This window comes from Callithrix jacchus, chromosome 11, assembly GCF_049354715.1.
Source record: "Callithrix jacchus isolate 240 chromosome 11, calJac240_pri, whole genome shotgun sequence".
NCBI lineage: Eukaryota > Metazoa > Chordata > Mammalia > Primates > Cebidae > Callithrix > Callithrix jacchus.
The window spans coordinates 51,548,435-51,609,382 of NC_133512.1; the positions used below are offsets into that span (position 1 = coordinate 51,548,435).

Genomic DNA, 60,948 nt, shown 5'->3' on the forward strand with positions numbered 1-60,948 from the left:
TTTTCTCCTTACCAGTGTTAGGAACGACCCTACCTTTTTTGCCATCACAGCCCGCTAATTGCTTCAGTAACCAAGAGCATTGAGGTGTACCAAGTGACAGTGCTTTGGAATGTCTAATGGTCACTGTAGGGAAAAGGAACCTGAGCTTTCCTCCCTAACACCAGATAAACACAATCTTCTGCCCACACTTAAGGTTTTGTTCTTTTTCTGGACTATATTCTCCAGTATAAATGCAAGGCTTTTTGCCTAATGGTGTATATGTGGAGTTCAAATCAACGTTTTCCTCAAGTAGAAAACATATTTAGGGCCCCCCTCACACATGACAAAAGCATTTTGTTTAGAGGTCTCTATAAATATGAAACAGAAGAAGGTAGGGGGCATGTAGTACCCTGAGAACTTTTCTTCATAGTGAGAGGGTGCTCACCATTTATTTCTTTTTGATACATAATTGTACATATTTATGGGGAAGAAAGTAATATTTTGATACATATAATGTATAGTAATCTTTTAAAACTTTTTTTGCTGTAGAGATGGAATCTTGCTAAGTTGCTCAGAGTGGACTTGCCTGAGCTTCAGCCTCCTGGGTAGCTGGACTACAGGAATGTACCACTGGGCATGGCTTTGTTAAAAAAAAAATTCCTATTACGTCCTAGGCACAATTGGAAACAAGACATATGATCCCTGATACCAGTGCCTGACAACTATTATGATTGTGCCTAGAATCTATTTGTAAATGATAGTTCTATCTAGCAGTATAATGGGTCAAGGAAAACAAAACAAAACAAAGAGTAAGACCTAGTATTTGATAGCACGATAGGGTGACTCTAGACAATAATAACTGTACATTTAAAAAATAACTAAGTATAATTGGTTTGTAACACAAAGGGGATGGTTACCCCATTTTCCATGAATTGATTACCTATTGCATGGCTGTATCAAAGTATCTCATGTACCCCATAAATATGTATACTTACTATGCACCCACGAAAAATTTTGTTTAAAAAAGTACACAGCACAGGTTGTTCAGGGAAGATAAGAAATTGCCATTTAGCACAAAGACTACTAACCTGGGAGTCAGGAGAATTGAGTTCTGTTGCCAGGTCTGGCATTAATTGTGTCATTTTTGTAAGCTTTAACATCTCTATATCTGTTTCTGGATCTTTCAAACAAGCGGTTGGAACATCTTTAAGCTCTAGAAATCAGTAGTTCTATATTTTTATGTGGGAAAGGGCTCACTGTCTTCTATTTCCATGAATAAGAGAGTAGGACTTAAGCCAGAACAGATCTAAGAAAGATATGAAAATAATCTGACACAGGCTTTGAGAATAAATAGTAACTTCTGAGTACTCTTCACCCTTGGAGTAGATGAGGAGGATGCTAAGATGGGTCCAGATGAGGCTGCTGGTCCTTTGTATGGGTCTACTGTTTATTTACCACTCTTTAAGATGGATACCTTTTCATTTACTCTCATTATGAAGTAGTTCAGCAGTCTTTATAGCCTTGATTGAAGAAAGTAATTCCTTTTGGCAAGATAAAAGAACCCAAATCAGCTGTAGATCCTTCTGGTTCATATGTACCTACTTACCTCAACTGCTGCTTAAGAATGTCTGTGGACATTCTTTACCACTGGTTGTAAAAACCCTAGGGACCCAGGACCAATCGCTTTTTCCCCCCCACTTTAATTAGCTAAACTATGACAACATAAACATGATTTTTTTAAAGTTCAAAAAGGAAAACAATGAATAGTGAATTATTGAATTTCTTTCCAATCCTAGTACCCTTCCCCAAAGGTACTGCCAACAGTTTTTATATATTCAGACATTTATAAGTTAATCATTTATCCCTGACATCATATCTATGTTTGATCTTAATCCTGTCATCTACTTTTTACTTTAACTTCTCCCTTTAGCTTATATGGCCTGTGTTATCTTTAATTGTGTGTTTCCATTTTAATAGTTATCAGGCTTATAGTTTTGGTGATTCCTTTAAAAAGGAATATACATGCTAGGATCAGGCTGTGGAAGGTCACATAATCTGAGGTATAATCATTTTATTCAACAGGTTGTGGTGACCATTTTTAAGATGTGAGAGAGGACTGCCTTAATACTGAGCACTGAAATCTTTTATCTACAAAGGTAAGTTTTTCTCCCAAAACTAAACTAAATTCTATGAATATTTTTGTCTTTTGTCATGAAATGTTTCATTCTTTGAAACATACTTTCCAGTCTCCCTTTTTATGGTTATCACTGGTCACTTCTTAAGATAAAGAGAATTCTTAAGATAAAACAAATACCTAACCTGCTCTATTATTAGGGGTCCCAGTCATTTTGTTCCTCGATCACTGATTCATATTTAACAAGAGCAAGAGTTTGCTATCTAGTTAAAAAGGATAGATCCAAACCAATGAAGTCAACAGACATCTCCCTGGGGTCATTGATCTTTAGGGCATGGCTATGAGACTTTGAATCTTTTTATTAATAAAGTGTTTGAAGGCATCAACCCTGGGGCCTCTACCCCTCATGAATTATCTCCATATACCTAAGCCCATTTGAAATCAAATTAGGTAACACTGCATGTCTGTAAAACTAGGTGAGGGAGCTCAGTGCCTCTATATATCTGCTCCCCTCCTACACCCTTTGTGAAAAAGCCATGCTTTCTTTTGTTTGCTACACTAGCAGGACTTGAAGTTTTGGATGCCAAAGCCTGCTGGCAGTGACAAGAGGTGCCATCTTTCTATGACAACTATCCCTTTGTTATATTACTCTGATCTATATATTGCACTGTGGTTTGAACCTCACCTCGCCTCACTGTTTCAAATAAGTGAGAAATACTTGTGATTCTGTTCCTAAGAGCTCCCCCTGCCATAATGAGTGCCATTTGTAACCTCAAGCACTAGAGACAACATCAACCGGGGTTAAAAAAAAAAATAGGGCAGATTCTTACTGATTTTCAAGTATTTAAGCACCTATATTTTCACTGAGTAGGTTCTAGAAGGAAACATTTCCTTAAGAATGAGGAAACTGCAGAATAACACTGGCATCAATTCTCTGAGTTCTCTCTTTTCCTTCTTTCAGCAACTTCCAAGCCGGTGAGAGGGAACTGAGGTTCACAAATGATACAACATTTTAAAAAGTCTTAAACACATCTCTTGATAGAAAACAGAGGCAGCCAGGTATGGCGGCTCATGCATGTAATCCCAACACTTTGGGAGGCCAAACAGTTCAAATACGAGCCTGGGCAACACAGCAAGACCCTGTCTCTCTTTAAAAAAAGAAAAAAGAGAATGGGGGCCAATAAGTCTTAAGAAACTAAAGGCTTGCTACTGCTAATGAGAAGAAAAAGGGAGAAAGAAAAAACATGGAATGAGAGATGAGTAGGAGAAGGTTCCTAGAGCTAGACATTTGAAGGCCAACAAAGGGGGAAATTCAGTCAGGCAAATAGGTTTGTAAAAATTACTTTAAAAATCAGAAATTATCTCGGTGGCCAACTATTCTAAACACATAGTTACCTTCACTTCATCAAATAAGCTGCTATTATATAAACCTAATCGACATGAAAATGCAGTGATTTTACTACTTCAATTACATTCAAAATCCAGTTATTGGTTGGGTGTGGTGGCTCACAACTGTAATCCCAGCACATTGGGAGGTCCAGGTGGGCAGATCTCGAGGTCAGGAGTTTGAGAACACCCTGGCCAACATGGTGAAACCCTGTCTGTACTAAAAATGCAAACATTAGCTAGGCATGGTGGCAGGGGCCTGTAGTCCCAGCTACTTGGGAGGCTGAGCAGGAGAATCACTTGAATCTGGGAGGCAGAGGTTGCAGTGAGCCGAGATTGCACCACTGCATTCCAGCCTGGAAACAGAGTGAGACTCGGTCTCAAAAAAGAAAAATATAATCATAACCTCCCCTTTTCTTCTTGTCTCTGACATATACACACCCACACTCATCTACCCACACCCCACCAAAATGTATAAAAACAAAGACAGTCATGTGTAGAACTAAAGGAAAAGTTGAATATTACTTCTCTTCCAAACCTATGTTCTGGATTTTATCACCACCTCTCCACAATCCAACAATTGGACAACAAAAATAATGAAAAAATGAAATTCAACCTAAATGCTATCAAAAGTATGATTCTACTATTATAGGTATTGAAAGGGAGAATGCAGTTTAGGTAGTTTTATGAAAAAAATTGAAGCTTACAAAAGTAAAAACCTGATTAGTTTTAAGAAGACACTGTACCCAAATTAGTTCTATGACAGCACATCAGTCAGCAGTTCTAGAAATGAAGAAGTACTGTTAATCTTCCACTAGGCATTCATTAGAAAAGCCAAAGAGTCTAAGTTCTAGGACTGAACCTCATTTTTTTTTAAATGAGTATTGTGTTTATTTCAAAGGAAGCTGCTGTATTCAACTGCACTATACAGAGCCAATAGATAAGAAAGTATATAATAACCCTGGACAAATTTTTAGTCCTAGAGAAACGCAGTATCAATAACAATACAAGAAACAGCACATTTTGTAGAAGAAATGATGCGACACAGAGACAGTTTTAGGTTCTAGGCAGCAATACAAAAAGCGTTAATCAGTAATAGACTCATAGCATAACAAAGTTCACTTCTATATTTTACTAATACAGGTGTATCCGGAGAATGCCAATGTTGCTGAGCTTACTCAACTTTAGTTGTTAAATGTTCATTCATTCCTAACCACTAAAAAAATTTCTCTTGAGCAATCCATATTGTCAGCATTATTAGACTTGATGAAAAATATCTTGAGCCCTGTAGTCCTTCCCTTTAACAAGGAGATAAATTCAGCAAGAATCTTCTATCCTTTCCAGTACTATGAAGTATACCTTTGGAAAATTAAAATGTTTAATTGTATGTATTTGGGTAAATATATCTACTTTCCAATGGTTTATCAATTATCAGTACAGCTAGTTGGAAAATATTTAGCTGTCTGAATATATTAGATTATACAACTCTACTACTAAAGTAGTATGAAGTGGTATTTCTCTCTTCAGCTTTTCTAAAGCTGTCTAATCCAAATAACTGTGTATGCATGCTTGCGTGCACACACACACGCTAATAAATAACATATTGGGTAGCAGATTACTGAAAAATCAAGGCAAATAGGCTAGACTCAAGGGCCTTATGGAATTTGTAACTGTTTGCCTAGGAAGAAATAAAATACTAGGTCTATTTTTATTCATACCCTGAAACTCCCAGACAAACCTAGTATCAGTAGACCAGAACTCTGGATGAAGTATGCTCAAAACCACAGTTTTTTAGCATACAGATTACATTTCAGTGAGCCTTCACACATACCCACAGCATGATTAGGTAAGGGTGGAAACTTTTTTTGTTTTTACATAGTAGGAACAAATAATTTCACAGATAAAAGTAGCTTCTGAAGTATATAAAATATCTTTCATTCAACATTTAAGTCTCTGCTCAAATGTTACTTCCTAGTCTTCCTTAATATGTCATCCAGAAAACTGTTCGGATAATATTTTTATTTTCCTAGTACCACTCTCTGAAATACCTTGTTTATCTATCCACTGGCTTATTTCTAACTCTAAAGTTAAGGATCTATGAAAACAGACATCCTCCATGTCTTGCTCACCACTGTATTACTAGCAGATGCTTGGCACAATTATTTGTTGAATAATTTATCAGTGTATTCAACAGATTACACCAAGGAACAGAGAAGCAGTCTCTCTCTAAATATATATGAGATTTCCCCTGCCCGCACCCCTACCCATCCAGACACACTTACCTGGACTACACAGTGTTTCTAATTTTTTTTTAAGGTATATTATTCTCTGTCAGAGGTGGAATATTTTTCTGCTTTAAAGTAAATAATATATATTGCAGTAAAACTTAGAAAATAACCCCACAACTACCCATAAAAGATTACATTTATCTCACAACTTTTATATTGGTCAAAAATAATCAGATGAAACAACTTTGAACATGGCAATTTATTTTATGCATTATTTAAATCTGCTGTTTAAAAATGTTCAAAAGGCACTTTAAGAAACATTAAAAAATACATTTTTCTGACTTAATGGTGATCACTTAAAATAAGCAAGTCACCAGACATATTTAAACCATTCATAACACAATTACCTTAAATAATTTTAAATTCCAAAACACATTCACTAGTACAGCACACTGCTTAGCAGTAAGATTAGTTTCCCTCTAATAATATACTTCATATAGATTATTAATTTGCAGGGCCCTGCAAAGTTATTAAAACTTAACTAATATAAACTGAAAACTAGAATGGTAAGGGCATGAAATAGAGCACAATTCAACTCTAAAACTTTAGACTTGGTTTCTCTACAGAGAATTTGTAAGATTCCTTATTTCAGCCTGTGTTAAAAATTTTATTATATATAAACACATTTTTTTAATCAACAGAGGTAACATTAACATTTAGCATAAAATCTACCACAGGTTGTCTCCTAGATTGCTTTAGTATGTTTCTGTCAGGCGTACTATAAAGTAGAAAAATAAAGCAAATACTTTTTTTTTCTTTTTTTTGAGAAAAGGGTGAGAAGAATCCAAATAACTTTACTTCCTTTAATAATTATAGATGTAGAATTAATTTAAAATTATGCATTTTTTAAGTAGGGCAAGTATCTTGAGAGCCAGCAGGCATTATTCTTAGGCAGACTTTTACTTTCAATCTCATAGGGAAACCTAGTTAGTAGGTTTAAAATTATCAACTAAGTAATAAAAATTCTAATCACTATTAACAGCCAAATTACCCTGTGAAGGCAGCATTTAAGAGTAACTAGAAAATGGAAGTTAGTAGTAAAGCAAATAAAAAAGGCAATAAATACAAAGCAGAAACTGTCAAAGAATAATAGTCTAATGAACTGAAAATGTAAATGGCAAATGGGATGCTAGATATAATTTAATCAGTCAAGGGATTCTTTCAAGTACAATAGTGCATCAACCTGGTAATAACTATAATTTGACAGTCTCAAAGCAGTGAAAAATTAATATTCAAGAAAAAAAGTGAAAATAACCTGTTAGCAAATGTAATAATACTCAAACCCAATTCCACATTCAAAAAATACTAAAAGCTGATCAGTGATTTATTTTCATATCTCATTACAGTAAGCAAAACTCCTCTGAAATTTACGGTATTTGAAAACAAACTGGGACAAAAATCTGCTTTATCTATTAACTTTCCACTAGAAAATACAAGCAAACCATTATTAGAGAACATAAGACATCAAAAGCCTTATGTTTTGAAACCATACTAAAATCATTTATCCAAATAACGAAGATCTTAATCTAAAATACACCATCATCATGAAGTCTGGTTTTATGTGCTCTATGAAGTACCTATTAGTACTTAATGAACCCTTCCTGCCTCAATATAAAATTGCTGAATTTGGAGAATTATGGATTTTATTGTGAGCCCTGATTTTAGTCGCTTTGGAGAAGTTAAAATTTGATCAAAATGAATGATTCGATGACCATTTAAATGATCTTTCTTTCACATTTGATATAGTATGATCCTGGACTACACTGATATAAAACATGCTTTTTGAAAAATGTCTTAGAAATGGGGCAGTAATCTTCAGCGTGTTTCAAACACTATTTGCACCAAAATCATGTAGGTTTTTGGGCAGTGGTTCTCAAACTAGGATGAGAAAGACACCTGCAGAGTTTGCTTAAACACAACTGCTAGCTCTTGCCGCTGCTCCTAGAGTATCTGATTTAGTAGATTTGAGATGGGGCCCTGAGAGAGGCTGCATTTCCAACAAGTTCCCAGGTGGTGTTGATGCTATTTGTTGGGACCACACCATGGTTAAATTAAAATTTCTGAGATTGGGGGTCTTCAGATCTGCATTTTAACAATGCCCTAGGCAAGCGTGAGAACCACAGTTTAAGAATTATTATGACATTTTCGCTGTGTTAATTTGACTATTACTGGCCAATGTATCAGATGTCACATATCATAAAAATAAAAATGGAAATAATGCTAAATGACTAACCCCAAGTCTGATATGGTTCAAATGAACACACAGGATTTGAATATAAATCCTACTTGTAACTTACTGGCTTTGTGACAGTAACAAAATTACTTTAATTCCCCGAGACTCAGTTTCCTTATCCCAAATTTTGAGGATTAACATTATACACAGATTATCTAAGCACAGTACCTAGCATACTGTAGGCACTCAATAAATACTATGACTTATTAAGAAATGTATGAAATATTTCCTTCAGTATCTGGTCAAAGCAAATTTTTCATTCACTTAAATGCAGTCTTTATACTCCAATGTAATATAGTAATAATACAATCTTCTATTTATTGCTACCTATTCTGGGACAGACAGTGTTCTAAGAACATTACATTTATTTAATCCTCATAAAAATCCTGTGAGGTAGGTAGTATTATCATCCCTAATTTCGAGATGAGGAAACTGAGACACAGAGAGATTAAGTAAAAATGCTCAAGGTTACGAAAACAGTAAGCGTTGGAGCAAGAATTTAAACCCAAGCAAGTCTGACTCTAACGCCCAGGATTCATCACAACATTCATTTCCTATGAGCAAATCTTAAGGTTTTGGATATTTATAGTAAACTAATTATACTTCTAGTCAAGTAACACATATGAAAATTCATGTCCACACCATGGTAAAGAGTTGTTCAAAGAATAAAATGAATGCCGTACTACCATGATAATAGGTAAAAAACTGGTGTATGTTTTTACTACGTAGATAGAGTAGTCCATGGTTAGCCAATGAAATGAACATCCTCTCAAATATACCCTTCAAAGAGGTCATGATTTTGACATGTTTTGGCACAATAAATAGAAATTATATAGCTAGCTGGGCTCTATGGCTCACGCCTGTAATCCTAGCACTTTGGGAGGCTGAGGTGGGTTGATCACCCAAGGTCAGGAGTTCAAGACCAGCCTGGCCAACATGGTAAAACCCCATCTTTAGTAACAATACAAAAATTGGCCAGGCATGGTGGCACGCACCTGTAATCCCAGCTACCTGGAGGCTGAGGCCGGAGAATCACTTGAACCCAGGAGGCAGAGGTTGCAGTGAGCTGAGATCGCACTCCTTTCTTTAAAAAAAGAAATTACTTAGCTAAACAGCAGAGTCAGTGGCATGACAGCCATGTTAAATTGGCATAATGATAAACATAAGAGAAATGTAAATCTTTTGTACCATTAAAAATCTCATAGAAAATCTGTAAAATAGTCTATTATGACATACTCAGTATTGTTAAAGATAATAAAAATAATTTTCTTTCCTTTCAGAGACTCTTTAAACAGAGAGTCACTAAAAATAGAATGAAACATTTGTGAATGTTTTTGATGATAGTCTTGACTAGGTAATCTGCATTGTTAGAATTATCCATTGGCAAAACAATTATCCCAAAATAGTAAAGTCAGCATCAACCTTCAGACTGTTATTTATAAATTAAGTAACTACTCTTTCAATATATAACATTTTTGTTTAAGCACTCTGCATTTTCTATTGTTTTTAATTTATTCCCGTCAAAATCTTGCATTCAAAAGAATCTTGCCAGGGTAACTAATAGCCACCTCAGATCCTAAAAATGAATGTAAAATTCTGCTTTAAACAAGTTATGAAAGGCACAAACAAGTTTTCATCTCTCAACAGGATGAGAATGAAAGAAACCATAACTATGTAGTTGAAAAGAGTTTAAAATAATTAATTTCAAATGTTACTTAGTAATTCCTGAGAGTGGCACTGATATAAGAAAAGCATCCTCAAATAGCATTAAATTTATTATTAGTTACCCATAGTTAACAATGGGTAAATTTGGGAGCAAATATTATAAAATACATGTTTACAGAATGCTATGAATGCTTTGAGTAAATTAATATTAATAGTGGAGAAAGGTATTCAAGAGTGGCTAAACATATTTAGAAAAGAGACAACAGAGATCCCACAAAAGATTACTAATTAAAATCAAGTATTAAAATAGTCAAGGCCCATGATAATTTTAAAGTGTGGTTTTATTAATGCACTTCAGGATAAGTGCCACTCCTACTTTACCTTCTTCTGGAAGAAATACTGCCAATTTTAAATAATCACAGCAAAAGTTTCATTAGACAAAAATTATGTGTATGTGTGTGTGGGGGATTGGATCATTTATATCATACTGCAAATATAAACTAAATTCTTGAGCTGTATTAACAACACTGAGCAACAATATTCCTAAAATTTTCTTTAAGGCAGATCTGTTATTACTAACATAATGCAGTGTAGTGTTAGCAAATTTAACTATTTTAGTTTCTCAGCGACAATAATACAGATGGTCAAAAATAGGCAACAAAATCTCTTTTCTAGTTCTTCTACCTGGCCACCATTTTAAAAACACAAGTTCTTCATATATATATAGATATACTTATATATTACTGTATCAAAACATTTTAACAGACTTCACAGCTCATTTAAAGCTTCAGTTTATAGTCATTCATGTGAACCACTTCTATATGGAATGTTCACTTAGAATGCCTCACTGGGATTCCAGTGTTCTTTGTCAGAAATACAGAAGTCCTTCTTCAGTGCAGTGCTAGACATTTTACCTTTGTTCATTCAGGTTTTCTTTAAAGGGTTTCCTAACTTCACTTTTGTATCTTCATTTTTGTTTGTTTGACTAATTTCCTTTAGTATATTTTCAGGTAAGGTAGGCTGATATCTGTATAAATAACCGTATGGACGAAGATGATAAACGAGGTATTCTAACTCATACATAGTTGTAGAATCAACATAGTGAAAAGAAACTGCAAGATCAGAACAGCAACCAGGACCCTAAAAAAGGAGTGGAAACAGGCATTGTTAATAAAACAGCACATTGCTAGCATATAATATTCACATACTTACAAAGGACAAGCTAATTTTAAAAGAATGCAAACATTAAAGCTGGCAAGGTAAAGCAGAGGAATCTCATTTACTAGACCTGCGGAAGAAATCGATAGTTTACTTAGACATCCTAATGATTTAAAACTAACTGAAATTGGTGAAACCAAGTAAAATTGGTTCTAACTGAAACAATGTTTCTAACTGAAACAATATTGCTTCACACTCTTCAGTGTTTCAGCAGATAAAATTTTTGAGATTTCTTCAAAGCAAAGGAACAGCTATACAAAGGACAAACCTCTTTCTCCAACATCTGCTTTCTCTTCCTCATTTTCTCACTGTAATTTTTTGCTTGACTCAGACTTGGAAAGAACCTCTAGAGAATTCAGTGACTTCAAAACCTTGCCCATTAGGTGTCTACAACCAAATACATTTCATCTATATATCAAGCCAAACAGTACAGTATTTGAGGCAAAGCTCTCAAGCTAGACCTGAGTTTGAACCCAAATTTGGCAGGATAGTATACGACCCTGAGCAAGTTATTTAAGCTCCATAAGCTTCAATTTCCCCACCTATAAAAGGTGGTTATTTAAAGGAGACAATGCATGTAAAATGCTTGGCATTACCCTTTCCTTAAAAGAAATGCTCAATAAATGTTAGCTATTATTGACAGAAAAATCATATCAGGTTGCCCTCAGGTAGGTAGGTCAGATTTAAACCTTTGTCCAGTTATGTAATTCTCATAAATTTCTAATAGAGTTGGTATGAGAACAAAGTTGAAAATAAAACAGCAATACAATGGACAAGAAAACTAAGAAGACAGAAAAAGAGATGAATTAAGCAGTCAACCTGGAGTATCTGGAGAATATTGGAGTCATCCATGTGACACCAACGAAACTTCAGGGTCCATCTGACATCTTTGTAAAGAATGAGGGAGACAGTCTGGCAAGTTCCAAGAGAAGATTCATATTGATTGAACTTTTAATAAATCTACTAATTCATGTTTGGAACTATATAGCTTACAGTGTAGTAAAAATTATCAAGAAACTGTCCATTGCATTTTCTCTGCTGTTATCTCTGAATTTTCCTTCAGAGATAAGACATAAATACACACTGGACATGTGGATTCTTAGATAACCTATTCTTGCACCTTTAGGAAATATCAGAATGAAGGCAAATAGGAAAAATAACCAGACAAGTCAACTTGTGATTATCTAAACTAGCTCTGTTCAACAGATACTAAAAATGTAAAAAGAAATAGGTGAAATTTATTTGAATATATTTTAGGTAACTAAAAAAACTCATCATATTGTTTTAACATGCTGTTTTAAAATGATTAATGAAACCATTTTTAAAATCAGGTGTATATTTTATATTTACAATTTGGAATAACCACATGTACTAAGTGGCTACTATACTGTCTAGTGCATATTAAACTTAAAAGACCAGTAATAGTTTTTAATAAATATTTTTAATAAGATTTACTGCATTAATTATATTACTCTTATTTATTTACAATTTACTGTATGGCCAGGATTCTGTTACTGTTAAGCATTTATGCAATAAATGACAATAAAAGAAAAAAATAGAATTATTAGAAAACAAGAGCTTGTAGGCAATTATTGTTACCCAAAAAACTCAAGAATCACAAATGAAGAATCATCAGAAATAAGGAGGAATTCAGTTACAAAGCCAGATTTTAAAGATGCTTAAAAAGAAAACCAAAGAAGTTTTCATATATACCAGTAAAAAGGTAAGTTTTAAATAAGCACAAGTATAACAGTTGCAAAAATATTACATACCTATGGAAATAGTTTCTAAAACTTGACAAAAGGACCTAAAAGGCAACTTAAAAAAATCCTGGGCAGGCCGGGCGCGGTGGCTCAAGCCTGTAATCCCAGCACTTTGGGAGGCCGAGGCGGGTGGATGATGAGGTCAACAGATCAAGACCATCTTGGTCAACATGGTGAAACCCCGTCTCTACTAAAATTACAAAAAATTAGCTGGGCACGGTGGTGCGTGCCTGTAATCCCAGCTGCTTGGGAGGCTGATGCAGGAGAATTGCCTGAACCTGGGAGGCGGAGATTGCGGTGAGCTGAGATCGCGCCATTGCACTCCAGCCTGGGTAACAAGAGCGAAACTCCGTCTCAAAAAAAAAAAAAAATCCTGGGCAAAGATGTTATTATCTCTAAATTAATGAATTTATATGCAAAGATAAAGATATGAGAGTTGCCAAAACACTTGGAAAGAAAAAGAAAGAAAGAAAGAAAGAGAAAGAAAGAAAGAAAGAAAGAAAGAAAGAAAGAAAGAAAGAAAGAGAAAGAAAGAAAGAAAGAAGTTAATTTGCCCTTAGAATAATAACTTGAAACTACTGTAAAGCTACAAGGTTCAAAACAATATGGTGTTGGGCCAAAATCAAATTAGAACAATGGTACAGAACTGAAATCTCAGATATAGATCCTACTATAAATAATGCTATAATGTATGATAAAGGGATATTTTAAATCAGTAATGAATTAACTAATTATTCTAGTACCATTTTTTAACAATTTGGAAAAAGGAGCTCTCTATCTTAATTATGTACTGTTTCAGATAGAATAATATAAACAAAACTGAAAAATAAAATAATAATTGACCATTTCTGACCTACAGAAAAGTCAATTTTTCATGTAGAGAGATATGTATGCAAACAATTACACATGTATTTTAAATCTACTCATTGCAACGTCTCTGGTGGAAAGTCTATTCCTAAGAAGGTGGAGTGGGAAGAGAACTGCTTAAGAGTCAGTTCTGAATAAGAAATTTAGGAATATGAATTAGAATATCTTATACCCTGACTTGCTAAATAAAAATTTTCTGTATTTTTAGTAATTAGTATATAGGAAAAAAAAAATAAGGGAAAGATAACTTATTAAATAATAGATGGGTAATAATAGAATTTTCGGGGCCAGGCGCAGTGGCTCACACCTGTCATCCCAGCAGTTTGGGAGGCCGAGGTGGGTGGATCACCTGAGGTTGGGAGTTTTGAGACCAGCCTGACCAACATGAAGAAACCCTGTAACTACTAAAAATACAAAAAATTAGCAGGGTGTGGTGGCGCATGCCTGTAATCCCAGCTACTCAGGAGGCTGAGGCAGGAGAACTGCTTGAATCTAGGAGGCGGAGGTTGCAGTGAGCCGAGATCACACCATTGCACTCCAGCCTGGGCATCAAGAGTGAAATCCCATCTCAAAAAAACAAAACAAAACAGAATTTTAGTTTATGTTAGAATCTCCTAATGGAGAACAGACAATGTCAGAATGATGGGTCAATTTTGGTACTTTGAATTCTGTTTTATGGTCATTAACATAATGGGATAAATTTTTATAGAAAGAACAAATTTGCCATCCATTTAATAAACAACTACAATGTAAATAAAGGATGCGCTATATTTATTTTGTTTACATAAAGCATAATGTTAGGTACACTTTATTGGTAAACAGAAATTGTGGACAGTACTCTCCAAAGGAAGGAAGGCTATTTTGCTGTTTACAAAATAAAGACAATTATGATATCCCCTTGCTACTATTGTATGTGTACCCAATATCAGATACTCTTGGTAAATTCTTATATGAATTTGGATGTATTTGCTATGTTTATATTCTTGAATTTGGGTATATTTTTCTTATCGGAAAGGTAGTGGCGGGCACCTGTAATCCCAGCTACTCAGGAGGCTGAGGCAGGTGATTCACTTTAACCCAGAGGTTGCAGTGAGCCAAGATTGCACCATTGCACTCCAGCCTGGGCAACAGTGCGAGACTCTATCTCTAAGAAGAAAGGAAGGAAAATGTCAAGTCATCTTGGAATGGTCAGAATATTCTAAGAAAAGTTTACATCAAAAAAGCATCCAAAGTAGTACTCTCATTAAAATAAAAAACAGACTATCAAAAGTTCCTTTTAAAGCTGATTACCTAAAGCTTGGGTCAGAAGTTTTAGGCCAGGGTTTCTGAACCATGGCACTGCTGATGTTTTGGGCTACAGTAATTCTTTGTTGTAGGAGGCTGTCCTGTGCATTTTAGGATATTTATCATCTAGTAAGTTTATAATGTAGTGGATTTCTACCCATTAGATGCCAGTAGCAACCTCCTAGTTGTAAAAACCAAAAACATCTCCAGACCTTGCAAAATGTCCTCTGGGGGCAAAATTGCCCTGGGTTGAGAACGACTGTTAGAGATGATGATTTGAAAGCACTGCCTTATGAGTAGCACGAAGTGTATTATTTATATGTTAGGTCCAGAAAGAGGTAGGCATAGAGAACTAGTGACTTGCCTAAAGGCATTATTAATCATGAACAGAACTGCGTCTAAAAGCTAGGTTTCATGATTCCTGGTCTCATTCAGTTATTTACTGAAGCAATGCTTTAATAGTGAACATAATTGATATGTAATTAACACTGATCAACCTTAATGTTGTGTGAAAAGGGCAAATTGTAGAAAGACGCTTATTTAAAAATCTGAAAAACAATACATTATTTGTGGATACATAAACATGTAGGAAAAATACAAAACATTCATGGTAATGAATAATATTAAATTCACGACAGTGGTTAACTCCAGGGAAGGAGATTGAAGAGGGTACACAGGCCTAACTACAGCATTTTTTTCTTTAAAAAACTGAAACAAATGTGGCAAAAGATTAAAATTTGGTAAAGATGGGGGATGAGTACAAGGTATATTTTTCTGAAACATTTGTACAAGTGGAATATTTCACAAAGTAATGTAGTTTAGATAAAATTCTCAGGAATGTAAGCTAAGGTGTCAAATGTGAGCCAAGGCTTATTAAATGCTTACTGTGTGAAAGGCTGTACTATATTGTAATTACAACTAAATAAGACAGGTACATCATGTCCATCTTACAAATGAGGAAACTGAGGCTCAGAAGTCAGACAAATCCTGTCCATCCAAGGTCGTTCAGCTATTAAGTGGGAGAGCAGGATTTGACTCTAGGTCTTTCTGAACCTCCAGGTCTTTTCATGTCTTGCTCCTGATGACTAGAAAACTCTTTACCCAGATCTTCACACAGGTTACTCTTTAATATCACTCAGGTTTCTGTTCAAAAGTACCTCTTTGAGAGGCCTTCCTTAATCACCCAAACCAGAGGACGCCACCCCACTCTGGGTCACTCTCCATCTCCTTACTTGGCTTATTTTTCTTCAGGGCACTTACTACTAAAATCCTTTTATATCTTTACTAGTCTGCCTGTTTTCTGTGCATCTCTTCATCCAGAATGTAAGATTCATGAGAACTGGAACTTGGCTCTGTTTACTTCCACATTCTTAGTGCCTGGCATATAGCACCAATAGATATCTCCTAAGTGACTATTGCTGAATGTCCATGTTCTCATCTATTTTGTTACACTGCTACTCTATTTAAAAAGACTAAGAAAGAGTCCTAGTTATTGGTACTAAAGAACATACACATATTAACAAGTTTTTATCAATAAAATTTAGTCTGTCCAAATGTTAACGTAGTAATACAATTTCTAAACTTACCTCTACAGGAGGGTAATAGTTGTAATTCCAGTACCAAAAGGTTCTAGGTAGATAACCTTTAATTAAATGGTGTTCTGGCACAAAGGGATGAAAAGTTTCTTTTCCAGTGGTATCTCTGGAATCTCCTGCTTGTACATTTATAATTTCCATGCATTTCCCCAGTGCTAAGTCTTCAATAGAGGAAGTATGTGTACACTTGTCTGTTTTAAATGCATCAACAAATCTTTTCAAGGCTTCTTTGCTTAGTACATATCCTGCTCCTCCACTCATGTAGCCCTGCTTTACATAGGGCTTAAATCTTCTCCCAAAGTAAATGGGTTCTTTAGGGTCATATTTTGAAAGAAGCCATCTCAAATTGTCTAGTATGACATATGTGTCGTCATCTGCCTTCAAAAACCAATCAGCATCTTCTAAATAATGTTCATGAACATACTCGAAAGCTTTAATTGTTTTCCAATATAGTTGATCTCTGCCTTCTTTGGTTTTCAATCCCACAGCAGGGAAGTCTTTATTTTCTACTGAACTCATAAACAACACTTTGTTACAACGCTGCCCCCACGTAGCTTTGACATGTTTGGCCTTTTTCTCTAGGTTTTGAGGGCCTGTCATAATCCAGCAAAGAATTTTAACTTTCTGATAGAGGTTTTCAGCGATGTCTGTGTTCTCATCTATTAAACAAAACATTAAAAAAAGTTTTTACATAAATGTAAAATCCAAATATTAATAAATTATATTGAAGAAAGCATTTTCTAATTTCAAAAGCCCTCCTATATATCCCTCTATTAGTGATTTAGCCAAAGGAAAGCAAAATTCAACCTAATGTGAACTGACCCTCTGATTTATTGGTTTCCTGTCAATGTTATCCAGAACATCACTGGAGCTAACAAGAGTCAACATTATGATTTAAATTCTTACTTCTTGAACTGTGGTTTACTGACTGAAAGCAGCAGCATCACCTGGAAACTTGTTAGAAATACATACTCCCAGGCCCCATCCCAGACCTACTGAATCGGAATCAGCATTTTAATAAGTTGTCCTGGTGCTTCATAGGCATGTTAAGTGCTGCCTTAAACAATCTCTGCTTGGCATTTCATATAAGAAAGCTTCAGCTGGTTTTCAACAGATTATTGACAGAAATTTCTAACTGTTCTGAATGAATTTCTGAAGAGCAAGAAAGACATGCTGCTGAAGTGGCAGTTCATTTGTGGCAGTTCATTTTTGAAGTTCACAAGAATCCACTATTAAGAATTTCTACAAGTACTCTGAAGTGGTGACAGTTCAAAGCACAGAGTTTGAGATTCCTTCCTGATAGTAACATACCTTATTCCAAAATGCAAATCAGCCAATCAGAAACAGAACACAATGGTAGACTGGAGAATTCCAAGACTGGCTAGAGCAGTACTCTTTAAACTACTGGTTTGCAAACAAATAAGGAGCTTATACCAGAATATAAAGCAACACATTACTCTGAAAAAGACCTACTATCAGAACCAAGCAACCAAACGAAATGTCCACTTAACTAAGCAGTAAGCTTAGGGACTTAATTTACATCCTAGTGTAAGCTCATTATCTTGTTTAGACAAACAGTTTACAAACTGTCAGGCCAGGACCACATTTTGAGTAGCACTGGTGTAGAGGAAGAGCTCAATTGTGAGATTTTAGATGAGTACTTCTCAAGCTATCTGTGGTGAAAGGCCAATTTTTATTTCTAAAAGAGGTCTACAATTGTGTAAATATGATAAAAATGAATTATGAGAAAAATAAAACTAAAAGAAATATAAAACAGAAGCCCTAAAGTTTTATTTTTAGCTTCAGGCAAAATTAATTGCAATAAAAGTTTCTGCTTACTCTTAAATAAGCAAACTTTCTCTAGTTATAGATCAGAATCAGTCTATGAAGCAACTTTGAATAGTGATGTTCTGGGCAGTATCCTGATGAAGCATGTGCTTAAAATTAAGGTCAAACAGTAAATTACAGAAGCTTAGGCCCATGAGAAATTAACAATTAGTTAACCAATTGAAGGGGAATAATGGGAAAAGCTGGGTAGAATATAAAAATATTCTCATGTCCCTCTGAATATCAAGATTCACAATCCAGAAGGACAAAGGCAGACAAAATCACCCTACTTTCAGTCAGAAAGCATTGACCTCTCACATCCTTGAGGAGCCCAATCTCTTGGCTACACATATATACCAAACCCTGAATGGATAGGAATGGTGAATGCAAGAATCCCCAGTCTGTTTCACTAGGCAAGGCAGTTTTTTCCTCACTACTGAACTTGATAAATAATTTTTCATTCATGAATTACTTTGTACAGGGCATGGGCTGGCATAAGAGATGAAAAAAATGAGTAAGACACATTTCCTGCTGCAGAGGAATTCAGTCTATTCAGGGAGCCTGACACACAAACCAGTAATTGCTAAATACTAAGAGATGTTAATATTATGAACGAAGGGTTCAGCTGCTGAAGGAAAAGAAAGTAGTGGCTAATAAACCCTATAGAGCAGTACATGGGGACCTGGGTAGAACAAAGAACAGAAAGATAAAGTGATACTAGAAAAAAGAGAGAGATGATGCAGAAAATAGATTCTAAGTTCACCAAAAGGAATGATGAAGTTTGGTTGAGTGCGGGTACACAGGTATAGCTGCAGGCCTGAATCAGGCGAAATGCACTGTGGACTGAGAGAAAAAGAGATGAAAAATGGTAAAGCAGCATTGTTAGAATGTACCGACATATGGGATTGGTTAGCATGTGAAGGCAAGCACCTATCATGATTTCACAGTTTCTGGCATAGAGAGATAGTAAGGAGGTACATAAAATAAAGAATAGAGGAAGAAATGCAACTTCTAGGAATAGGAAGGAAAAGAAAAGGAGACTCAATGTACACATGTTGAGTCTGAACGGAGTAGACAAACTTTTAGCATATCCCACATTTTGTAGGCCACTGAGCTGGACAAGTATGCATCTAATACAAGTGCCTGTAGTGAGGCCTAGTACGGCTTACTATCAGTACGGAAGCTTGGCTCCAATTGATCATCTGAAGACATGTAGCTATGCTACAGAGCAAATACACAGTGACCAAACTGTTCCGTAACACAGAGCACCTGCTCCGAGATGAATTATTGTTATATAAACAATCATAAAACATGACATACTTTGTCATAGTATGCATGTGCTTGCTAATTGATAAAACTGAACCAGGCTTTGAAACCTCACCCTTCAGCCTCTGCTTGAGAGGTAGTGATGACCTTACTACTGGGAAGAGAAGAGAAACAAATGAATAGTGAACCCTCTGCATCCCAGAATTCCAATTGTTTTCAAGCTACTTATATTATTTTCTGTCAAATAAACCATATTTTGCAGAAATCTTTGCACTGTATTAATGTTATCTCACAATGTCTGGAACTGGGCTAAAGACAGTTGGAAATAAATGGAAATTAAAATTATGAGAGTTGATGATGTCACATGGACACATAGCTAAAGGACAGAAACTTGGAGAAAACCAACACTTAAGGGACACAAAGACTCAACTGAATTGGACCTAGAAAAACATTTTCAGAACAAATCTAATCTGAATAGTTATGCCCTTCCCCAAATCGTGGTTTCTGAACCATTTCTACTTAAAAACTAATTCAAAATTAATATCTTATTTCCTAAATAAATCTGGGTTTTAGCAATTCCCTTCTCTTGAGGCAAACCAATAATTGTTATTTAATATCTGGAATATATAGCTCATTTTAATTAACAGATATGGACAGGGATATGATGAAATTTAGATTAAAATACTGCTTATGTTTATTCCTTAATAAAGTAAACCATACCTTTATGTTGGCTAGAATCTGCATTGAAGTTCATTTGTCCTTCTAGATGATTCTCTCCATTATCATCTGAATGCCTCGCATGAGGATCATTATGAAGAACATTAGGCTGGGTGTCACCCTGTTCTCCCAAGAAAATACTGAATAGCTGAGAACATAAAAGAAATCCTATTGCTGATCCACAGAGGAAGATTAAAATATTCAGCCAGGATTTAGAGGCCATTTCCCGAAAGCGTATTTCTGTAACAACAAAAATTAGCAGGATGTTATAAAATCAAAGCTATATACATACCAGGAGTAAAAAGTCTGATAATGTTTAGCTATAATGGAAATATAAGAGAAGATTTAAGAGAAATAGAAGAGAGAAATCTTCATATAAGAGAAGATTTCTAACAGTATTTAGCTTTTTATTATTTATGAGTTTACCCTCTATTTGCTGCTAAAACAGCACTTTATGGAAAACCAATAAAAACAGAATAGTTCATTAGTAGGCCAGTTATTGTTGGCATGGGGTATGGATAAGTACGTCAGTATTGTAAACAGAATTTCCTACACTTTCCACCAGGATCCTTTGTGGATCCAAGACTACTTGTCATGTTGTTTTTCTTTCTTTGCTGTCAACTTTCAGTACTGAAGTCTACTTCTTTTTCAACCACCACTCATTCTCCAACCCAAAAGTTAGCAAAAACCTTTCTGTAAAGAACTAGAAATAAAGTATTTTAGGCTTTTTTGGTCTCATGTGGTCTCTGTTGCATCCTCTTTTTAAACAACCCTTTACAAATGTAAAAAACATTCATAGCTGTGGAAGACTAGGCTCAGCACAGTTTGGGGACCCATGGGCCAAAGCTGGCCTGCTACCTATTTTTGTAAATAGAGTTTTACTTGAACACACCCATGCCCATTCTTTTATGTATTGACTATGGCTACTTTTGCCCTGAAACAGCAGAGTGAATAGCTACAATAGAGGCAATATGTCTCACAAAACCTTACCTAGCCCTGTATAGAAAAAGTTTGCTGGCCAGGCAGTGGTTCATGCTTGTAATCCCAGCACTCTGGGAAGCTGAGGTGGGTGGATCAGTTGGAAGTCAGGAGTTTGAGACCAGTCTGGACAACATGGTGAAACCCTGTCTCTACCAAAAAATACAAAAATTAGCCGGCCAAGCTTGGTAGCATGCACCTGTAGTCCCAGCTACTTGGGAGGGTGAAGTAGGAGAACTGCTTCAACTCAGAAGGCAGAAGTTGCAGTTTCTAGCCTGGGTGAAAGAGTGAAACGCTGTCTCAGGAAAAGAAAAAGTTTGCTGGCCTCTGCTTTACATGCAAAATCTTGGATGGAATCTATATATTAATGAGATTAAGTAGGATACCTGGGACACAGGTGCTTGTTGAACTGCCCCACAACCAAACCTAATGGCCCTTTTTAAGGGCTTGTTAACAATGACTACATGGTGAAGTTATACATTTCTATTAAATTCCTTATAAGATTGGTCTTAACTCTAGTGTCCCAGTCCTCAAGATAAGCTGCTGTCCATACATTATTTCATTTTAAATAAAATTTAATTTCAATTTCCTTTTTCATTCTCACTAAGCCCATTTTGCAGATGAAGAAAGAAAAATTAAAAAAAACTAACAGGTAACTCATACAGCTTGACACAATCAGAAGGAGCCACAATTTGAATGTAGGTCTATGTGCTTAAAAAGCCCATGCCTGGCTGGGTGCAGTGACTCACGCCTGTAATCCTGTAACTTTGGGAAGCAGAGGCAGGTGGATCACCTGAAGTCAGGAGTTTGAGACCAGCCTGGCCAACATGATGAAATACCATCTCTACTAAAAATAGAAAATTAGCTGGGCATAGTGGCATGTGCCTGTAATCCCAGCTACCTAGGTGGCTGAGGCAGGACAATTGCTGGAACCTGGTGGCAGAGGCTGCAGTGAGCCGAGATCATGCCACTGCACTCCAGCCTGGGTGACAGAGGGAGACTCTGTCTCAAAAAAAAAAAAAAAAAAAAAAAAAAAAGCCCATGATCTTCCCTTTCCATTACATTTCTCAAACTCTTCACCTAACCATCACTAACAGCAGAGGGTAATGGGCATGTGTAGTGACAGTAGAGGTCTGGGAAACACTAAAAATCAAAATTGCTTTGAAATATTTTGTGAAAGCAAAAGGTACAAATCAATAATAACCAACAATCACCACTACAACTACAAAAACAAAACAACTTCATATGGTTATATTTCTGGAATGGCTGACTAGGTTCTTTTAGAGCAATCAAGTACAATCAGAAAAACTGAACAAAATGTAAAGAAAATGAAACAAAACCACACACACACACACACACACACACACACACACACACACACACACAATTTGAAGACAGTGGTAAGATATCAAGGCAGTAAGAATTAGTAAGACCAAAATCTGGAAGAAGAAAGAAGAGAGGCAGACCAGACATCTGGCATAGCACTGTCCTCAAGACAATTCTCAGAGAGAAAACATAGCTGAAGGGCAACGAAGCTATACAAAAATTAATGTCCAAAGTCTGCTTAGGAGAAGAGGTCCTGGAAAACACCTAGGCTCTTATAGAGGACTCTGAAAGGCTACAATCTGAAAATAAGAAACAAACAAAACTAGACCAATCTTTACAAGGGCTGAAGTCTTTGTTGGAATCATCTCAGCCACTGACTGGATGATCTGCCCTGGCCTGATTGCAAAAATATTTTCCTGGAGAAATATAAAATCATAAAGAACCTCAAATTATCATTACATTTTTTTTGTTGTTATATGGACATGGACAAAATTTGGCACACAATGTCCAAAATAATAACCAGGTATCAAGATGAAAACTGTGATTAAACACAAAAAAGTAGACAATAGAAACAGGGCCAAAAGACTCAAGATTTTCATGTCATTAGCTCTGAAATAACTGCTCTTAATAAAGTTAAAAATTAAATGGCAAGGTTAAGAAATTAGGCATAGAATAGGCACAGCTGAAGAAGAAAAATTAATAAACTAAAAAGGCCAGAAGAAAATATGCAGAATAAAGCATGGAAAAACAAAAGGAGAAAAAGAATTGAGCAAAACATAAGAATAAAATGAAAGGGTCTAATGTAAGTGTTAACTGGAACCTTTGAGGGAAGAAACATATAACTCAGGAGAAGTGGTATTTAAAAAGTAATGACTGAATATTTTCCAAAACTGACAGAGTACCAACCCTCATATTAAAAAAATCTACAAAGCCCAATGAAGATTTAAAAGAAAAAGAAAACATTACCTAAGTATATCAAACTACTGAAAACCAAGGGACAGAGAAAAAAGCTTAAAAGGAGTAATAAGATTGACAGCCGACTTTTCAGCAGCAACAACAGAATCAAGACTACAGTGGACTATTTTTAAAGTCCTAAAAGAACAGAACTACCAACTTAACATTCTATACCCAGCAAAAATGTCCTTCAAAAATGAACCTTATAAAGATGTTCAGAAAGACAAAATGTAAGTAAATTTATCACTAACAAGTCTATTCTAAGAGGAATTCTTCAGGCAGAAGAAAAAAAATTTCAAATAAAAATTCAGAGATGTAGAAAGGAAGAGAGAGTAATAAAAAGGGTATGTATTTACGATGTAAATAAGTCCAAATAAATATTAGTTATATAAAACATTTTTTGAAAGTCTCACAAGATATTAGTATTATTACCATTAAAACAAATTATAAAACTGGCATCAAAAAGTATAAGGTGAATCCATAGAGTTTAAGAATTCTAAAGTCATTTCACTGTCTAGGACTTCTTAAAAAAAAAAACAAAACTAACAATAAACTTTAAAAGACCAAGGATGCATAATATAATCTCTAATTGTTAAAAAATAAAGTAAAAGAATATAATTAAATTCAAATGGAAAAATGAAATGGGAAAATAACCCAAATCAAGGCATGTTAAAAAAAACAGGGAAATATAGATTAGATGGGACAAATAGAAAATAAATAGTAAGGTGGCTGATTTAAACCCAAACATATGAATGATTATATTAAAAGCAAATACCCAAAAAACTCCAATTAAAAGATGAAGATTGCTAGCCAGACTCAAGAAAAATTTCAGCTTACAAGAGACACACATTAAATATATTCATAAAGTTGAAAGCAAAAGAATTGTTGAAAGCAAAAGATATATCATACAAACACTAATAAAAGGAAAGCTATTATGTTGATATCACAAAAAAACAAACTCATAGTTACATGGCCTATTCTCTGTGATATTCATTAAGCTCCACCTTTATGATTTTATGTACTTTTCTGTATTAACATTTATTTTAGTAAAAAGTGTATACATAAATCCCTTCATGTGTCCTCTTTATCCCATTAAGCACATACTTAATACATTCATATTTGATATAAAAATGTTTATCTCAAAATCTACAAGTAAAATTGACCTGCCATGAAAACACACCATGTTTATGCTATATTACGTCAGGCTCTCTCCTGAACTGTAATTCCAGTTCAGGAAGAACAACCCTAAGAGAGGAAAGGAGAGGTAGAGGAACAGCACAGTTTAAGCAAAGTTGCTCAGTATCTTGAGATGTAAATTACCCATTTGAAACTATCGTATACTTGTTTACACCTTTTGCTCTATCTTAACTGTACCTTCAAGTTCAGAAAGATAAGCCTTCATGGATGATGAGTATATAGGCCCCACTCAATAATCTCTCTCTCTACCCTCAATCAAATATCCTACAGGAAAAGCAAAAACAAGTTTACCATGTCTTTCTGCTGTTTTCCCTGATAAGGGAGTCTCAAATTCTCCTGCCCTATTGCCTCATTCTGATTAGCTTTTAGTGAAATCTTTATATCCAAAAGACAGAATCAAAAATATCATATCCCTCCTAAGTGATTGTTTTGAAATTCTAAATATCTCCATTGGCCGGGCGCGGTGGCTCACGCCTGTAATCCCAGCACTTTGGGAGGCCGAGGCGGGTGGATCACGAGGTCAAGACATTGAGACCATCCTGGTCAACATGGTGAAACTCTGTCTCTACTAAAGGTACAAAAAATTAGCTGGGCATGGTGGCGCATACCTGTAGTCCCAGCTACTCGGGAGGCTGAGGGAAGAGAATTGCCTGAACCCAGGAGGCGGAGGTTGCGGTGAGCTGAGATCACGCCATTGCACTACAGCCTGGGTAACAAGAGCGAAACTCCAACTCAAAATAAAATAAAATAAAATAAAATAAATAAATATCTCCATTGTCTGAGGCCCAGTTCATTAGACTTTGCTGTAACCAGAAATCTTGGTTTGGAATTTCATTCACTCAGCCAAAGAGAACTGACTATTCAAATAGCTGTTTGATATTATACAAGTCCTTCCTTTAACAGTATACGTGATTAAGACAATCTACAATAGAGGTATGTAATGTGAAAGTACCATGAATCAAAAACATGAATCTAAGAGAAGTAGGTGTTACAACTGAAAGGTGTTACAACTCTTAATTTCTTGTGGAGAAAGACTAGCAGAATACCACTGAAGCAGTGAACCTGCAGGAAGACTTTTAAGGTAACATTAGCAGAAATTTAATGAAGTGAGGTGTCATCTAGGAGCCATACTGTAAGCAACTCTCTACATTCTCTGATTCTCTCACTGACAATTTGCCTTACAGCATGCTGATCTTGATTTTTCCATTGCTTTTTGTCCTAGCTATGATTTTGCTTTAATACCATATATAGCAACTTCACCATCTCAGAAAGGAACAAAGACAAATGATATCTTCAATGCTGCAGAGTCTACCTCTCCTGGCACTGGAGAAGAAAGCAGTAGTCACAATGCCATTCAGTACCACTCAGGCAGAAAGCACTGTGACTGAGAAGAGGAAGGACTGCAGGACCAGAGAAGATCCCTTTTTCTATCACCACAGTGGATATCTGAAGTTAAAGAAGTACTAACCCAGCTCCAGCAACTATGAATACTAACATGCGACTCAATCATTTTCCAAGGAGATGTTGAGCTTCAGAACTAACCTACTCCTACAGCACAAAAAAAGAGACTGTGGAAAGCTAGTGAAGTACTTATGGACAGAGATTTCTTAGGTGAAGAGGCACTTTTTTTTTTTTTTTTTTTTTTTTTTGAGACGGAGTTTCGCTCTTGTTACCCAGGCTGGAGTGCAATGGCGCGATCTCGGCTCACCGCAACCTCCACCTCCTGGGTTCAGGCAATTCTCCCACCTCAGCCTCCTGAGTAGCTGGGATTACAGGCATGAGCCACCATGCCCAGCTAATTTTTTGTATTTTTAGTAGAGACGGGGTTTCACCATGTTGACCAGGATGGTTTCGATCTCTTGACCTCATGATCCACCCGCCTTGGCCTCCCAAAGTGCTGGGATTACAGGCTTGAGCCACCGCGCCTGGCCGAAGAGGCACTTTTTAAGCAAGGCATCTATCCTGGGGTGAGTGGAAGGAAAATTGACTTTTTGATGTTACCTAATTTGTTTTTAACTGTAAAATGTTTTGTGAAACTGTCTGATGCCTGTCATACTCTTACTCTTTCTTCCTCCCCAGAGTATCAGCACACTCAGAATGTGTTGGCTCCTCTGTGTTGCTTTTACCACATTCCCTTCCAATTTCAGGATCTCCTGCCTTATGACTAAATAACTGTAAACTCCCATTTTTGTTTCCTGCTCCTGGGATAAAATAGCCATCTCATGGGGGTGGAATATACCCCAAAGCTCACTCAGAATATTTGGTAAAAATCATCATGTCCACAAGAGTGTTGAGGTAGACTAGACTGGAAGAAGGCATAGCTTAACCACACTGCACATAATGAGGGCTTAAATACATATTTCTTTGAATTGGGTGGGGGAAGTTCTTTATGCCAAGTGCTTCCAAACCTGATGTGTAATCAGAATCACTTGAGTAATATTTTCAAAGTAAAGATTTCCAGGCTTCACAACTGAGGTTTCAGATACAAAAGAACTGCTGGGACAACTAAAATTTATATTTTAAATTTATTTTTAAAGGGTCAGCTTTGTGTTATTCATTATTAAAAAATATTCAAGCAGGAGAGAAATGCATTTAGAAGAAATCATCACAAACCCTACTACCCAGAAACAACAATTTTAATATTTGGTGATTATCATTAGACACAGAGATTACCAAACTTCCCAGTCACACTAGCAATCTGAATCAAGAATTCAGACTCTTAACCACTTTGGTATTATATCTTAGTACTTTTTTTTGTATTTATAACAGATTAACTGAAACTAGGTAATTTATAAAAAGAAGGAATTTATTTCTTACAGTTATGGAGGCTAGGAAGTCCAAGGCCAAAGGGGGCACATCTGGTAAGCCTTCTTGCTATTGGGGACCCTTCTCTGAAGAGCCTCAAGGGTATCACATGGCATGAGGGATACTCATGCTAATGTGTTAGCTTAGGTTTGTTTCTCTTCCCTTTCTTTATAAAGCCAACAGTTCCCTTCCCATGATAACCCATTAATCTATTAACCCATTAATGAATTAAACCATTCATTAGGGTAGAGGTCTCATAAACCAATCACCTCCTTAAAAGTCCTACCTATTATTGCCAAACTGGGGATTAAATTCCAGCATGAGTTTTAGGACAAATATTCAAACCGTAGCACTACAGTTTTACAGAACGGGAATTAGTCATCTCGTTTTTAAAGATTAAATATTAACTAGATTTATTTGAATTTATAGGAAATAAAGGAAAGGAAATGAATCTAAACTATCTGAATGTCACACCTAGACATTTGTAATATGATCCCCATCCTCTAAAGGATCCCTCTAAAATTATGAAAAGTTTACAAAAAACAGAAAGCAGTTGGAGGCCTCTTATTTAACTATATAGCTCAACTTGAGGCAGTAGCTACTGATATCTTGCTTTGAAATGTGGAAATCAGCATGGATACACACATGTACACATTTATATACACAAAAATATATCCAAAAATATATTTGAAATATATTTCCTCTTCTAAACATATTAAAATAATTTTTGATACATCTTTTTTCCAAATATTTTCCTATGAAAATGATATAAATCTTATAGTGACACACCTTACATTTACAAATACAGTACATATGAGGTACCACGTTAGAAATTTGTTTTTCCTGATCCTCACAGCAACCTGAACACTTGATAGCAGTACCCCCTACATATTACAGATGAAGAAACTGAGTATGATAAAGGTTAATTAGATTGACCCAAACCAGCCAGCCAACAATGTAAATTGGAATTTTCACCCTCATTTCATTTAAAGTTCATTAGTTCTTCCACTACCCCAATCTCTCACCTATAGTTGTCTATTAACTTTCCATATCCTTTCCCTTTCTCTCTAAAAGGATTTTTAAATGGAATACTTAAAAGGTTATACCACCAGTAGGTCCAACAAGAAACCACTTTTACTCTATTTATAAAGCTTAAGGTGAAAATAAGATACTGAAAAGTCCACTGGGTCTAAGAATGGACTGGGAAGGTGTTAATGTTTGCTGAGAGACTGAAACTGGTTTCAGACTAAATGTTCATGCCTCTGCTCTTTACAGTAATCCTGCTATTAAAAAACTCAAATGTTTCTTTATATAAATTCTTAAACACAAAAGACACACTGTTACAGACTTAATCCATATATTGTTTTCAATATACTTTTCAATAAACAAAAATAATTTATTAAATAGAATTTTACTTGCAATAAACCCTCTATAGTTTTCATCTAATTTTAGGGAATATTTCTATTAATTGTGTTTCTTCCAGTTCCTGGTTATAAGTAGGGGTAAGATGCCAAGCTGAGACATAAGTTTTAAAGTTCAAAAGTATTTACAAATATATGGCAGTATGCTATGTACTGGGAACAGCAAAAAGCAAGTACCCTTCCCTGCTTTCATTGAGTTTAGTCTTATTAATGATACAGGAAAATAAAAATAGCAAAGGAAGATGGGAAACAATAGAACGGCACAGCAAAAGCAGTATTAAGAGGAAAACTTTCAGCACTTACTGCTTACATTAAAAAAGACAGAAAGTCTCAAATTGATTATTTAAGCTCTTACCTCAAGACTCAATAAAAAGAGCAAAATAAACCCAAAGGAAGAAGGAATAAAATAATAAAGAGCAGAAATTAATAAAAATTAAAATAGAAAAACAATGAAGACATTATCCTAAGTGAACTAACAAAAGAACAGAAAACCAAATGTTCTCACTTATAAATGGGAACTAAACACAGAGTACATATGGACACAAAAAAGGAAACAACAGACATCAGAGACTACCTGAGACTGGAGGGAGGGAAGAGGATGGGGACTATGCTTAAATACACCAAACCCCCATGACACACAATTTACCTCTATAACAAACCTGTAAATGTACCCCTGAACCTAAAATAAAAGTTGAAAAAAAAAAGAATGAAACAAAGAGCTGGTTCTTTGATAAGATTAATAAAATGGAAAGCCTCTAGCAAGACTGAGACACAAACTACCAATAGTAGGAATAATACAGGGGATATTTCTACTGACCCTGCAGACATCAAAGGATAATAAGGGAATACTACAAACAATTCTACACATATAAATTTGACAACTTACATGAAATGGACCAATTCCTTGAAAAACCACAAACCATCACAATTCACTGAATATGAAATAGATGATTTAAACAGCCATATAATTATTTACAGAAACTGAACTCACAATTTTAAAACTCCCCTCAGCCCACCAAAAAATCTCCAGGCCCAGATGGTTTTATTGGAAAAATCTAACAGATGTTTTAAAAATTATTTTTTAATGTTTTAACATCAATTTTGTACAATCTCTTCCAAAAAGTAGATGAGGAGAACAGAATTCCCAATTCATTTTTTCAGGTTCATATTACCCTGATACCAAAATCCAACAGGCAGTACACAACAACAACAACAACAACAACAAACACTACAGACCACTAGCCTTCTCAGAAATATAGAAACAAAAATACACTTAAAAGTATGAATTAGCATGTTTATTCTGAGTATGTAAGGCTGGTTCAATATTCAAAAATCAACACATGGTTCATCCTATTAACAAACTAAAAAGGAAAATCACACAAATGAAAAGATGCAGAAAAAAACACTTGACAAAATCCAATACTCAATCTTGACAAATAACTCCCAGAAAAACAAAAACAGAAGGAATTTCTTTAACTTGATAAAGAACATGTATCAGAAGCTAACAGCTAATGCTACACTTAATGGTAAAAGACTATATGTTTTCATGTTAAGATCATGCACAAGAGAAGGATGTCCATTCTTATCACTCTTATTCAATACAGCACTGGAAATTCTAGCGAATATAATAAAAGAAAAAAATTCAAAAGAGAATGAAAAGGTATACAGATTGTAATGGAAAAAATGAAACCATCCCTATTTGCAGATTTGTAGATAATGTGACTGTGAAGAAAATATCAAGGATTTTGTGAAAAGAAATATCCTAGAATGAGTAAATTCCACAAGGTCATCGGATATAAGATATACATGCCAAAATAAATTGTATTTCTATATACTAATAATGAATACCAGGACACTAAAGTAATGCAATACCATTTGCAATTGCTCAAAAAAACATGAATTACTCATGTGTAAAGCTAACAAAACATGTATATGACTTATATGATAAAAGCTAAATAATGCTAATGAAGAAAAATAAGACGTGAATAAATGGGGATTCATACTGCATTCACAAAATTAAAAACTCAACTTAGTAAAAACATCAATTCTCCCCAAATTGACATGCATGTTTAATGCAATTTCTACTGAAGTTCTAGCAAGATTTTTTTGTAGAGACAGACAAGATTATTCTAAAATCTGTAGGTTAAGGCAAAAGAAATAGAAAAGCTACAATTTTGAAAAATGAGAAAAAGGGGAGGAATAAGTCACCTGAGTTCAAGACATCAACTGGCTATAAAAATCAAGACCTTATAGTTCTGGGAGATAAACAGACACATGGATGGATCAATGAGGCAGAATAGAAAACGCAGAAACAGACCCACATACATCTGCTCGACTGATTTTTGTCAAAGGTACAAAAGCAAGTAATGGAGCAAAGACAGACTTTTCAACAAATGAGAGTAGACATTCCTACACAAAAAATAAACCTAGACAGAAGTCTCACACCTGAGACAAAAATTAACTCAAAATGATCATAAACTTAAATGTTAAAACATGCAAGTATGGAACTTTCAAGAAAAAGAAACAATTGGTATTTAGAGCTAGGAAAAGAGCTCTTAGACTTGGAAACAAAAGCACAATTTATAAATGGGAAAAACTGATATTAAACTTATCAAAATTAAATCTCCCACTCTGTGAAAGACCCTATTAACAGAATGAACAAACTACAAATTGGAAGAAAATATTTGCAAAGTACATGTCTTAGATCATTTTCGGCTGCTACAACAGAATACCACAAACACGGTAATTTATGTAGAACAGAAGTTTCTTTGGCTCACAGCTTTGGAGGCTGGGAAGTTCAAGAGCATGGCACTGGCACCTGGTGAGGGGCATCCCATGGTGGAAGGCATCACATGGCAAGGAAGTGTGTACGAGATAGAGAGAAAAATGAGGCCAAACATCCTTCCTGTCAAGAGCCTACTCCTGTGATAATGGCATTAATCTATTCATGAGGACAGAGCATTAATGTCCTAATCACCTATTAAAAGTCCTACCTCTTAATACTGTTACAATGACAAATTTCAACATGAGTTTTGGAGGGACATTCAAACCACAGCAACACATATCTGAAAAAGAATTCCCTTCTAAAGCATATAAAGAACTCTCAAAACTCAAAAGCAAAAAATCAAAAATAAGAAAAAAATACAATAAAAAATGGGCAAAATACATTTCACCGAAGATCTATAGATGACAAATAAGAGCACGAAAACATATTCAACATCATTCATCATTAGGAAAATGCAAACTAAAACTGTAAGAGTCCTCTACATACCTATAAAGATAGCTAAAATTTAAAAAATAGTGACACCACCAAATGTTGGTGAGGATGTAGAGAAACTGAATTACTATACATTGCTAGTTGGACTATAAAACAGTGCCAAACTACCATGGATCAAAGGTAACTATGCACAGAAAAATATGTTCTAACCCATTAAAAAACCCAATTTGTTAACTGAGTACACTATTCATCTTGACAAAATGGGAAATATACTACACAAATTTGAATGATATACCCCCAATCTGGTAAAGGTTCCCACCCCCACACACACCCAACCTCCTGGAGTCTTTTAAAAAATTACAGGAAAGATCAAGACTAATCTCTTACTTGCAGTTGTCCCAGGTTCCAGATCTCCTATTTAACTTTCTCAGGCAGCTAAATGTCTAGAAAGACAACCAGCAGCAGCATAAAACTCCAGCTAAAATTTAAAGAAAATGATCCAAATGATGTAAAAAACAACTGCATGTGGAAAAAAGTAAAAAAGATTTTCATCCACACATTTCTTAAGCAAGACTAGCTAGAACTGATTCTATTTAAAAAATAAATAGAAATGAATCGACCCTACATAAATATCTTGCAGTGGAAAAAAAATGAAGCACAGGATACAAAATAGAGGTAAAAGACACAGTTCTGAATACTTATTCCATATAAAATAAGAAAGTCATAAACCATACAGAACTGTTTTGTACACATTTAGGAACTGAAGAGATTCAAGAAATTACAGAGAAGATGACAGATATGAAATGCAATGGATAGCCAAAAGAGAGATCACTTATATTCCAAAAAGAAATCGAATAGGAAAAAAGGCTAATCTATAATAAAAGAAAATGCAGTGAAATGAAGGCCATGTTTCTGAATATTTAAAGACCTCATATATGAACCAGAAAAATGCAGCATATACACAGATCAGTATTTAAAAGTATCCTGACTTTGACTCTTAAACTTTTTAAGTATCCAGGAAAAAAGCAAACAAAAGGCAAAGGAAAAGCATTAGGCAGAACTACAAAGGAAAAACAGGCAGCTTTCTCCTCTGTATCATCATATGGCAAAAGAAATGCTGTAAAAATGAAAGTTTTGAATGGGAAAACATATGCTCATAATCTCAGATAATTAGCAAGCTGTCATTCAAGAATCAAAATCATAGGAAGACATTTTCAAATATGTAAGAACTCAGTACCCATACACCCTTGATATATACTACCTAAAGATATAACTCAACAAGGAATCTAAATTGAAGAAAAGAAAAGAAAAGTGTAGGATAATCTAGGCTAGGAAAGAATAGAACAGAATGGAAAAGAAATGAAACACCAGCCCGGGCAACATGGTGAAATCTCATCTCTACCAAAAATACAAAAAAATTAGCCAGGTGTGGAGGTGTGCACCTGTCGTCCCAACTACTTGGAAGGATTGCTGGAGCCTGGGAGATGGACGTTGCAGCGAGCCAAGATCAAGCCACTGCACTCCAACCTGGGTGCAGTGAGACCCAGGTTGGACAGAGTGATACCTGGTCTCAAAAAAAAGAAAGAAAGAAAAAAGAACCCCCCCCCACACACAAATCACAAATGGAAAAATCATACAATGAAAGGCTTGGCAAAAGACATGTAATCTCTTTCGTTATAAAACTAAAGAATCTGTGTGGCTGGGCACCGTGATTCATGCCTGACATCCCAGCGCTTTGGGAGGCTGAGGTGGGCAGATCACCTGAGGTCAGGAGTTCCAAACCAGCCTGGCCAACATGGAGAAACCTCGTCTCTATTACAACGATTTTTAAAAATTAGCTGGGCATGGTGGCAGGTGCCTATAATCCCAGCTACTGGGGAGACTGAGGCAGAACTGCTTGAACCTGGAAGGCAGAGGTTGCAGTGAGCCAAGATCGCACTACTGCACTCCATCCAGCCTGGGCAACAGAGCAAGACTCTGTCTCAATAAAAAAAAAAAAAAAAAAAAAAAAATACAGCAAAGCAAAAATGGCATATGTTGCCAATTGAAATGAAGTGGGAGATAGGAGAGAATGTCCTTCTAAGAAGTATGTGTTCTAATTTGATCATGTAAGTAACTCAGTTGTCATTTTTTAAAAAAAGACAACTATAAAAATCTTCACACATGCATAAAACTTATATACCCATCATATAGATTGAATTATAATAAAAAATTAGCATATTTACTTTATTCTTTCTTCAAAGGATTATGGTATTTTAATGCAAATCTTAAACATTAAGTCATCTCATTTCTCCATACTTCTGTATACCTTTCTGAAAATACCAACATTTTCTTAAAAGCTACAGTGCTATTATTAAATGCCTAACAAATTGGCAATAATTATTTGGAATCATCTAACCCACAGTCTGTAGTCAAATTTCCCCAACTGTCTCTGTAATCAAACTGTCTCAATTAGCACACAAATGTCTTTTCACAGTTGGTTTGTTCAAATCAGAATTCAAATTGTATTCACGTTCACAGATAAAATGAAAAATAACACTGTATATAACAAATAGCTATTAAACATAAAAACCTCAATGAACAAATATTTCTATTTAAAAGAAAGCTTATTATCAAACCTGACTCAAGATACGCAACCTAATAAAAAAATAACCACAGAAGAAATAAAATATGTTGTCAAAGAGCCAGACTTCAAAAAGGTCCAGACTTTCCTGGACAAATTCTCTCAATCTGACATAAAACAATTTTTGGACTATATAAATCATTCTAGAAAATTTAGAAACAGGAATTAACCAATTATTTTTTAATATAAAACTTTGATGATATTATCTGACAAACAGAACCCAAAGAACAGCATAGAAAACTTCAGTCCAATTTCACTCCAAACTATTATATAATTAAAGAGAATGATGCACAATTATTAGTAGTTATCTTAAGTTGGATCTTTTGGCAGTACGCTCTAAGATGATGCACTTGTGCGACAGTGATTTATTAGAAAGTATTCCCTGGAAAAACTTCTAGGGAAATAGGACAGGAAAGGGAAGGAAGCTGAGCAAGGGTAAGACACCAAGGAAGGTCCCATAGAGGATAATTTTAGCTCAGTACTTCAGGGTAGTTCTGGTGTTAATATAGGTCACACCTCAGATTTGACTCATATCATTAGTCATTGTTAAGAGCTGTCCTCAGGAAGCAAATTTTCCAGACACTTCCACAGCGTGTACATTGGCAAAACAGGCTCTCTGGCATGGTGAGGGTGGCCTTGTAACAAGCCTTAGGAGCTAGATGTTGAGAATGAACACACACTAGGAGTCTGAGAACAGGAAGGAAACATAGGCCTATGGACAGAACACTGGGCATCATCTGCTACATTAATTTTAGAATATGGAAGGTTAAAAACCACTTTGTTTGGATTTGCATTATGCAACTCCTAAGAGGTTGAGCAATAAATCACTCCAGTTGGATCAAGCTACAAAAACCAGGGGTGATTAGTCCCAACAACTTGTATAGATATTTCAATTAGTTTTTTTTAGCTACTCTGAATTATCAACATCAGTTAAGAATCACCAGACATTTTAAGGAATGCTCTGATAAGAAAGAAAAAGACAAAGTCACATTTAAATCAACTTGGTAGAGATTATGCAACAAGATGAAAACTTAAAAACAAACAAAATACCACCATTAATATCCTGAGAGAAAAGATGCCATGCCATTGCATTCATGAAGAACAAGATACCAGTTTTTAAAAATCAGAAGACTCCTAAAAATTAAAATATGAGAAAAATTGAAAGCTTCAAATAGAACAGATGTAAATCAAATTAAAAAAATCTCCCCCAAAGTAAGCAAAGTTAAAAGACAGGAAAGACAAGGTGATGGAAAACAAGAAAAAAATTATGATAACTAAAGATCAGTTTAGAGGTCCAGATAAGAGAAGAGGAAATCATTAACTTAATATTTCAAAGACATTTTCACACTGAAAGGATCGAATGATACCCTGCATGGTAAATAAAAACAGACTCATAAAGACATATTATCATGAAATCTCAAAATGCGTGGGTCAAAGAAGCCATCTGCAAACTTGCAGAGAGGAACAAAAGGTCACATACAAGAAACCAGAAAATAAGTGGTTCTGGACTTTTGCACAACATTGAAAGCTAAAAAGCAGTGGAGAAACTCCTTTGAAATTCTGAGGAAAAATAATTTTCAACCTAAAATTTTATACCCAAACTATCCAACAAGTGTGAAGGAAGAATACAGATGCTTTAAAGACATGACAGTTTTTGTTTATATCAATACTCAGCATATGTCATATTTTAAAGCACCAGTAGGACACTGATGTAGAAATGCTGAACAAGCTGTTGGAGATACAGGTCTGGAGACTGGGAGAAGATTCAGAATTGGTCACCTGTATATTTGAATTACAAATTAAAAAGAACAGTCAAATCTAAAATATAATATAGCAAATAAAAATAGGTAACACTGAGTATGTACTCACTGGAAAGAATATTCTTCTAACTGCTTGAAATTAATTTACCATATCATCTTTCCACAACCCTACGCTGGCTAACAGAGTTGTATAAATTCCTATTAATTTTAATTGCTTGCTATATGGCCTGCTACCATAAAAAAAAACTCAAAAGAAAAGTTAAGATTCTCTTTAGCATACTCCCCTCTTTTTACTCAGCCACTCCACTCTTAATCTAAAACAATCTTAATAAAAAGCATTCATGAACAGTACCTGTACATAATAAGCTTCCAAGTATGTGCTAAATGAAAGATTTATAACCCCAAATCAGAATCAATACAAGGTAAAATTATATAAACTAAGTTATACCCACTAAGAAGATTGTACAACTTAAATTTTTGAAGAACACCTTTTATTATGAAAACATATTAGAACATAAGTGAACAAAAATATTTTACATATAATGATTTTATATGCAATTCTACACAAAATTTTATATACAATGTTATTCCAGTTATGTGCTTTAAAAAATTGATCTTAAAAAAAGACTAGAAGAAAACAAACCAAAATATTTAAAATGCTTCTAGTTTCAACAGGATGAGGGGCAACTAAGATTTTTCTAAATTGAGTTTAATGAATATATATTTCTTGAGCAGCTCTCAAAAATTAATCTTAGAATCCCTTAAAACTCTTAATTAGTGAGGACTTCCAAATAGTTTTTATAATGTAGGTTTTATCTATTGATTATATTTTTATTAGAAATTAACTGAAAATTATTTAAGGCTTTATTTTTTTAAGAGTAGTTTTAGATTCACAACAAAACTGGGAGGAAGGAGAACAGAGATTTCCTAATACTCTCTAGCCCAACATATGCCTAGCTTTCTCTATCAGCATTCCTCACCAGAGGGTACATTTGTTACAACAGATAAACCTACACTGACACATCATTACTACCCAAAGTCTGCAGTTAATATGAGGGTTCACTTTTAGTGTTGTACATTCTCTGGGTTTGGACAAATATACAATGATGTGTATCTGTCGTTACAGTATCATAGAGTATTTTCATTCCCCAGAAGCCTGTGCATAGACTATTTATTCAAAACAGTAATGTTGAACTCACTACCTGTTAACACAAATAATGTATTTTATGAAAAATAACTATGTTTCCTTTTAAAACGAGAAAGTGGCACTGCTTTAAATTTCTACAAGTCTTAGTAACTGGCTTAACAGAAAACAGCTGGATCTGGAATTCCGTATCTCTGTCTGCATTTAATTTGTTGCAATGTCATATATCATGTAACTTCTAGGAAACCTGACTGTACACTTGTGACAGAATGTAAGAGAAATGCAAATAACATCGTGATATTAGTATAGTTGTGACTTTATGGACCTCCTGAAAAGGTCTGAGAGACCTCAGTTTCCCCAGATCGTACTTTGAGAATTGCTGCATTATTTTTGACAAAAATTTTATTCCTCCAAAAATATTGAATGGCGGCTGGTAGCCTGCTGGATTATGAAATAAACAGGATGGAGGCTTGAGAGTTCTCTCATTTCTGGATGACTCGACTCAAATGAAAACACGGTATATTCAATCTCCATTCTCTGTACAATGAAAGACAATGTTTAAAGCAGGGAAGCAAAGCTTTTCCTTAGTTAATGCTCTTTCCACTTGATTCAGGTTCAATTCTCTTTAAGTATAACCAGGTTTGGAAATCCCAGTCTGAATGTTAGCTAATAAGGAGTATCCACAAAAGGAAATCTGGTATTCTTTTCCTTCCTCCCTCTCTTCATTTTGATATGATCAAGTAGAATAACACTAACTTTGTGTATCATAGAAAACATTGAGGATGCAGGAAATATTGTGGGCTCATAGAATAGAAACACAAAAGCATTCTTACCTTTTGATATCTGAACGTGAAATTGGTGGGAACATTTTTTAAAAATAGAAACACGGTTTGAGATTTATATCAATTTGATTTTAAACCCAATTACAAGGTTTTATGTAACCTTCGGAAGGTGCTACCAATTGAAGACCTTTCCAAGTGTTAAAAATTATATTAGGAGCCAAAGATATCGTTATTAGCATATCTTCTACTGTACTTCTCACAAGGCTAAATAGAATATCTTACCTCTCACAGTTGCTATGATTCTTTTTATGAGACACCAGTATAATACACAATAACTAGAGCTTGTAATGTGAAGGCAAAGCAGCTCACCTTATTCATTCCCCACCCTTAAATCTATTATCTCTATGCTGCTCTATTTTAACTACTCTGTGATGACACATTTCTCTCTCCATTATGTGATCATTTTTCCTTGGACCAGTAACTTTTACTACTCTCTGCCAACAACCCCATAGAGACTTCACCTAACAGTCTTGTTTTAAAAAATATAATACTTTCCAATGCCACAAAATTAAATCCAACTGCTTAATTTGGTACACAGGGTCTAGCTCTAGTTTACCTTCCTGCCATTTGATTTCTGACGTTCCCTATTCCTAAGCCTACACTGGTCCTTTCTCCAAGTCTTCCATGGCCTTTTGTATAGATTACTTTGACTATTCTAGTCTTTCTGACTGCAGTCCCTGACCTGATTTTGTCTACTCCACAGACACGTAAATAACTTTTAAAGATTATCTTAGTTTTAGCACTTTCCACTTCTCCCCTTTCCTAACTCCCATGGCCAAACTATAATACTATCCCATCAAGTGTTTTCTTATTACTTTTTTTATACCTTTATTATATACTCCTCAGTAAAGCTCCTCCTGAATGGCAGGTATGGCTCATTTATCTTTCTCTCGCCAGTACCTAACATACTGCTCAGCTTGCAAAAGCCATCTAGTTTTCTGAAGGGTGGAGGGGGCAGGTACAGTTGAAATGATTTTTCTAAATCAATACCTATGCTGCCTGATTTATGAAAAAAATTGCTTCTGGGCCAGGCATGGTGGCTCATGCCTGTAATTCTAGAATTTTGGGAGTCTAAGGTGGGAGGATCACTTGAACTCAGTACAAGGCTGCAATGAACCATGACTGTACCACTGCACTCCAGCCTGGGCAACAGAGTGAGATTCTTCTTCTTTAAATAAATAAGTAAAAACAACAACAAAAATTGTTTCTGTTGTATTTCAAATCATGCCTGCAACTCTCAAGTTTTCGATAGTTTTCTCAAAGCTTTTAAGGAAGTTTCAATCTTATTAAACAAAAAGGAATAAAAATGAAATAATTTAACAGTGAATAAAGCATGTGCCCACATAGTCATTAAGATTTTACCCACGGCCAGGTGCAGGCAGCATGTACCTGTAGTCTCAGCTACTTGGGAGGCTGAGGCAGGAGAATCACTTGTGAATGACCACTATACTCCAGCCTGGGTGATGTAGCAAGACCACGTCTCTCAAAAAAAAAAAAAAAAAATTGCTTACTATGAAATCAAGTCTGGTCTCATCATTTGAAGCTTTAAAGTACACTATAATACAAAGCATAAACTGGACGTATAACATGAGCTATACAGATGCTTCACAATCAAGTTAAAATCAAGCTGCATAAGTCTCAATTGGAATTCTATTTTTTACAATATTCCCACAATTTCAGGTTCAGAAACATAAAAAGTCTGAACAGCTTTTTGTTACTGTTCCAAGAGTTAACAAATATTTTTTGCATCCTCAATAGGTTTTACAATGCCCAAGGTTGGGAGAAAGTTATACTACTTTATCACATTGAAAACTTCTCAACGAATATCCTGTCTACCTTTCCCAGGAGTAGACTGACCCTTATTCATTAACAAGATTCAGAAGGCTATGAGACATACCTGGAAGTAGATTATTCTTGAAAAGCTTGTCTTTTTTGTTCTTTCTGCATCATGCTCCTATTTCTATACTTATAAGCAGAAAGTATCCATTTAAGACAAGGGTGCAGGTTATCAACACTGTATTTAATATTTGAAGCACTAGTCAATCCAACTGCACAAAAAGATAATGGTACAAATATTTCAGAAGAGGTGGTAAAATCATCATTAACTACAGATACAATGGTCATCTTTGAAAAGAAAACTAAAATGCTGTCCAAAAACAAAACAGTAAATTCACTTAAGGCTGCCATTTACAAAATATGTGAAGTCAATCACTTTTTATATACAGATAATAAGCAACTTATAATGGAAGACCACGTTGCACTAACAAAAAAGCTATAAGTAACAAAGAATAACAAAACTAGAAATGTTTTTTAACATAAAATCCAGGATTTCAACTCAGATCCGGAACAAGTAAACTCAATAGAGTTCTCCATTTTAAATATACAAAATATTGATCAGCCATTATTAATACCCATTTTTAGAATGAAGCAATATTCCTGTTCTCTCTCCCTCTTTTTCTTCCTCTTTCTTCCTCTCCTTCTCTCCTTTTTTTGCTTTTCAACATCCTAGTTCCTCACCTCTACTCAATACATTCCTCTGAACACCTGATTCCTTGTGATTCTCCCGTCCCACTGAAACCTCCAATCCAAAAAAAATAGATACTTGCTCACTGATGAGACAAAACAAGATAGTAAAAGATTGAATATAACCCCCAATTATCAAATGGCTGCAGGAATTTGAGACCTCTTGCAGTATTAGCTTTATTTGAAAGATAGCTATAGAATGGTAAGTTGAGAGAAAAAAAAAACTAGAAATGTATAGACTCTACATAAAAAAAACTATAATTTCATGAAAAATCTAAAATAAAACTGAGTAAACGAAAAGACAAGATATGTTGTGAGATAAGAAGAATCCATGATTAAGTTAGAGGATTTCTGGAAGATAGTAGAGTAGAAAGCACCAAGAATCAGTCTGTATACCCAGAGGACACTTAATGCTGGTAGAATCTATCTGATACAACTATTTTGAAACTCTCAAAGTATACTGAAAGCTTCAAGCTTCAAGAAAAAGTCCTGGACAGTAAGGTAATTGTGGCTGATTTCAGTCAATTTCAGTTATTTACTCAGCAATAGCTACCCACCCCACCCTCAGTCCCTCAGACAGGCAACTGTGCATGTGTTCCTGGAGTAGCTCATATGTAGCTGGGGGAGTTGGGGTGGGCAATAAGGACCCCATCCTCCAACTATCAGGGATGGGTATTCTAACTGTTGACTGCTACTTCTGATCATGAAGATATAGATGCAGGGGCTGACAGCCATTGTGGCTGTACCTCCATCCACTGATGCAAGCCCCTCTCCCTCTAGCTGAGGCAACTTATAGGGGACTTAAAGGCTGGTGCTTTCCCCAACACTCTTAATTTTTGTCCTCTTCCTTTTTTTGGGAACCAGACATTAAAGACTGAGGCATTCAAAAGCAACTGCATATATAAGGGAAAATAGAAATTCACTATATAGTCTCCCTTTATCTACAGATAGTACTGAAACTTACACATATTGTGTTTTTTCCTAAATATACACACCTATGAGAAAGTTTGATGTGTAAATTAGGCACAATAAGATATTAACAAATAATAATAATAATAAAAAACAATTACAATGCTATGTCAGCATCACCATTCTTGTGCCCTGGGGTCATTAGGGTCATCACATCAAATAAAGGTTAAATGAACACAAACACTGCAATACCATGACAGTCGACCCAATAATCAAGACAGCTATTAAGTGACTATCAGGTGAGCATCATATACAATGTGCATATGATGGACAAAGGGGTCATTCCTGAGCAGGCTGGAACGAGATTTTGTCATGCTACTCAGAACAGAAATAAACTTATTGTTTATTCCTGAAGTTTATTCTGAAGTTTTCCATTTAATATTTTTGGACCACTGTTGACCATAACTGAAAGTAAGTGAAACCAAGGATAAGGAGAAACTATTGTACACATATTTAGCTTAGGGCACAGACACAGAAAAACCTGAAAATACCCTAATTTTACATCTCACACTGATCTTTAACAAAGAAACAGACTGCAACAATTAAAAAAAGAAAAGGCAGCAAACTCTGGGGAAGGGATACTACCTGATTTCCAGAGTTACCACATTAAATTCAAGCATCTAGTTTTCAACAAAAAAAATCACACAGTATACAAAGAAACAAAAAAATATGGCCCACTGAAAGAAAATAAATAAACAAACTGTCCCTGAGAAAAACCTGATGGTAGATCTATTAAACAAAGACCATAAAACAACTTTCTGAAAAATGCTCAAAGAACTAAAGGAAAATGTGGACCAAGTTTAGAAAATGATGTATGAACAAAATGGAAATATGAATAAAGACATGGAAAATCTGAGCCAGGCACAGTGGTGCACAACTACAGTCCCAGATACTCAGGAAGCTGAGATGGAAGGATTGCTTGAGGCTAGGAGTTTGAGTCCAGCCTGGGCAACAGAGCAAGATCTCATCTCTTTAAACAGAAGGCAAGAGAGTAAGAGGATGAAAACCTAAAAAGATAACACACAAAAATTCTGAAGCTGAAGAGTACAACAAATGAAATTAAAAATCCATTAGACTGAAAGGCAGATTTGGACAGGGAGAATAAAGAATCAATGAACTTGGAGAGAGAACAACTGAAATTACTGAGTCTTAGGAAAAGAAAGAAAAAGACTAAAGAAATGTGACCTAAGAGTCATCAAGTAGGCCTACACACACATTGTCATAGTCTCAAGTAATGAAGAGAGAAAAAAATGTTTGAAGAAACAATGGTTGAAAATCCCAATTTAATAAAAGACATGAATATAAACATCTAAGAAGCTGAAAAAGACTTCAAGTAGAATGACATCAAAGAAACTGATAGCAAACACATTACAATGAAACCACAAAAGGCAGAGAGAAAATCCTGAAAGCTGAAAGAAAGAAGTAATTCATTACACATAAGCAGTCCTCAATAAAATTATCAGATGTTTCATCAGACACCTTGGAGGACAGAAGGCAGTAAGCCAATATATTTAAGATACTAAAACAAAAAAATTGTCAACCATGAATCCTATATATAGGAAAAACTGTCCTTTAAAAGAAAAGCTGAGACATTCTAAAATAAAACATTCTCAAGTAAAAAGCTGAGAGAGTTAATTACCAATAGACCTGCTCTGTAGAGCAGAATTCTGCAGGATGAAACAAAAGAATACTAGATAATAGCTTGAAGCTATATGAAAAAATAAAAATTGCAGTGACAGTAAATATACAGGCAATTATAAAAGCTAGTATTATTGTACCTTTAGTTTGTAACTCCACATTTTGTTTTCTGCATAAGAGACTAACACATTAAAAAATTAGTTTATATTTTTTGACACATGATGTACAAAGATGTAATTATGCAATATCAATAGGAAGTGGAGATGGAATTGTAAAAAAACATAATTTTTGTATGTTACTGAAATTAAGCTAGCATAAACAGCATATGATAATTTTTAAATATTAAGTGTAATCATCATGGTAACCAAAGAAAATAGCTTATAGAATACATACACAAAAAAATGTGACAGTAATGCAGGAAATTAAGGTTAAAAAAAGCCATAAAGCACATAGAAAAAAATGGCAAAATGACAGAAGTTCTTCCTTATGATTTTAAATATAAATGGTTAAACTCTAATCAAAAGAGACTGGCAGAATGGATAAACATCATGTAACTACATGCTGTCTACAAAAGACTCACTTTAGACCCAAATACACAATCAGGGTAAAACTGAAGGCATGGAAAAAAGATATTTCATTCCTACAAGAACCAAGTGAACAGAAGTGCCATACCAATATCAGACAAAATTGACTTTAAATCGAAAATGTTTACGAAAGACAAAAAAAATAATATTAATAAAAGATACAAAACAGCAAAAGATATAACAATTATAGTTGACCCTTGAAGAACATGGGTCTGAACTGTGTAGGTCCATTTATATGTGCATCTTTTATCTCTGCAACCCAGAAGACATCAAGACCAGTCCTTCCTTTTCCTCAATCCAATGTGAAGAGGATAAGAATGAAGGGGTATATGATGATCTACTTCCAAGTGATGAACTATAAATTTTCTCTCCTTGATAATTTTCTTAACACATTATTTTCTGTAGTTTATTTTATCCTAAGAACACAGTATACAATACATATAAAATATGTGTTAATCAACTGCTTATGTTATCAGTAAGACTTCCAATGGTAGTCTATTAATAGTTAAATTTTGGAAAAGTCAAAAGTTATATGCAGATTTCTGACTGTGTGAGGGGATAGCACCCCAACCCTTGTGTTGTTCAAGGGTCAGCTATAAAAACATTTACATGCCTTATAATAGATATCATTGAGATATATGAAGCAAAGGTGAAAGAAATGTAAGGAGAAATAGTTACATAATAATAGTTGGAGACTTCAGTTCCCCACTCTCAATCATGAACAGAACTACAGAGAATAGAGAACCTGAAAAACACAATAAACCAACTTGGTCTAACATAGACTGAACGTTCTGCCTAAAAATAACCAAATAAATATTGTTCTCAAGTACACATGGGATATTTCCCAGGACAGACCATATGTTAGGCCACAGATAAAGTCTTAATAGATTTTAAAAGACAGATATCATACAAAATATCTTCTCTGAGCACAATAGAAATCAAGAAAAGGAGGAAAATGGAAAATTCACAAATGTGTGGAAATCAAAGAGTAATTAGAAAATAAAGACAAATGAAAAACACAACATAAGGAAATTTATGAGACACAGATAAAGCAGTGCTAAGGGAGAAATTTATAGTAATTAACACTTATATGAAACAAAAAGAATGTTCTCAATTCAGTAACCTATTTTTACAACTTCAAAACTAGAAAATGAACAAACTAAACCTAAAGCTAGCAGAAGAAATAAAATAATTTAGAAAAGAACAGAGAAACAAAATAGAAAACAGAAAAGCAACATGGAAAAATCAATGAAACTAAAAGTTGGTTCTTCAAAAAGAAACAATACTGATAAATCTCTAGCTACACTGACTAAGAAAAAGAGAAAAGTCAAATTACTGAAATCAGAAATCAAAGTAGGGCACTGCTACCAGTTTTACAGAAATAAAAAGGATTATAAGAGGATACCATGAACAACTGAATGCCAACAACTGCATGCTCTAGACGAGAAAACACTGTTAGAAACACAAAACTTACTGAAACAGAATCACAAACAGAAAATCTGAAAGGAGACTAAGGACACTGAATCAATAATAAAAAATCTCCCAAGAAAGAAAAGCCCTGGACAAGATGGCTTCACAGGTGAATTCTACCCAACATCTAAAAAAGAACTGAAACCAAGCCTTCTAAAACCTTTCCAAAAAAAAAAAAAAAAAAATAGAAGAGAACACTTCATGACTCATTCTGTGAGGCCAGCATTACCCTGATACCAAAGCCAGACAAAGAAACTACAAAAAAAAACTACTAACCAACAGAGTATACTAGAAACTGGGAAGGGAAAGGCGGGCATAGGGAGAGTTCTATTAAAGGACACAAAATTACAGCTAATGATAATAGTTGGAGCAATGAATGATTGCATTTTATAGTACTGTAGGATGACTATAATTAACAACAATATATAGTTTCAAACAAGAGGATACTGAATGTTCCTAACACAAAGAAATGGTAAGTCTTTGAGATGATGGATATATGCTAATTATCCTGATATATGTACTTCAACATCGCTATGTACTCCATAAATATGTACAATGACTTTGTCAATTAAAAATTTTTTTAGAAAAAGAAATGAGAGCAACCTGGAGAAAGAGAGAAAAAAAAAACACTACAAACCAATATCCATTATTAACAGTAATATAAAAGTTCTCAACAAAATACTAGCAAACTGAATTCAGCAGCATATTATAAGATTATACATCATGACCAAGTGGGATTTATCCTGGAATGGTTTTACATATGGAAATCAATCAAGGCAATACACCCCATTAACAGAATTAAGAAGGAAAAAAAATGCTACATGGTTATCTCGACTGATGCAGAAAAAGCATCTGACAAAATTCAATATCCTATCATGATAAAAACACTCCACAAACTAGGAAATGAAGGAAACTACTTCAACATAATAAAAGCCATATATGAGAAACCCACAGTGAACATCACACACAATGGTAAAGGACTAAAAACTTTTCCTCTTAGATCAAATGGTAAAGGACTAAAAGCGTTTCTTCTAAGATCTGGAACAAGGCAAGGATGCCTGATTTTACCACTTCTATTCAACACAGTACTGGAAGTTAGAGCAATTAGGAAACAAAATGAAACAAAAGACATCCAAATTGGAAAGAAAACGTAAAACTATTTTCTTATGGATGATATAACCTAATATGCGGGAAACCCTAAAGATTCAAAAAATCCCGTTGGAACTAATAAATCAATTCAGCAAAAAAGCAGGATACAAAGTCAACATATAAAAATGAGTTACACTTTTATACACTAACAAGAACAATTTTTTAAAGTAATAATTCCATTTATAATAGCATAAAAAAGAAACCTCAGGAATTAACCAAGACAGTGAAAAATCTGTACAACAAAAACTACAAAACACTACTGAAAGAAATTAAAGAACACATAAATAAATGGAAAGACATTACATGTTCATCGATTGGAAAACTTAACATTGTTAAGATGCCAATACTACCCAAAGTGATCTATAGATTCAATGCAGTTCCTACTGAGATCCCAACAATGTTTTCTGCAGAAATAGAAAAATCCATTCTAAAATTCATACAAAATTAAGGAATCCTGAATATCCAAAACAATTTTGAAAAAGAGGAACAAAACTAGAGAACTCATACTTATTGATTTCAAAACTTACTACAAAGCTACATTCATCCAAACAGTGTGGTACTGGCATGAAAACAGACATCAAGATCAATGAAATAAAGACTTCACAGGAAAAAACATCATCTCACTTTATGGTCAAAGGAGTTTCGGAAAGCAAGCCAAGACCATTCAATGGGAAAAGGACAGTGGTTTTTTTTTTAACAAGTAGTACTGGGAAAACTGGATATCCACAACAAAGAATGAAGTTGGACTTTTATATAACACAATACATGAAAACTGACTCAAAATGGGAAAATGGTAGATAGTGAACAGGATTAACTTGCAGCTCCCACTCAGAGAGATGCAGCAGTGTGTGGGGACTGACATCATGAATTTTTGCTCCAAGAACTACTACAGGAACATACCCAGGGAAATGTGGAGAAACCACAGACCTTTCAAAGGAAGCGGTTTACTGCTGTTGGTCCCCTGAGACAGCTGGAAACTGTGAGTGCCCAATGTGTGAGAGGGAATGTCCACCCCCAAACACACATCCTCACTGGGGAAACTGAAGGACCAGTTGACGAGAGAGAAGGATGTGACCTCACCTGGAGCTGAGATTAATTTAGAGAGCTGTGAGAAATATAAGGATAAAGGATGAAGCGGAAGGCCCTGTGGGCACTCTCGGTCATCAGGGAAGCCATTCCTGACTGTCTCACAGAGGTCCTTGGGGAGGGCTGCCAGTGGAACTGGGAAAAGACTACAAGAATAAGGAAATTTCCAGCCGAACTGTGTAACAATTTTCAACAAACACAGTTTCCTGGACAGAATCCGGGGAAGAGGTGAACAGGCAGTGCAGAAAGCAACAAAGAAACCTTGGCAGGTAGGTAAGTGTGAATCCTTAAAGCCCTGCTTACTTTCTCAGGGGAGAGAATTGTATAGCCTGGGGCAACTTCTCATACCTGCTCTACAGCTTTCTGGAAGCTTTCTACTGCTGGAAGGGGCACCTTGGGAGTGAGACTGGCCTTTCCAGCTTTGTGGAAGCTGGGTGAGGCCTGTTACTGCGGGCTTTCCTCCACTCTTCTGATGACCTGTATGACACAGTAGAGACAGCCATAATCCCCTGGAGAATATAACTTCATTGGCCTAAGCACCACACCCCCATCTTCTACAGCAGCGACAGCAAGCCCCATCCAAGGGGAGTCTCAGCCCAGACACGCCTAACCCAGCCCCAACCTGATGGTCTTTCTCTTCCCACCCTGGTAGTCTAAGACAAAGGATATAATCTCCTGGGAGCTCTATGATCCCACCCACCACCTTAAAAACCCAAATACCTGTATTGGCAACCCTAGTGCAAGCTTGTATCCTCTTTATACTATCACAGTTGATTCTCTCTTGAAAGTGCCACCTCCTGGCTGGAAGCCAACCAACACAAAAACAGTACACTAAATGAAACTATAACCAAAGACCCTCACAGAGTCCACCTCACTCCCCTGCTATCTCCACCAGAGCAGGTGATGGTATCCATGGCTGAGACACCTGAAGACAGATCACATCACAGGACTCTTTGTAGACACTTACCAATACCAGCCTTGAGCCTGGCAGGCCTGCTGAATGGCTAGAACCAGAAGAGAAATAATCACTACTGCTTGGCTCTCAGGAAGCCACATCCCTAGGGATGCAGGGATGGTTTAACATACACAAGTCAGTAAATGTGATGGACCACATAAACAATTAAAAACAAAAATCATATGATCATCTCAATAGACACAGCAAAGTCATGTGACAAAATCCAGTATCCCTTTATAATTAAAACACTCCGCAAAATTGGCATAGAGGGACATGACTTAAGGTATAAAAGCCATCTATGACAAACCCACAACCAACATTATACTGAACGGGGAAAAGTTGAAAGCATTTCCCCTGAGAACTAGAACAAGACAAGGATGCCCAGTCTCACTACTTCTATTCAACATAGTACTGGAAGTCCTGGCCAGAGTGATCAGACAAAACAAGGAAATAAAGGGCATCAAAATCAGTAAAGATGAAGTCAAACTGTTGCTGTTTGCATATACCAAGAAAACTCTAAAGATTCATCCAAAAAGCTCCTAGAACTGGCAAAAGAGTTCAGTAAAGTTTCAGGATACAAAATTAATGCACACAAATTGGCAGCATGGTTATACACCAACAGCGACCAAGCTGAGAATCAGATCAAGAACGCAACCCCTTGGACTATAGCTGCAAAAAAATAAAATACTTAGGAATAAACCTAAGGAAGTAAAAGACTTCTACAAGAAAAACTACAAAACACTGCTGAAAGAATCACAGATGACACAAACAAATGGAAACACATCCCATGCTCAGGGATGGGTAGAGGAAATACTGAGAAAATGACCACACTGCCAAAAGCAATCTACAGATTCAATGCAATTCCCATCAAAATATCACCATCATTCTTTGCAGAGCTAGTAAAAACAATCCTAAATTTCACAGGAAACCAAAAAAGAACACACATAGCCAAACCAAGACTAAGCAAAACCTAAAACCAAACAAACCCCCAAAACCCACAAATCTGGATATATCACATTACCCAAATTCAAACTAAACTAAACAGCATGGTACTGGTATGAAAATTGGCACACAGACCAATGAAACAGAATAGAGAACCCAGAAATAAAGCCAAATACCTACAGTCAACTGATCTTTGACAAAGCAAACAAAAACAAAAAGTGGAGAAACCCTATTCAACAAATGGTGCTGGGATAATTAGCAAGCCACATACCAGATTGTAACTAGATCCTCATCTCTCACCTTATACAAAAATGAACTCAAGATTAGATCAAGGACATAAATCCTTTTGGACCGGAAATCATAAACATCCTAGAAGATAACCTCAGAAAACCCCTTCTAGACATTGGCTTAGGCAAAGACTTCATGACCAAGAACTCAAAAGCAAATTCAACAAAAACAAAGAGAAACAGATGAGACTTAATTAAACTAAAAAACTTCTGCACAGCAAAGGAAATAATCAGTAAACAGACAATCTGCAGAGTGGGAGAAAACATTTATAAACTACACATCTGACAAAGGTCTAATATCCAGAATCTATCAAAAAACCCAAACAAATCAGCAAGAAAAAAAAACAAACAATTCCATCAAAAAGTGGGCTAAGGACATGAATAGACAATCCCTAAAAGAAAATACACAAATGTCTAACAAACATATAAAAAATGCTCAACATAACTAATATCAGAGAAATACAAATCAAAACCACAATGAGATACCAACTTACTCCTGCAAGAATGGCCATAATAAAAAAAAACAATAATAATAGTTGTTGGCATCAATGTGGTAAAAAGGGAACACTTTTACACTACTGCTGGGAATGTAAATTAGTATAACCACTATGGAAAATGGTGTGGTGATTCCTTAAGGAAGCAAAAGTAGATCTACCATTTAATCCAGCAATCTCACTACTGGGTATCTATCTACAGACAAAAAGAAGTCATTACATGAAAAAGGCACTTGAACACACGTTTATAGCAACACACAATTTGTAACTGAAAAAATATACAATCAGCCCAAATGTCCATTAATTAACAAGTGGATAAAGAAAATGTGGTATGTATAATACACACACATCATGGAATACTACTCAGCCATAAAAAGTAATGAAATAATGGCATTCACAGCAACGTGGATGGAGTTGGAAATCATTATTCTAAGTAAGTAAAGTAACTCAGGAATGGAAAACCAAACATTGTATGTTGTCACTCATAGGTGGGAGCTAAGCTATGAGGATGCAAAGGCACACAATGATGCACTGAACTTTGGGAACTCGAAGCAAAGGGTGGGAGGGGGTGACGGATAAATGACTACACATTGGGTACTGTGTACACTGCTTGGGTGAGTGGTGCACCCAAATTTCAAAAATCACTACCAAAAAACCTATACATGTAAACAGACACTATCTGTTCCCACAAAAACCTATTGAAATTAAAAAAAAAGAAAAACTCAAAATGGATCAAACACCTAAACAGAAGAACTAAAACTATAAAATTCTTATAACATTGAACAAAAGAGCTTCATAACATTATATTTGGCAGATTTCTTGAATATGACAACAAAAGCAGAGTCATTGAAAGAAAATATTGGCAAATTAGATTTCATGAAAAATTTTTAAATTTGTGCATAAGACCCTATCAACAGTAAAAAAGATGACCATAGAATGGGTGAAAATACCTGCAAATCATGTATCTGATAAGAGATTTGTATCCAAAATATATAGAAAATTCCTAAAACTCAACCAAAAAAAAAGTCAACCTGATTCAATAATGTGCAAAAGACTCAAATAGACATTTCTCCTAAGAAGATACACGAATGGCCAATAAGCACATGAAGATACTCAACATCTCTAATCATTAGCAAAACAAATCAAAACTACAATGCGATGTTGCCTCATACCCCTAAGAATGGGTACCATCAAAAATCAGAAAATACCAAGTGTTGGAGAGAATGTGGAGAAATTGAAACCCTTGTATACTGCTGATATGAAAGTAAAATGTTAATGCTGCTGTGGAAAACAGTATGAAAATTCCTCAAAAAATTAAAAATAGAATTATCAAATGATCCAGTAATTCTACTTCTGGATATACAGCCCTTTAGAGCAGAGTTTCAAGAAGGTATTTGTACACTCATGTTCACAGTAGCAGTATTTACAAGTGCTAAAATGTGAAGCAAACCAAGTGTTGACTGAAGGATGAATGAATAAACAATATTGGCATTTACATACAATGGAATATTATTCAGCCTTAAAAACGTAAGGATATTCTGACATATGCTACAAAATGAATGGCTCTTGAGGACATTTTGCAAAATGAAATAAGCCAATCACAAAGAGACAAATAATGCACAATTCCACTTATATGAAGTATTCTGAAGTAGTGAAAGTCGGAGATAGAATAGAATTTTGGTTTCCAGGGCCTGTGGAAAAGTGAGAATGGAGAGCTATTGTTTAAATGGATGTAGAGCCTCAGTTTTACAAAATAAAGAGTTCTGGAGATAGCAGTGATGGTTGCACAATAATATAAATGTACTTAATATCACTGATCTGTAAACTTAAAAATGATGATGGTAAACTTTATATATATTTTACACAATTTTAAAAAGTTGAAAAAAGGTATCAATGATAACAATGTTGATTTCCTCCAAATTAACCTGTATGTAAAGTAATCCCAGCTAAAAAAACACAGGAAGATTTTTAAAAATTATATAACTTGGCAAAAAGTATTTAATAAACATGTGAGTGTAACTGGGAAATTCCGAAAAGGGGCATTGTGGTAAAGGGTGTATTAATCTGATCAGATCCATTTTAAGTTATAAAAAGATTTTTAAAAATTAAATACTATGGCAAAAATTATTCTAAATGTTATCTGGAGAAACAGGTGAGTATAACTGGAAAATTCTTAAAAGGGGAACTTGGGGGAGGGGAAGAGACAAAGTTTACTACATATAAAAATATATTACCTTAAAAAAGGTAACGTAATGAAAATAATTTGCTATTTAGACTGAAAAGACTATGAGTCTGTTTTAAAAAATGCATTTGTTAATACTAAAGACAATGTGTTGAGAAACTGTTCTCTGCAATCAGACTGTCAAAAACTATGTTGTTTGAAATTATATAAAGTGAGAATGGAACATCCCACTCTTGCACTGATGGTGGATCATTATGAAACAGAAGCAGCCTCAATTTGTAATGCAGAGCTTCAGATAAGGGATTTCCAGACACAGCATTCCACATGTATTTTGTAGTCTCCAGGGAATCAGAATCCTGAGTCAGTTTCTTAGCCTAGGCCTGATGTTTACTAACCCTTGAAACACAGTCTTGCTGTGCTTTAAGTTTATCAAATATTGTTGCATTTAAACTTTGTCCAAATTTCACCCTTCTCCGAAATCCTATAATAACCCTGGTTCCTTCTTTAGTGAAATGCTGGCATTTCCTTTGCTGTGCAAGTCTCCCTCGCTGCAGCAAGCTAATTAACCTTTGTCAGCCTACAGATGTGTCCCGGTGGTCTTTACCAGATGGATTTTATAAAGAGACTTTATCAGGTTGAAACAAAGAGTCTATGAAAAACAAAAGTTCATGTGGAAATTTAATACATAATAGCACTTCAAATCCAGAAAAAGATGGCTTATTGAAGAAATGGTATTGAATTAATTAATCTTTTGAGAAAAAAACAAAACCAGCTGGCTCCTTAACTTTCTGATAACAATTCCAAATGTTTCTAAGATTTCAGTATTTCAGAAAATGGAATTAAAACAAAACTGGAAGAAAATATAGTTTTGCATTTTTATATTACGAATTGAGATTTCTCCTGAACTCGGAAGCTATGGCTATTAAAAAACCATGAATGTATTCATTGGATAAATTTCTGGCAATGAAGTCGCTGGTTAAAAGGTATATTTCCTTATGAAATATATTTTTTAATGTGCAACAAAAAGTACCAAAAAGTATCATAAATAAAAAAAATCAATGGTTAACCAAATATAAAAATAGATAAAGAAAATAAAAGAATCACACAGAAAAATGGTCAACGATGTTCAAATTTCACTCACAAAGAAGGGCAAATCAAATGAAGAGATATTATTTTTAACTTAACATATTGGCAAAACTTTTAAAGTTTATTAACAGCTGTTATTGACACATATGAGAAAACTGATAGTCCTGTATTCTTTCTCACAATATAAACTTTTACTGTCTTTTGGAGGGGCATTTCACAACATCTTTAAAAATTTTTAATTATGCCTTGATCCATCAGTTCATGATCAGAAATTTATTTTACAGATACAATCATAGAAGTCAGCCAAGATGCTCATGACAGCCATAACCATAAGATGTTTGTCTGCTGATGAGGAACTAGTTTTAAAAAAAAGATACTGCAGCATAGAATACTCGTAGCTGTTAAAAATAATGATCTACATGTGCTGATGAAGGAAAATCTTTGTGCTTTTGACAAAGGTTACTTTTTATTGTTAATAAGGTGTACTAGGTATTTTTTTAAGCATCAGAAAATGTAAAGAAAACAAAAGGAACCCAAGCAAATGAAGGAGAGAGAAAACCATATACAGAAAAGAGTAAATTTTCTTTACCATCTCTACCACTATCTCTTCGCAAAAGTAACTGCTTTCGTATTGTTGGGTAATGCCTGTATCATCACACATGTATGTTCAGCTTTTAATTTACATCAGAGACCATGCTTATCCGTTAGTCTGCACTTTTCCCCTTCACTTATTTTTTCCATAACACAATGTCATTCATTTTAACAACTGTATAGAAGGCTTATTTTTTAAGACAAAATACAAAAATCTTTCTATTATGATCTCACTTGGCTTTTTAGATGCTTCTGTATATACTAAAAAATCTGTTATATATATATACATATGATATTTAACAAGAGCTATCTCTGGGAACTAGTACTGGGTGGCACAAGCAAGAAAGGAGAAACTTTTTTCATTTTATAACCTTTTGAGATGTTTTAATTTTGCAACAGGTACATATATTATTTTTCTGATAAAACTTAAAGGGAGGCTACTTTTATTTACAGAGTAAAATATAATAAAAATTAAAGTCCACTAATTTCTCCATACTTGTTAAAATGATCTCTTGCTCCTTTCAGATTTGTCCAAGTTTCAGATTCACATACACAAATGCCTGCTAAACACTTCCACCTGGAACATAGGCATCTCTAATTCAACACACCCAAAGTGACTCATTACCTTCCTCTGCTCATTTTACCTTAATTACTGGTAATTATCTAAATTACTCACCAATGGGTTCCTATTTCACTCAAAGCCGTAAGATTATCTAAACTAAAAAGTACAGAGACATTCTGAATGCTTCCCTTATCTTCACCCCAAATCCAATTACCAAGTCTTGCCAACATTACTTCCTAAATATTTTTCTAATCCATTGTCTCCTCTCCATTTCTATTATTTATCCTATGTCAGACTCTCCTGTCTTCCCCAGGCTATTACAATATCTAACCTGTCTGACTCAAGTGCTATTCCTCTTTAGCTCATAGCCCTTCTGTCACCAGAATGACCTCTCTAAAATGAAAAGCTGACCATGTCACTCTACAGATCCTTTCATGGAACCTCACTGCCTAAAGACAAAAACTAAACTTTTTTTTAACACGATATATATAAAGGCTATGATCTAGAGCCTGTCCGAGTTTCCAGCCTCATCTTTTGCTATTCTGTGCCTTATAATTTACGTCTGCTTCAGCAATCCTGATCTACAGTTCCTGAAAGATTCCCAATACAGTCAGCTCCTCCATTCCTACTGTTGTCTCTGACTACAACACCTGCTTCCTACCAACCTCTGTAAATCCCATGAAACTAAGGTTTCTTAACCTTGGCACTACTGACATCAAGAGCTGGATAACTCTCTGTTGTGGAAGTTATCCTGTTGACTGTAGGATGTTTAGTAGCATCCCTGGCTGCTAAACTAGATGCAAAGCAGTAGCATTCCCCCTAGTTGTGACAATGTCTCTAGACATTGCTAAATGTTTCCTGGGAAGAAAACAGTCCCAAGTAACCACCTCTCCACTGCTATCACCCTGGTCTGAGCCACCTCTAACTACTGCAACAACATTCTAGCCACCTTTTCCCTTCCTTTAGCCTTTTTTTCTTTGGCCCATTTTTACTAGTAGCCACAGTGATCCTTATAAAACTGAAATCAGATCATACCACTCATTTGCTCAAAACCCTCCACTGTCCTCCTAGTATCAGAGAAACCCAAAACCTTACAACAATTCACACAATCGGCATCCTACTCCACCACTTTCTTTCTGATGTCTTCTCCCTAGTATCTGGTGCTTTCGTAGGTCAAAAATGAACAAACAGCAACAATTTCATATATTGAACCTAATACTGTTTCCTTCACTATGTTTTAATGCTGGACTGCTTGCCATTCCTCCAGCGTGCCAGGGTCTTTGCATTTACTGTTCTCTACTGAGAACACGCACCCAGATGCTCACATGGCTCACTCTCAAACTCCTTCAGGTCTTACTTTTCAGGGTCTTCGCTGGCCACCCTATTCTTACCCACAGCACCTCTTAATAGCTAATATTATTTTACTTATCCATCTTGTTTACTGTCTCTTTTCCATCTTGATCAATGGTTCTGAAACCTGAGTCTGCATCAGAATAATTTGGAAGGCCAGTTAAGTAGTTCTGCGATGGAGACTGAAAATGTCAATTTCTAACAAATTCCTAGGTGATGCTGATGCTGCAGATCCAGGGACCACATTTTTAGAACCTGTGTTTCTGAATGTAAGTTCCGTGAGGACAGAGATTTTTGTCTATCCATTGTTTTATCTCTAGGACTTGGCACACAGTAAGCACTTGCTGTGGTCTAAATGTTTGTCTCCTCCAAAACTCATGTTGAAACTTTATCACCAGTATGGCACTATTGAGAGCGGGAGTGTTTAAGTGATGACTGGATCCTAAGGCTTTGGCCATCATGAATGGGTTACCATGGGAAAGAAACTGGTAGTTTTATAAGAAAGAATTCTGGGCTAGATGCTCGGCCCCCTCACCATGTGGTACCCTGTGCTACCTCAGGACTCTGCAGAGACCCTACCAGCAAGGCCCTCACCAGATATGGCCCCCTGACCCAGTACTTTTCAGCCTTCATAACTGTAAGGAATAAATTTCTTTTCTCTATAGAATACCCAGTTTCAGATATTCTGCTAGAGGTAACAGAAAACGAATTAAGACATACTGATATATGTAAATAAATATAGGGGTCCCATCCTGTTTCCATTGTAGCCTCTGATTCAGCCTATGATGCTAAACATCTACTGAACACTGTAAAAGATAAACTGCATAACTGTTATAGGTTAAACTGTGTCTCCCCAAAAAGATAGGCTGAAGTCCTAATTCTGGTACCCCTGCATGTGATCTTATTTCAAAATAGGGTCTTTGCAGATGTAATCAAGTTAAGATGAGGTGATTAGCGTGGATCTTAATCCAATACGACTAGTATCCTTCTAAGAAGGGGAGCACACCACATGAAGACAGAGCCACACAGGGATCATGTCATGATAACGGAGTCAGAGACTGGAATGATATAGCTGCAGGCCAAAATAACGCCAAGGAGTGGCGTAACACAAGAAGCTAAGAGAGATGGAACAGATTCGCCCCTTGAACCTTGAGAGAGCATGGCCCTACCTATATCTTGATTTCAGACAGATATTTTGTCTCCAGAACTGAGACAATAAATCTCTTGTTTTAAATAACCCAGTTTGTGGTATTTTGTTACCGCAGCCCTAGAAAACTAATATAATGACCAAGAATGCAAATAAACTATGCCAAGTTGTATTTAGTTTCAAATTCTGCCTATTATCCAACATCCATCAGTTTAAATGTGCTTTAATATACAGGTTTCCCATTCCAGAATCTCCCTAATATTGCCTCTCCTTGCCCACAACATGCCCCTTCAATGAGCAAGGCAGCACATACTACAGGTGCTAGATAATTTATATGGACTTTCCTTTTGTTTCTTCCACCTTCTTAATGTGCCTCCCTAGATCACAAACACATTTCTTTATATATACTTTTTCTCTCCAAGGGACACTTCCTGTTCTCATACATTACAGATTTTGGCATATATTTTCCGCTTGGACATTTGTATTAGCTGCCAAATAATTTAAGTACACATTGGAGTTCCTCTCTAACCAGGTTTTAAGATAAAAGACTAACTTTTCATTTTATGGAACAAGTCTCCTTCCACCCCTCCCCCCAGACATCCCTTTCTTCTTTTAAAAGAATGACTTAATCCCACTGAATTTGGAGTAAAAACATTTTTGTCATGCCTTTCTTTCAGCCTTGCTATAGTTCGTACACCAAACTCGTTAATCAAATCCTAGGAATCTCCTAAAAGAGAAAATGGTTGTATTGGAACGCTTAAACTTTTAAGCCTATCTGAATTCAATTTCAGCATCAAGCTTTCCATTTCTACTTAAGGTTTATTTATAGCTGCAGGGTCACAAAAATTCCAATCAATGATTTTACCATACACAGACTCTACTTTAAATAACGATGACTTATAAAGTTAAACTGTATCACGCAATTTTAATTTTAGCACAAATCAACATATAAATAGCATATGCCCAGTGACATACATTTTCATATTTCTATTAGGTAAAGATGAACTTATATGTACCCTGAATAAATCTGTGTTACAATTCTAAGAATAACTGGATATTGAATTTACTCAGAAACGTTGACTAGTATAGCCTTAAAAAGCATAATTAAGAAAAACTTCAAAAGGAAACACAAAATATTCCTAAAATGCTTAATCCTAAGTAGAAAGATACAGAAAAATATAAATTTCAGGCAAATTTAAGAGAGACATTTAATAGGTCTCCACTAATACTGAAAAATTGTCTTTCCCTATGAAAAAATTTAAATGAGTCATACTTTCCTTACTAAATCATTGTTTTACTTAACATATGAAGAGTTAACTGCTAACTGTTAACTTTATATTCACTTAAACTGTACATCAATATACATAAAGGCCGGTAGAAAATATAGTTTACTATATACAATACTTAGAACATACAGTATCATGTGCATCAAGCTCATTTGACATCTAACTAAGAGGGTGAAAAGCTGTTATCTAAGTACCATCTAAAAATTCAGATTCCCACTTCCCAAACTCACACCAGAAATAAGCAACTTGAAATTATGCACAGCACTTTTTCCTGCCATCTAGGCAGAGATATGTTCTATGCCCAACTTTCAGTAAATTAACATATTTCTGTCCCTTACATGTTGGCCTAATTATTCACTGATTGATCATGGTTCTAAGTTTATAACTTTTAAATTCATAATGAAATCAATCCAAGGTTAGCACAATAGTTTTCTATCTTAAAAATAAATACAATCATATCTACAATGGATGTAGAGAAGTATAGTAGAAATCTAGAGAAGTTTTCCAGGATGTGTGGATTTTTTTGTTGCTGATATTGTTGTTTGTTTTAAATGGGGGATGGTGGGGGATGGGGAGATGGTAAAGGCTAGTAAAGAATAAATCCACAGGGCTAAATTACGGTCATCTTTTAAGAGTGTACAACTTACCCAAATTCAAAGCAATACGGACATCTTTCAACACCTACTAATCCCATCACAAAATGTCATGGAGGGGGAGGGGGTGGAGAGGCGAAAAAAAATTTTTTTAATAAAAATTTTTAAATGCCTTTCTTCCTCTTCCACGCAGCGAATGCCCCAACACACACGTATCGGGTTCACTCTGCCGGCGGCAGGAAAACTTAAAGAAATAAATCAGCTACAGACAAACCTGATGATCCAAGCTAGCCCCAAGCAAACTCCAGGCACTTCTGGAAGGAGCCCGCTCGCTGGGCGCTCAGGCGGCGCGACAGCCGTATGGCCCTCGGCGAAGGTGCCCTACACCTGGGCGCCGAGTCCGGCGGGACCTACAGGTCCGCGGCGGAGCGGGGACAACCCGAGAGGAGGGGTGGGGGGGGCCCGGCGGGGCAGGACCGCTAAGTGGTCCGGCCCGTGTGCAGTCCGTGTCCCATCGCTGCCGCTGCCGCTGCCGCTGCCGCTGCCGCTGCCGCTGCCGCTGCTGCTGCTGCCGCCCCCAAGCAGCGCGCGGGCAGAAGAGGGGCGCGAGCGGGCACAAGGGAAAGACCCAGAACGAACAGAAGGCTGCATGTCTACAAAATTGCGACCGAGTACACACCCGGCCCTTGTAGCAGACAGCTGAGGCGCCGGGAGCAGGAAGTCCCCGTGCCTTCCTCAGGAGCCTGGACGTCCCCAGCCCGGCTCTGACACCGAGACACCTGTTCCGCCGAGCCCGGGGTTTGGCTCTATCCTTCACACTTCCCCACCAACCCGGAGATGGGGGAGTGCGAGGGGAACCGAGACCTTGGACCCGCAGCCTGAGGGCGCCTCCGCCGGCCGTACCTGACATCAGCCGCAGCTCCCTCTCGCCCCTCCTGGGGGGCGGAGAGGAGGGACGACACGGGATCGGCGACCTTTGCTTCTCTGGGCAGCCGCAGAAGTGGCTCGTGGCCGCTAGCCGAGGCCGCCCGCTGCCGCCTAGATAATTCCCCAGCAGCGGCGGCGGCGGCGGCGGCCGAGGCGGGCCTAGTGCTCGCTCCCGCCCGCTCGCTCCGCCCCTCCCCGCAGCGCGTCCAGGCCGCGGCCTGCCTACGGCGCAGCCGCTACCCGGAGTCTCCTGGCGCTGACGTCTCCGCCGCCGCACTAGCCCCAGGGAAGGGTGGAGCGGGAGGGGCACGGAGGGCGGGGATACGGCGACGTGAGGACGCGGGGATTGGCCGCCGAGCGCACGCTCCGCCCTAATGCGAAGGGGTCTGGGAAGTCGGATCTTCCGCGAGCCTTAGATTTCGCTGTAGCCCCCTTGCGGTTTGTCTCTGTTGGCCTCCACCTTTCTGATCCTGCTGTAAGGTCAGGCACTAACTTCCGGACCTTGAGCGGGAAGAAAGCAAGGAAACCACAGGGAATGAGAAAGGAGGTCCCTGAGGGACCTTTGTCTGAGGTACAGGCTCTAACCCTGCAGGACTTTTGTGGCTTCTAGCATGCTCTTAACCCGTTCATTTTTTTTT

At 35.9% G+C, this 60,948-nt stretch overlaps 1 protein-coding gene across 1 annotated transcript; it reads right to left on the reverse strand.

Moving 5' to 3' along the window:
- Nucleotides 1-5,971: 5,971 nt before the first annotated feature.
- C1GALT1 (core 1 synthase, glycoprotein-N-acetylgalactosamine 3-beta-galactosyltransferase 1) lies at nucleotides 5,972-60,562 on the reverse strand. The gene is made up of 4 exons (XM_035253803.3): nucleotides 60,287-60,562; nucleotides 20,226-20,462; nucleotides 16,404-17,071; nucleotides 5,972-10,825 (listed from the first exon to the last, which is right to left on the reverse strand). Exons 1-4 carry the CDS (start codon nucleotides 60,291-60,293, stop codon nucleotides 10,610-10,612), a joined length of 1,128 nt encoding a protein of 375 aa, XP_035109694.3. The 5' UTR covers nucleotides 60,294-60,562; the 3' UTR covers nucleotides 5,972-10,609.
- Between the last annotated feature and the right edge of the window lie 386 nt (nucleotides 60,563-60,948).

Coding starts and splice junctions, on each gene's coding strand:
- C1GALT1 (XM_035253803.3), bottom strand. Junction 17,072..20,225: donor AGATTCTAGCCAACATAAAG/GTATGGTTTACT, acceptor TTTGTTTAATAG/ATGAGAACACAGACATCGCT. Junction 10,826..16,403: donor ACTATTACCCTCCTGTAGAG/GTAAGTTTAGAA, acceptor CTCCTTTTTTAG/GGTCCTGGTTGCTGTTCTGA.